The 70,909-nt window shown below is 45.1% G+C and overlaps 4 protein-coding genes and 1 long non-coding RNA gene across 5 annotated transcripts in view; 1 reads left to right on the top strand and 4 right to left on the bottom strand.

Moving 5' to 3' along the window:
* The first annotated feature begins 10,449 nt into the window (after positions 1-10,449).
* spry4 (sprouty homolog 4 (Drosophila)) lies at positions 10,450-17,035 on the top strand. Its single transcript, XM_076022038.1, has 2 exons — positions 10,450-10,779; positions 13,356-17,035. Exon 2 carries the CDS (start codon positions 13,406-13,408, stop codon positions 14,612-14,614), a length of 1,209 nt encoding a protein of 402 aa, XP_075878153.1. The 5' UTR covers positions 10,450-10,779; positions 13,356-13,405; the 3' UTR covers positions 14,615-17,035.
* Positions 17,036-39,687: 22,652 nt separating this feature from the next.
* On the bottom strand, positions 39,688-42,415 carry LOC142884244 (uncharacterized). The gene is made up of 2 exons (XR_012926150.1): positions 42,305-42,415; positions 39,688-39,978 (listed from the first exon to the last, which is right to left on the bottom strand). It is a non-coding gene; the product is annotated as an uncharacterized LOC142884244 (long non-coding RNA).
* Positions 42,416-44,474: 2,059 nt separating this feature from the next.
* Positions 44,475-48,335, bottom strand: LOC142885510 (NEDD4 family-interacting protein 1-like). Its single transcript, XM_076022037.1, has 7 exons — positions 48,123-48,335; positions 47,223-47,316; positions 46,789-46,919; positions 45,954-46,038; positions 45,726-45,850; positions 45,534-45,600; positions 44,475-45,321 (listed from the first exon to the last, which is right to left on the bottom strand). Exons 1-7 carry the CDS (start codon positions 48,153-48,155, stop codon positions 45,218-45,220), a joined length of 639 nt encoding a protein of 212 aa, XP_075878152.1. The 5' UTR covers positions 48,156-48,335; the 3' UTR covers positions 44,475-45,217.
* Positions 48,336-50,885: 2,550 nt separating this feature from the next.
* Positions 50,886-56,162, bottom strand: endou2 (endonuclease, polyU-specific 2). Its single transcript, XM_076022036.1, has 6 exons — positions 55,903-56,162; positions 55,309-55,420; positions 53,804-53,925; positions 53,599-53,711; positions 51,840-51,993; positions 50,886-51,267 (listed from the first exon to the last, which is right to left on the bottom strand). The coding sequence occupies exons 1-6, from the start codon at positions 56,002-56,004 to the stop codon at positions 51,013-51,015; spliced, it is 858 nt and encodes a 285-aa protein (XP_075878151.1). The 5' UTR covers positions 56,005-56,162; the 3' UTR covers positions 50,886-51,012.
* A 4,457-nt stretch (positions 56,163-60,619) lies between these two features.
* Positions 60,620-70,909, bottom strand: part of hspa4a (heat shock protein 4a) — a 16,668-nt gene continuing 6,378 nt past the window's right edge. The window contains exons 9-19 of the mRNA XM_076019641.1: positions 70,471-70,622; positions 70,263-70,369; positions 69,525-69,658; positions 68,225-68,406; positions 66,248-66,331; positions 65,981-66,133; positions 65,696-65,821; positions 63,869-63,976; positions 63,308-63,427; positions 63,066-63,227; positions 60,620-61,793 (exon numbers count right to left, since the gene is read on the bottom strand). Coding sequence (XP_075875756.1) covers positions 61,584-61,793; positions 63,066-63,227; positions 63,308-63,427; positions 63,869-63,976; positions 65,696-65,821; positions 65,981-66,133; positions 66,248-66,331; positions 68,225-68,406; positions 69,525-69,658; positions 70,263-70,369; positions 70,471-70,622 — 1,538 coding nt within the window. The 3' untranslated portion in view covers positions 60,620-61,583. The remainder of the gene's footprint in view (positions 61,794-63,065; positions 63,228-63,307; positions 63,428-63,868; positions 63,977-65,695; positions 65,822-65,980; positions 66,134-66,247; positions 66,332-68,224; positions 68,407-69,524; positions 69,659-70,262; positions 70,370-70,470; positions 70,623-70,909) is intronic.

Below are 70,909 nucleotides of genomic sequence, written 5' to 3'. Positions count from 1 at the left end.
GTCAGTGTGTGAGGGGCAGAACTGTCACAACTTCCTACCAGTACCGAGCGATGATGGAGATTGGGGGGTTCTTAGTCTCCGACCACTCTGAGCTCACCATCGGTGGTTACCCAAACAGGGGCCTTGGGACCTGGCCTGTATAATATAAACAGGACCACGCATTATATATCACTTGCTAGATTAAATTAAGTGAATTGAACTCAAGGTATTATTAAGTTACTTTTAAATTATTCAAAATCATGAGTACACAAATAACGTCATCGTTCTCCTTCCATCCCATTTGTAACAGAACAGGTCAAATAAAATCACAGAAATACAATGCAGAGGGTTTGGAGGAAACATAGCGTTAGCATTTAATGCTAATGCTAAGCTAGTTAGCATAACCAAACAGACAATTCAGACAAACAGACTCACCATTACCTTGACAAAACTTGAAAACACCGCGACCATCCGCCTATCTCCAGCAGTAGAGGATGGCTAAAAGAGTGCAACCATCAGGTAAGCATTTCATTCAGTAAAAAGGGTCATTTTGGGTGAAAATGAGCAGTACTAACCTGTGGCAGCAATCCAATGTGTTTCCCCAGCACACACTGAATGGGGAGACAGCGCTGGAGAGCTCGTACCCAGCTGTACACACTCACTGCTCGACGAGCGACCTGATTGGTTGACCCAGAGCATGTGACAGGAAGTACTATTTTGAGCTGCGTTACCAGTTTTTGGTCAATGTTTAAAAATAAATACATTGACATGTCATTTTGTTGTTCTGTTTTGTATGTGTGTTTTTGCCGGTGGCTTTGAGATATTCTGTCTGTTTTTGATAAGAATTTGATCATATTTTAAAAAAGAAAATATTGTACTGTCACTTTCAGAGTAGAATGAAAGTTTGTTTCATAAATTTTCTACAACAAAGGTTTATCATAGCATCAAATTGTATGTATCGAATCGATTCGTATCAAATCATTTTGTATTGAATGGTTTTGTATCGAATCGGTCTCTAATAAAAGGTTATCATTTTAGAATCAAATCGTAACCTTTTTACCTAGATACAAATCTAATCGTTTACCACAGAGAGATGTGCAACCCTACTAAATGAGGTTCTTTGTGAAAAGACCGACCAGAGCAACAGCTGTTTGTTATGGGTCGATTATCCAGAATGACTGCTGAGTTTATTTGGCTAAAGTGGCCTAAAACTTCAGAGTGATAAGAAACAGAGATATTATGAGACTTCCTGCTAAAGATTCCATTTCCTGTTTACGCCCCCCCACAACCCCACACCCAACATCCCGTCCCAACTAGACTGCTGTCCATCTGTGCACAGAAACTACCAGAACCAAAATGTATCTCAGTTAGGTTTTTTTTTTTTGTTGTTGTTGTTTTTGTTTTGTTTTTTAAATTCCATAATTTTATTGATACCTGAAGGTAAATTCCTGCAGCGCCCGCCTGCCTGTGCAGCGACAACAAGGTCAGAGGTCAGGGTGTGTGACGGAGCAGTGACCCTCTCCGGGAGCCGACGCGGACTCCGCGTCGACCAGTCTACCAGTGAAGTTCTTGTCGGCCTGGAGAGCTCGAGGCCAGGGGTCACTGAGGCGTGACCCCTCCAGGGCGAGAGGTGGGAATTCAGCCGCCTAACGCTCCCGGTGGGATTTTTAAAGAATCTTTTGCTCCTGTTTACAGCTCAAGAAAGAAGGAAAGTAAAACGGAGCAGCATCAGTCGACATCTTCTCCGCATGTCCAAAGAGCAGTAGCAGCAGTTAGCCCTCTGTTTACGACCTCTTTGCTAAAACCGATACTGTCTGCGACCTCAAGATGAATCTTCTTTCTGGTTTCTTTCATTCTCGATATTGGGAATGTTGCATTTTCCAATTAAATGTGTTGTTCAGAGGGGACAGGGGTTGGGGGCAGCACCAGTGTGCAAAATACCGTGGGTCCGTGCCCAGCCCCTCCCACCCTCCTTGAACCATGGCTTCCTTTCGGGGCCCCTTGTTAACCAATGGTGTCATTCACACCAGACTCCAAGCGGTGCACACCTCTGCAGCCGGCTCGTGCCGCGCAGCGATCGTTTCGGTGTCTGATCGTCGATTTTTCATGTTTGTGTCTTGTCTGTTTGAGCAACTGGTTCAACGCACAATAACTATATCTTGATCTTTATTTTATATTGATTTTTGCACTGAGCCAGTTGCTCAGTGTTTTCTACATATCATGGGGTATGTAGAAAACATGCTTTAATGTCAATTGAAAATAAACATAAGCAAAGTTATAACAACATTTGTGTCTTTGAAGCCCCACGGTATTTAGCTCTTAATTGAAATGACTCTTAAAACGCTGAATGAAGCCTCTGTTCCACTGAAATTAGCGGGACGACACCGTGTTTTTGGACACGGGGCGTCGCGGAAGCGATCGGCATAGAGTTCCGTGTCCACGCACCACACCCCCGCCGGCAAGCTGCACCCCCTCCGCTTTCGCCGCTGCGTGTCTGCTGACGTCATCGCGCTGACATCGCATGATGAAGTGCTACAGAATTCAAGAGTCCCGCGGTGGCCAGTGTTCGTAGTTGTTGGGTCACTTTTGGCTGTAGTGGAACCATGACGTCGTTGCCGCCAGACTCGCGCACGTTACGCTCAACGTCACCCCGCCACCAAATGCCGATTATTTGCAAAAAAACAAAAACAAAAACAAAAACACGTTTTTTGGGCAGTGGAATTGGGGCTTAAGTTGATGAAATACAGTTATTTTATGACTTACTGACTATTAAGTCATTCTTCAAATTCGGTGGATCGAATTAAAAAGTACAATGGGCCGCATATGGCTGTATCATTAGCCCATGTCTGGTCTAAACACAGATTTTGTTTTATTTTTTAAAACTGTTCAGGAAATGGTCCTTTAAAAAAAAAAAAAAAAAAAAAAAAACATCTTTGAGTTTTTTACCCCATCAGTAGATTACTAATTATCAATCTTCTGTAAAGCAGTGAGACCTGTGGATGGTGTTGATGGTTCTCCAACGGCTGTGGACGAATTACTGCTTGAGAAGGAGGAGAGGAAGAGTCATCAGACCTTTTATTACTGTGATGGATGTGAACACACACACACATACACTCACACATACTGTACAAGCCCATCTCGCCTGCTTCCTACCTCGGCCGCTGCACACCTCTTTTCACTCCAAAGCACACAAACACACCTCCTGAGTGGAGGGGGAGGAGGTGGGGAAGGTGGGTGGAGGCAGGCGGGCAGGAAGGAAGTCAATATTTGAAGAGTTATCTGGCCCCACGGCCGCCAACCCTGCCTTGTACTGTGGCCTGCAGGCGACCTGCGGATCTCTCTCTCTCTCTCTCTCTCTCTCTCTCTCTCTCTCTCTCTCTCTCACACACACACACACACACACATACACATACACACTCAGTGTGAGTGAGACTCAGGGGCCGTTTCACTGAAACCGCACAAATATTGATGCGGTTCAGCTCTGCATTTACACGAAGCCGGCGTTTTCACTGAAACGGCACAGGCCAAAACCGTAAATCTGTAAACCGTAAAACCGTAACTCGAAAACGCTCCTCACGGTGGATTTCTTTGAAAACTCCACCTGCCCAGATTCGTGTAAATGCCGGAACTAATCTTTTTTAGAAACGCAGATGCCACAGCTGTAAACCCCTCCCCCGCCTTGCAACCTGAGCGGCCGTGAGGTGCAGACGACCACTCACAACAACAACAACCAAATCGGGCAGCGGACTTACTGCTACTACTTATCTACTACTACTTATTACTAGTCTTCAGTCTTCCCATTTATCTCTACTACAAACCACAAGCAATAGTGAACAATAACACACGGTGCTCGTGGATCGATCGTGGATTATGTGCTAAGTAAAAAAAAAAAAAAAAAACATAAGCGATTTGCAAACCTCCTGCTTTTGTTTTTATTGATTTTCTTTTGGGTCGGCGGACTGGGATATTATAGGTCAGTAACCTAAATGACAAAAGTGTTTGCGAACTTTTACGGGCACGACTCCCAGTCAATCTTAACATGTACCTTTTAGGATTTGTGTTCGAAAGTAACCCGTAGCAAAAGTTCACCTATGTCGTTTTTCCACACCATCTTTTCACGAGCGATCTTTCTTTCTATTCTCTGTAGCGTGATGTTGTTAGCAAGCTTCTGCATCTTTAAACACGGCGTGCTCCAGGTGTTCTTCTTCCTCCACCTTCAGGGATTAAACTTGCGGCGCCACACCAGGCCGGACATAGGTACTACAACGTTTTCAGTTGTTTCCAGCGTATTCATGTAAACTGGGTTTTTTTCAAGTGCGGTTTCAAAAAAATCCGTATTGGTGTACAAGTCCCTCACTGCTGCAGTGTTCCAGCACACCGCTACCTTTAAAAAAAAAAAAAAATTATCTGAAAGCAACATATTGTGCAGTTTGAACCGCTCAAACTATGTACCAACCCTAACCCTCCAGAAATGTTCACTGGTGTTTTGATGGAACTTGATGGAAAAAGTTCTGCAGTGTTTGTGCCGGGCTAGTATGTAAGGTGACCCACCCCCTGTCCACTCCCCATACAGTAGCAGAGAAAAGTCTGTACCCTGCATTTGAACTTTACTTGTACGTGTAAAACAACTGACATTTGTCAAAATAACAAAACTCTCCTTCAGCCTCACTGTGTACAGTGTGAACAGACCTAGACGTTGAGTGCAGAAAAATAGATTTGGAACGGCACTGGGGCACATTCACATTCACATTACCCCCCTCTCCTCCAACCCCTCACCGACCACTGACACATAACATCATCTCCACAAATCACTACAACACATGAATATTATCATTATTATTATTATTATTATTATTATTATTATTATTATTATTATTATTGTTGTTGTTGTTATAAACTTTATTTGTATAGCACCTTTCATGCATACAGCAGCTGAAAGGGCCTAACGAATAAAATACATCAGATACAATGTAAAAGGAAGACTGAAGCTAAGAACTAAAAATCATCCATATCAATAAAAAAGCATGGGTTACAAATAAGATTAAAGTTAAGATCAATTAAAAAGTAACTATTTTGATGCATGGAAATTAAAATTAATTGCAATAAGGAAGAGTAAAAAAGTGGGTCTTGAGCTGTGTTTTAAAACTGCTAATACTGGTGGCCTGTCTAATGTGTAGTGGGAGCTCGTTCCATAGCATTGGACCACAATAACAGAAAGATGCCTCCCCATGCCTTTTATACATCATTGGAGGGTTCACAAGGAGGTCAACATTTTATGAAGGGGACGGTTGGGAATGTATTTGGACAGGCACTCAGTAAGATAAGAAGGCGCTAAACCATTAAGTGTCTTAAAAACAATTAAAAGAACTTTAAAATCAATTCAGAAAGAAATTGGGAGCCAGTGCAACGCTAAAATTGGAGTGATATTAAACACAACCTCATTTCCAGAGGGTGCAGCTGCAGAAACGTGTTGCTGCACTTCATGTAAATAATCAGTAATTGGTGCTTTGAAGGTAAAAAAAAAAAAAAAAAAAAAATGTTTCATTCAACTTGAATAGAATAGAATGTCTTTATTTATCCCACATTAGGACATTTCCATAATTGCAAAAAAAAAAGAGAAAAATCAATTAAACAATAAATAAAAAATAAGACACACATTATGTATTATAATATATATTATATCATAACTTCTCTCCGGTTTTATGTAAGTAAAACTGTTTGTCACATCACAATCGCAGCCTCACAGCAGTCACATTGAATTAAATTTGGATGTGTATTGTTAATTTGTTAAGGGAAGGGAAGCTGTGTGTGTGTGTGTGTGTGTGTGTGTGTGTGTGTGTGTGTGTGTGTGTGTGTGTGTGTGTGTGTGTGTTTGTGTGGTGGGTGTTAAGTAGCCGCTAACGGTGGCTCTTCTGCAGCAGGCAGCTTTGCAATCTGGGAAGATTCACCTCCCCCTGACCGACCAATACACACCCAGAACACGCATGAACTCCGCTGACCTTCCGGCCAATAGAGCCAAAACCCTATACACACAGACACACACGGACACATATGTGTTTTGGGAGGACGGAGCTTCTTCGTGTCTTCAACTTTTTTTAAATTGTTTTTTACATCGCGAAAGCTCTGCACTAGGCAGTGGGCAAGATAGATAGATAGATAGATAGATAGATAGATAGATAGATAGATAGATAGATAGATAGACTCTAAAAAGAATTACACTGGCTCAACTTAAAAAATCTTTTTAGGTAATTCCAAAAGCCATTATTCAGTATTTCCAATGAGAATTTTATAGCTGGACTAACTCACTGAGTTTAGTATAACCAACATGGTTTGTTTTGTCCTCGACAAGCTTGATTAATTATGTTGAACCAACTCAATTTTTATATCAAAGTTTTAGTGTTAATAAGTGGTCAAATTATTTTATTTCAGTTGCTGTAACTTCTTTATTTTAATTTCCTTCCACTCAGAAAAGTCCATGCAAAATGTTACCTCAGCATTAGTAACTTATTTCACTTCAATCTGAATAACTTTGACATGGCAATTCCAGTTTCACTGTCGAAGTGTATTAAACTTCAATTCAATTGAATTCAATTCAATAACCATTTTTATTGAACACAGAACATTTAAAAAAAAAAAAAAAAAAAAACACAATATAAACATGAATGCAACATTTCCTGCTCAATAATTGTACTGCAGTTCACTTTTCAGCGACATTACCTTCGGACTTGCTTTCAGAGCATCCAGCTCAAGGAACACCTTTTGAAACACTTCAAAAGTGTCGGGTAGCTGAGATTGAGTGAGTAGATGAGCCCCATTGGCAAGGCACGGGCTCTGGGTATGTCTACGTCTTCCAGGACTTCTGACCCCTTAATCACAATGGTTGCGCTGGCTTGATCAGATGTGGCATCTCTGGTTACAATGATCTTCAGCACTTCATTAAAGTATAGTTTTTCTGTCAGATTTACCTACCAACTGTTCTTTGAAGAGATTCTCCTTCTTGAACCGATGTACACCGCCAATCCACGGTTCGCAGCCTCTCTCCTCATTTCCACAGAATCATCCTGTGAATAAGATGACAAAAAAATGTTAAACTACTCCTCGTGGAGTAGGTTTCTAATCGGGGTTCACACACATTTTTAACAATGAATTCTCAAAACTCTACCATGGTCTTACCATACTTCATCGGATTTCCATGACTGCATTTTCGTAGTTTAAATAAGAGGCAATAATGAGGTTCTTGCTCTGGGAGGAGAGGACGAGGAGGAGAAAATCGGGGGAGAAGAGGAGCAGGGCTACAAAGAAGAGATTGTACTTGATTGTACTCCATATTTGTTCTATTGTACTCGATATTTGTTCTATTGTAGTCGATATTTGCAAACGACATGCCTCACGTTTTTAAAAAAAAATGCTCACACTGCAATATACACAGATGACACAACAATGTATGCATCCGCAAAGTATGACAAGGACCTGAGTATCATTTTGCAGAGTGAGTTAATGTAGATCGCTAATTGGGTAACTGAGAATATGATGAAATTGAATATATCCAAAACCAAATGTCTTGTCATTTGCTCAAAACATGCTCAAAGAAGGAAACACAGATTATGTGTTTCTTTGAACGGAGCTGATATTGAGCAAGTTAAAGAGGCTAGATTAATTGGTGTCACAGTTGATGAAACACTGTCTTGGGCTACTCACATAAATAACATTGTAGCAAAAATGAGTATTTTTTTTAACGGGCGCAATAATTAAAGAAGTTCCAACAATCTCTTGTTTTATCACATATTGACTACTGGCCAGTAATCTGGTCAAGCGCCTCCAAACAAGATATGAATAACATCCCGTTCTCCCAAAATAGAGCTGCGAAACTCGCCCTGCATTGCACTTACAGATGTGGTGTCGAAAACACGCATAATGGGCTATCATGGACGAAAGTTAACGAGAAACTAGCATGAAGTCTGATCCTGTTTTTAAATAACATCTACACATTGCATATACCAAACTATCTCCTTCCTCAGCTGCTTCTTGTGAGTGACAGCCACAATCATCATACGAGACGAGCTACGACGGGTTATTTCGCCCTGCCCAAACTGAAAACTGATGCTTTAAAAAGAACAGTAATGTATAGGGCAATTACACATTGAGACAGGCTTCCACAGCATCACATTTTTAGTAGTGGCAGAATCGGCTTCAAGAAGAGACAGAGAAAGGAAGTTCAGATGAAGCAGAATGTTTTAAATAGAATTTAATTTTATCAGTTTATACATTTCAACGGTGTTATATTTGTTAGATTTTTCTTCTTGTTGTTTAAGTTCTATTTTGTGTGATTATTATTATTATTGGATGATGAGGACGACAATGATTATCATTATTATTGTCATTGTTGTTGTTGTTGATGATTTGATTGCTTTGCCTAAGTTATGCTCTTAGATACATTTGGCTTTAGTTGGATTTATTTGGTTATTTGTTGTTGTTCTTTTCACTTGGGATAATTGATTTTTGTTTCTGTCTGTTTGCTTTTAGTTTTATTTAGATTTTTGTATCAACATTATGGATTTGTGAATATAAATGTGATATTGTTGGACCCCAGGAAGAATAGTTGCTGCTCAGGCAGTGACTAATGGGGATCTCAAATAAAGAATAAGAGGGAAGAGAGGATGATGTGAGGAGGGGGCCAGGAGTGGACAAGGAGACACAACGTATTCCTCACCATTGCAATCTAATGTCTGCAAACACGAGAGCTGCAGTAAAGATTCATGCCCACAGCGGTTCTGGGACCGCAAGCTTAGGCAACTTCTAGCTGACTCCAATGCACGTCTAACGTTAAAAGTTAAGTTATTCTGAAGACATTAGCTAGCTAGCTAGCTAGCTAAAAGCTGAGGACAAAGCACGTTGAGGACATTTCAATTTTAGTATTATGTAACTGAACTGAGCGCTGATAGTCACTTGCTACTGCACATAAAATTAAGAAAAGGAAAAGAAAATTACTCACCGAGTGAAGTTAAGCCAACCCTGACTTTCCACTCCTTGTCGTCTCCTCCTCGCTGTTGCTGGAGCAGTCTGGCAGCGTGAAATGGCCACAAGGTCACTTTCTCTGCTTCATGCACACGCGGTTGGAAGTTGCACTAACTTAATACTGTAATACAATATTAATATTTCACTAACTTAATATTTCTCCTTGTTACGTGAAGGCAGAAGTGTTTACCCGAAATCATTGTATTTTTTGAGTTAAGACGTCTTTCTTTCTATTTAATTTTCATTAACTTATACTAGGTAACTAGATAACTAATAGGTTATCGACTTAATAACACAATGTACGTGTAACAAAGCTCACGTTTTTAAGTCATGCTAACTAACCTCCCGAATCATTTTTAGGGTATAGATAGACTAATAGTACAGCCTGCGTGTGCACATGACACATTCAGCGTCTTCTTCCTCTTTTATTTAAAGTTTTCCATTATCAGTGCTAAAAAAAAAAAAAAAAAAAAAGTGTGTGTGTGTGTGTGTGTGTGTGTGTGTGTGTGTGTGTGTTGGTTTAGAACCGATAATAGGGAAACTGTTGTTAACCTTTGACTGGCTAAAAGCCCTCAGCAAAGGGAAGGGAGGAGGGGGAGGGTCGCGCGCGCGCACACACACACGCACACACACACACACACACACACACACACACACACACACTGGGATGTCGGGGTGAAAGGAAACTCACACTCATTTCCTCCGTGTGGTTTCGGTACAAATCAACAACATCCTGTCCTTTTGTGAATCCTGCCTGCCCTCATGCTGGGTCGCGTTTCAAAGTGGGCGTGAACATCTCCACAGCCCCCCAAGCCCCTACACACACACACACACACACACACACAACGCAGCGTCATGTATTGCATGTCGCAGTGACATGTTCTTTTTCTCTCTCTTTTCTGGAGATTGTGAAAGCCGCATTTAAAAAAAAAATAATAATAATAAATAAATAAAAATCTCTTTGCGCACTGTCTCCACCTCGCACCAGGACGAACCCGCGACCCACGCACATCTTATCTCTTACGCAACGTGGCCACGAGCACGTATGGAAGGGGGCAAGAAAGAAAGAAAGAAAGAAAGAAAGAAAGAAAGAAAGAAAATAAGAAAATAACGATGGGTTGCACGAGGGGAGGACTAAAAACACGGAGAGTCGCAGGATAAAAGCTGAATCTTTATGTAAATCAGTCCCGACATCGCCCCCCCCCCCCCCAACACACACACACACACACACACACACACACACACACACACACACACACACACTTCATTCGCCATTTCGTCTCATTCATAAAAATGTCGCGCCTGCGCACTGCTGCCAGGAGTCCTCCCCATTCATAAAAACGTAACCTCCGCTTTTCAGCCGCCCCTCCCCGAGTGGCCGAGCCCTCCCATTCAAAAAAAAAAAAAAGGAGGAGGGGAAGCGAGAGAGAGAGGGAGACGGATTCGACGCGCCTGCGCAATGGCCCTCCCCCTCTCTCCACCCTCCCATTCATAAAAACTCTGCGCCCTCCCCCTCGGTGGTTGCAACATCACAACCGAAGCTCTGCGTCCAGAACCGCATTCGCCCTTTTTACACAGCAGCAGCAGCAGCAGCAGCAGCGGAGGTGGATCGGGCTTCTGCTCCCGTCTCCTCCTCAGCCCCAGGAAGGACCGCGGCACTCGGACTAAAACTTCCCTCGACAGCCGCGGAGCTGCTGCTCGCAGCCTGGACCGGAATATATCCTGCGCGCACACCAGCTCGTGCCCGATGAGGAGATGAGATTTTTTTTTCTCCCTGAGACTGCGGTGAGTGTCCGCAAACGGCGCTTCCACTTCTATTACACAGTCGCTATGATAATTATTCAGAGCATTAGTATTAGTATTGTTGTTGTTGTTATTCGCTCTCTCCAGATCCAGCAAGCAGCGGTGAAAAAGGTGTGTGTGTGTGTGTGTGTGTGTGTGTGTGTGTGTGTGTGCGCGTGTGTGTGTGCGTGCGCGCGCGTGTGTGTGTGTGTGCTTTGAGTCAATATTTAACTAGCGATTTCGCAGCGCCGTGAGGGCGAATAGGCTTCTTCCGCCTCCTCGTCGAGAGGAGAGATACAAAATATCATCATCATCATCATCATCATCATCATCATCATCATCATCATCATCATCATCATCATGGGGGGGGGGGGGGGGAGCGCAACTCGTTGTAGGGGACGTCCACTTCCTTTCTTCCGGGGTTGAGTTCCGTGGCTGGAAGCTGGGCTCGGTTCGGCTCGCCTCGGTTCGGTTCGGTTCGATCCCGTTCCAGTGCCTCTCCCTCGGGCTGCGTGTCTCTCCCGGGTTCCGCGGGTCGGGAGGTGTCAGGTGTTTGGCCACGAGCTCCCAGAATATCAACCAACTTCCGCCAGCGAGTCCACAGAAATAAAATATATAGAACATTATCCATGCTCCGTCTACGGGGGTCTTTACCGGCAGCCATGAGCTCAGTCCCCCCGGTACCGAGCAGCTGTGACTCAGTCCGCGGGAGGAGGGGGGCGGGGGTGGTGCTGGTGCTGGGGGGGCGGGGCGGGGGGGGTTTGAGCGAGCACGCACGCACGCACGCACGCACGACGCACTTAAACACACACAACTCACGCCGCTTCTTTCTGCGGAGCCTCGCTGTCGAGCGAGATCCAGTGACTGCCGGCGATGTCGCAACAGGTTGGTGGTGGAGCGTCAGAAAAACACCAGCCGAATAAAATAAAAAAGCGCAACGTAAAATAAATGAAAATAAAAAAAAAATACTACAGCACCGACAGACAGCACCGACAGTAACACAACGCCGATCAGAGGAGAATCGAACACCAAGCAGGCTCCCTGGGACTAAGACAGGTGGTCAGTCTTAAAGGGTCGGTGCCGGCTCGGACGGGTCTTCATTCACCTTCTAGTTTCCAGGAGAGCAGAAAAAGAAAAAGCCGCCGCCGCCGCCGCCGCTCATTCACGACAACTCGTCCCATTCTGGCTCTTGATGACTGGACTGCTATGATTCATTCCTGCGGCGCCTGCGCAGCAGCAGCCAGAGTGCAGAGTCCCGTTCACAAAAATCTGCAGTTCCCGTTATTAACAACAATAATAATAATAATAATAATAATAATAATAATAATAATAATAATAATAATAATAATCTGAAACCAACTGGGATTTATTCAGTGTTCAGGTTCAATGTTTGCAGTCGACTCGCAAGCACTGTCAGTCTTCTGCCACAAGGAGGTAATATTTCTGTTGCTTGTCGTCTCCATCGTCATTTTTTTTTCTTCTTCCTTTGTTCTCTTTCTAGCGACCCTCTGTTCTCTTCTCTTCTCTTCCCTTCGCTGCCTGTATTCAGCCTGGTCTTTTGCATGCACGCCCTGCTCTCTCCTGCTCTCTGCTCTCAGCACAGAGACCCGTCCGGCTTTGTCCCATCGTCACAGTTAGAAAGGAGGGGGTAGGGGAAAGTTGAGGAGGAGGAGGAGGAGGAGGATGAGGAGGAGGTTGTGAAAAGGGCCCAGTTAGTTTTCAGTCCAAAGATCAAGATGGTTTTGAAAAATGTCTAAATTCAGCACTGCGGAGGGAATTTGGCCGAGAGACGACGGATGCAGCATGTTTAAGTGGAATAATAATAATGATAATAATAATGATGATCATTCTGTTTGTCTTGGGGCAAAATTGTAGAATTCTGTCTTTTTATGCGTTGATTTTTTTTTCTTTCTTTCTTTCTTTCTTTCTTTTTAATCCGGTGGCGTTGGACGTTCTGCCAGAAATTCAGACGTGAGGAAAATAAAAAGGGAAATAGTGCGACTGACATCAGGTTCCCCTGGATTTCACTTTTGTAACTGGGACAGTTCACCCTCTGACACGAATGCACGTTGTGTTTGTCGAGGCTTAGGGTGGCTTTTTGTTTTTGTTGTTGTTGTTGTTGTTGTTGTTGTTGTTGTTGTTGTTTTTTGTGTATGTGCGTGAGTGCGGCCTGTTTTGATCTGATTGTACCGTCAGGCTCTGCCCACCCCAGACTGTCACATGTCCCATAATGACATGTAATTAGGTCCAGAAAATGAATAGAAGCGATAGGACAAGAGAAGCTTCATTTCTGCTTATTTCTTTCACCCCAAGCCGGTCGCAGCAGCAGCAGCAGCAGCAGCAGCAGCAGCAGCAGAGACCTTCAGAGGAGGGGGGGGCGAGCCTGCTGCTGCTGTGGAGGATCAACCGCTTTTTCCTTTCTTTGATGGTGCAATGAATTTCAAGACGCCTGTGATTTGGCGCTTTGCAGATCAAAGATGATGGATTGATGGATTGATGGATTGATGGACGGATTGATTGATTGATTGATTGATGGATTGATTGGCTGCCTTTAACCCTTCCTGCCTGTGTCTTCGCAGCACCGCTAGATGCTGCTGAAGTGACGCCGTGCAGGGCAGCAGCCGCCACCATGGAGTCCAGGGTGGCCCACCACATCCCCGGGGGGGCCTCCTCCATCCTGACCCAGCCCCTGCTGGAGGGCCGGGGGCCCTATGGCCGCCTGCAGCTGCCGCAGCAGCAGCAGCCGCAGCAACCGCTCACCATCTACCCCATCGACCAGATCAGGTTGTCCCACTTGGAGAACGACTACATCGACAGCCCCTCCGTGGTGTCCCAGCAGCCCCCCAGCCACAAGGGGGCCAGCCGGAGAAGCAACTGGCTGGGCCATAGCCAGGAGGCCTTCTCTGGGGGGGGCAACCACAACCACCAGCAGCAGCAGCAGCAGGCCAGGTGCGAGGGCACCCCCTTCTCCCACCAGGATGCCACCACCCATCCCTGGATCTCCTTCAGCGGCCGTCCCAGCTCCGTCAGCAGCAGCAGCAGCACCTCCTCCGACCAGCGGCTGCTGGACCACGCTGCGCCCCATCCCACTGTGGACCAGCAGCCAGGCTGCTTCATGTCCTCCACCTCAACCTCCAAAGTCCTCACCTCCTCCACCCCCTGCTCCACCTCCAGCTCCACCTCCTCGAAAGCCAAAGTCCTCACCTCCTCCACCTGCTCCTCCTCCTCCTCCTCCTCCTCCTCCACTTCTTCCTCCACCAAGGACTCCAACAAGACTGCAAAGGTGGCCTCCAGCCATCAGAGGGTGCCGCTCCCACTGCCTCTTCTGCCGTCGTCGCCAGCCGAGAAGAAGCACCTGCTGCTGTGCGAGCACTGTGGCAGGTGTCGCTGCAGCGAGTGCACGCTGCCGCGCCCGCTGCCTTCCTGCTGGGTGTGCAACCAGGAGTGGCTGTGCTCGGCGCAGAGCCTGGTGGACAGCGCCACCTGCATGTGCCTGGTGCGCGGCGTCTTCTACCACTGCGCCGCCGACGACCAGGACGACCACGAGGGCGACGAGGGCTCCTGCGCCGAGCGGCCCTGCTCCTGCTCCGGGGCCCACTGCTGCGCCCGCTGGTCCTTCATGGCCACGTTGTCGCTGCTGCTGCCCTGCCTGCTGTGCTACCTCCCAGCAGCCGGCGCCACCCTGCTGGGCCAGAGGTGCTACGACGGGCTGAGCAGGCCTGGCTGCCGCTGCAAGAGTTCCTCGCAGGGGGGAAGCGGCGGGGGGTTCCTCCTGCTGCGGGGGGGGACCAAGGGAGGTGCACTGGAGAAGCAGCAGCAGCAGAGGGAGGGGGCGTGATACAGGACTTGAGTGTCTGGAGCAGCAGCAGGAGACTGAAGGACCTTCATACCTTTAGACCTTCAGACCATCAGAGCTTTAGGCTAGACCATCATCTCCACTGACTGGTGGTCAAAACTAGAGGTACTTTAGTGAGTTCTGGACCTGTGATTGGTTCTGGAGGAGAGACATTGGGCCGCATGGCAAAAGTGTGTTTGGGTTTTTTGTTTGTTTGTTTGTTTGTTTTTGTGTGTGTGTGTGTGTGTGTGTGTGAGTCTAAAAAGACTGCGAGGTGCCACATTATCTCTGCTGCTCAGAGATATAAAAAAAGCTAAACAAAATCATCACAACAACAATGACACAATCACAATTTTAACATGTGTTTAACCCCCCCAACCAAAAAAAAAAGCACAGCTCCCTCCTACAGTAGAACTAACAGGACGTCCCTTCAACGACAACAAACAACAAACAACAACAAGAACAACAAGAACAACAGCCCCTTGCCAAACCCCCACAAGCCCTCTCACCCCCGACCTTCTCAGGGACTGTTGAGAATTCCTCACTCTACTTCCTCTTTGCACAAGAAGGTGAAGAAACATTTTGAGGTTAAAACAAACAAACAAACAAAAACATCTGGTGAGGTCGGTGATTTTGGAAACTTCTGGAAACAATAAATGTGAGCGGCCAGACAGGATTGTCATTGTTGTGGCTCTTGTTGTTGTTGTTGTTGTTGTTGTTGTTGTTGTTGTTGTTGTTGTTGTTGTCCCAACCTCACCTGCCACTTGCACAACCTTTGTTCTTTTTTTAAATAATAATTTAAATTAAAAAAATCAGTTCAATAAGATCCTGTTCGAATGACGCAGGCCAGATAAGCACAGCGTTAGCCACCTGCGCTAGCTCGCGTTAGCCCCGCCCCTCTTCCACTCCCTCAACCCCCAGCCTGTGTGAGCTACTCTCTCTCCCACTCAGCCAAGAGGAAGCTAGTGCCCTCTGCTCCTCGCCACCCCCTAGTGGTCGCCCTCACTTTTCTCTTTTTCTTTATTTATCACGCTCGCCACTTTTTTACACTTAAAGATGCGTCGCTTCGTAAAAAACTGACGTCACAAAACCTCAACCACCACATGCCCTCAGTCTGGCCCCGCCCATCCCTGGGTGTGTGTGTGTGTGTGTGTGTGTGTATGTGTGTGTGTGTGTGTGTGTGAGAGAGAGAGAGAGAGAGAGAGAGAGAGTGTGTGTGTGTGTGTGTGTTACACAAAGTCGATGTACGTGTTGAGACACAAAACAAAGAGGAGAACAAAAACCATCCCTTCGCCTTCAATTGAACAAAGACAATTTTTGCAAACCCGAGCAGGAGAAGCTGAAGATTGGCTGGGCAGGCTGGGAAGGATCATAGAGCTATGCAGGTGACAATGTTGAAATTTACTGTAAATAGTTTGACAACATTTGTGTTCTTTGGAAGAAGAGACGTGAAAAAGTGAAAAATGGAGACAAGTGCATGGTACAATGTAACAACTACAGTTCAGTACAAAGAGTATCTATATACTGTATATAGAAAGAGAGAATATATTAGATATATGTGAGAATTTGAGGGTGAGATTTTTTTCTCCAGAGGTTACGAGCAGAAGTAAGAGGAAAAGAAAGACTTTGTTTTTGGAGAAAAGAAAGATGAGAGCAACTCGGGGTGTTTTTACTTTTTTTTTCCCCTGCCGCTCTCAGCGGCAGCGAGCAGCTCAGCTGGTTCAGACCGGTTCCTCTGGTTCCTCAGCCGAGTACTAGAGACCGTGAGGATGGCAGGGAGCTCAACACCATCCAGGATGGAGCCACTTCCTGCTGTTGCTGCTTTGTGCCTCAGCTGCTCCTCCTCCTCCTCCACCTCTTCCTCCTCCTCCTGCTGCTCCTCCAGCTCCTCCTCCTTCTCCTCCTCCTCTAATGTCCAATCAGCAGCCCAGGGGCCTTGATTGACAAACACAGCTGCTGCCGTGCAGAAAACTTGTCCCACTACAGAGAGACAGACGCTCCTCTTCCTCTCCCCTTCTTATTTTAACCTCTTTCTGTCCTCCTTTTTTGTTCTTTGTTGTTTCACAGGAGACGTCTTCTTCTTCTTCACCTCCTCCTCCACCTCCTTCACCTGGCTGCTGAGTGACGTTCGCCTCAATTTAGCTTTAGACTTTCACACATGCTGCCCAACTAGTGGCTGTAAACGTCCTCACCCCCCCCCCCCACTCAGTGTTGCCCCCTCGTGGCCGGTCATGGTTCCTCTTGGCTTTTTCCTCTCTCACGGGTCTATTGAAGCAGATGGAAATGGTCCCATGACTCCATTCTTCTTCCTTTATGCCTTTCTGCAACGTGGGCGGGTGGAGAAGGAGGTCTACGCTTTTTGTTTTGTTTGGTTTGTTTTCATGTTTTGTTTTTTGTTTAGATATACCGGGGAAAAAAAGAAAAGAATCTCTCATATAAAAGGTTCCCTTTATAGATATATTTATTTTGAAGTTCTATTTTATATAGTATTTATTTAGATGCCAACTTTTTCTTTTTGTGAAGAAAGCTTACGCTGAAAAATGGAATGTACATTGACAACGGAAATATATATTGTTAAGTATATCTGTGTGCCGTGTGGTTACTCTCTCTGTCTCTCTCACACACACACACACACACACACACACACTAACACACACACACACAATGACAATGCTCGAAATATTATGAGACGCACATGTCAAACGTTGTTGCTGGTCTAAGGATGTTTTTTTTTTTTTGATAAACAGTTTTTACGCAATCAAACTTCTAAAAACAAGCCAGAAAAAACAACAACAACAATAACACAGGCCAAGAATTCTTGGACCCAGTCTTGAGAGAGAACTTTTTTCAGGTTCTGGTTGCTTTACATTAACACTCCCTGAGACTTCCAGAGCTCCTCCCTTCCTGCGTCTGAGCAGTCGGCCCCTCCATAAAAACACTGGAGGGCTAAATGAAGCAGCGTGACTCGGGGAGGCTGAGAGGAAAACATGAAATACAGCAGGAAATAATTCAGTAGCCTTCAGCTTCCTCCGGACGTCAGGACAGCCGGCGCGATCTACTCAGATAGTGCCCTATCATCAGATCAGTGTGTGTGTGTGTGTGTGTGTGTGTGCAAGTGTGTGTGTGTGCTAACTCGCACGTTGAACGGACTTCCGTCTAGTTTATAGGGGTGGTCTGTTATAATCTGAATGTGCAACATTCCTTTATCTTCCACACACACACACACACACACACACACACAGCCCACCTGTACTGCTGTTACCCCGAGGCGCCGCCCACCTCTCCCTCCCCCCTCACACGCACACACACACACACACACACACACACACACACACACACACACACACACACATACTCCCATCCCCCACTCCTCCCTACACGCCCCCTTCCTGGGTGTGAACCCTCGTGCAGCTGGAGGAGGGAAGATGTGCAAGCATAGCCGAACAGAGCCGAGCCAGGTCGAGACGAACCAAACCGAACCAAACCGGGCATCGCGTTGCATAACACAAAGAAAAAAAATAGTTTAATTTTTTAATTTGTTTTGTTTTTTTCGCGGCAAACTTCCTGCAGGCGCTGCAGGCAAGAACAGACAGAGCTTCCTGTTTACCCACAAATCTGTCGGCACCCACCTAACACCACACACACACACACACACACCCCACACACACACACACACACACACCTGCATTTGACTTCTTCTGCGGCTACGTTGTTGCCTCCACACGTACCATCAGCGCAGGAAGGTGAAGGCGCTGATTAGCTGGAGGAAGTCGCTGTTCAGCGCGCAAACCCAACACACAATCAGCCGATGACGTAGCACAATACAGATTTTTTCCCACCAACAGCATCAGCAACTCGTCGGAAAAATGAGCTGCAACGCAGCACTGATTCTTTGAACAAAAAAACAAAAAACAATTTAAATACCTTTGTGACATGTCTCCACTGTCATCCTGCAGTTTTCCTCACATACGTCATGTGGCACATGTAACGCCTCATTTGAAAAGGTGTCCTTCCTGTGGCCATGCCTGGCCTAACGGCTCTGGAGCAGAGCTAATCATCACAGGGCGAAGACCCAATTATATTTACAATGTTTATTTTTCTTTTTTTTTCTTAGAATAGTTGTGCCACCGTTTTCCGGCCAAATTTGACCCCCTGAAAATGCGCGAAAAGTCACCAAATTTAGCATGCAGTGCATGTCAGAACTCCCATACAATTTAACCTACCAAAGAAACTGTACAAACCTGCTCAATAGCGCCCCCTACATAGACCAAAACACAAAAATGGCCATAGCGCCCTCTAGCCAGGTCGTAGACACATGGGAGAAAGACGCACGTGTTGCTTCAATCCATACCTAATTTTCGTATGGTTGATCTTTTACCCCAAATAAACCGGAAGTGAGATATTTTCACTTGTAAAAATATCTTGTTCTTAAAAAAATCTCAAAACACAAGACTCAGAAACCGTTAGTGCTTTCAGCTTGAAATCGGAGTGTGACATACTGTGGACTGTAGACCTTCATGATTGAATATTCTATTTTGAACTTTCCAGATCCCAACCGTTTTAATTTTACGGCCCTGTAAAGTCTCAGTCAGACCTGCCAACAAATTTAATCTATTTAAAAAACTGTACATATCTGCTATGTAGCACCCTGTAGACATCTTGAATTGAGTTTGCGCCGTCTATGAAGGTACTGTAAGTGGGAGCATGGCATTGCTCCAACATCCCAATGGTCTGACGGACTAATGGGACGTCGGACTAATGGGATGTTCTCATTAGTTTGAACTGGACGAGTTAGCATTAGTCCAACTTTCCAGTCCTACCATTCACCATACACAAATTCTGCCAATACACCTGTAATATAAACAGTTTAAAATAATTTAGAATAACAAAATTAATTTGTTCCCCCGCCCGGAGGATCCCCTTGCTGGACCTCCCCGGCCAGGCGCATTTCCTCCGCAGCAGTGCGTCACAATCGGCTCCGGGTCGGATTGGAAGAGCTCGGGGATGAAGATGGCTCGAGACCCCGTAGCCGCTCACTTGAGCCATACATCTCTATTATTATTTATATGTTCCTGAATAGAGATACTTATCATCAGATCTCAGCCAAGTTGAGAGAAATGAGCGCTTGTCAGAAAGTAGCGATGACAGTTGATGGGACGTCCCATTAGTCCAACATCCCATTGGTCCGACTTGTGGCCGATTTTGTTGGACGAATACAGTGTTTCTCAAAGTGGTTGGGGCGCAGAGTCACAACTGGGGGGGAGCGAAACACCGGGCGGGAGGGAGACGGGGTGCCAGAGGGAACTAATGTTTTCACGTCTGAACTTTTTCCACGGCGGAACAATTAACAAAAATGTTCCGTAGGTTGTAGCTAAGAAAAACGCTGCCCAGCCCACAGAGCTGAACATGCTGTGTGGCTCAGTGTTCAGGATGGAGTTTCTCCACTTTTGTCTCACTAGTATGTAGTTCAACTGACGTAGAATACCTGGGGCTCGGTCTTGGAAGGTCCACCTCTTACCAGTTCTTTTACAGATCATAGTGATCACTGCCAGCTCCATGTTCCATGAGAAGGGCATTGAGGTAAGCGCCAATCCTTGCATTGAAGTCACCCAGGATAGCGAAGAAGTTGTGCGCTGGGACATTTGGGACCGCTGTTTGTGTCCACTTCTTCAGATGGTGAAACGCTGGTGGGTGAGTACACTGTTATGACTATCATTACTGGGTTGCCTGAAAACTCTGCAACAAGGATCCTATCGGTGTGATGGTGAACCCGATGGAGAGCCTTATGTGCCAGAGAACCCAGCATTAACCCTATGCCCAGATGCCCCATGATCTGATGATCTGAAGAACTGAAGTTTGTTTTGGTTCCCGGAATGTAAACGAGTGACTCAAGAGGCCACACACACTTCCACCTCCTTCCTGTTAACACACGTGTGTCGAGTCAACATTGCTACGAACCACAAAAATCACCACCACGACCTGCTTAAAGCTGCCTCTTACAGCGACTACAGGAAACAGGTCTGCCTTCTGTTTTCTTACATACATTACAGGCCGTTGTGTATCCCTGTGTGTGTGTGTTGGCTGACCTTGGCTGACCTTCACTCCCTCCTGTTATGTTTCTCCTTCTGGTCACAGTTGCTGAAGTCACGTGATGTTTGTCAGATTCACTCAAAGCCCCTCCCACCTGTATGCTGCCTCAGCCAATCAAATCCCTCCACCAAAACATCTGTTGGTTGACGAATCAACACCCAGCTTGTCCGGGATCTTCCGCCCTTTAGTACATGCATGGAAACCCACAGGGTCTTGGGGCCCTGGGTTCCTGGGGCCCTGAGCTGAGTATCAGCCATCCTGAATTAGAACTCTGGACTACAACTTCTGAAGTCGACCACAATCGCACCAACCACCTTGTTGTGATGTTTTTCTCACTGAAGCAGGAGAGAATCCGTAGTGCTCGTAAAGCCAAGGACACACTGACAAAACCACAGTGTTAGCCGGCTAGTGGCTAACCATTAGCCACTAGTTGCTAGCTGCTAGCACTTGTAGTTTGGACCTGGATTCAGAACAAACCTGAAAGTTCTGGTAAGAGAGGCAAACACATACAGAAGGCAGGTAAGGAAAGAGTGAAAATCTCAGCAGAAACTCCTCGACTCTTGATACTTGTGTGAGGGTGTGTGTGTGTGTGTGTGTGTGTGTGTGAGGGAGAGAGCGAGAAAAGGGGGCGTCATTCAACAGTCCCTCCAGGAGCGTCAGATATTGGATTAGTGAACTAATCTGCCTAATCTGTGTGCGTGTGTGTGTGTGTGTGTGTGTGTGTGTGTGTGTGTGTGTGTGTGTGTTCAGACTGTCCTCTCTCCTTTGGCCGTCGCAAACAAGAGGCCGAACACTACTTTTACGTCACAACTGAATTGTAATTACCTCTTTTGTCTGACTCAGCTGATCTCATTCATCTATAGCTCGATTGTATTCATTTTGTCTTTGTTACTCATAACTTCGGTTGTTCTTTTCTAAAGACAAGGGGGTAGACCCTACAAAAGAAGGGCGCGCAGCGGTAAAATTGCGGCACGTTTTGCGGCGAGATTGCAGATGCGGGGATCCACAAAGGTTTTCGCGCTAATGACATGCAGGCGCAAACACTCCCACAAGTGCGGATGTTGCGGTCTGGCAACCTGAGAGCAGTTTGCGCCAAAGGTTGTTCATGAGTGCATGTGTTTGGTTTGTGTTCATGGGTGCACAGGAAAAGAAAACAAAAATGTTCAGATCGTGGGCTGGCTGCCCTCGCTGCTGATGCAATGAGACATGCAACAAAATTAAAGCGAAACATTCTTTATCTCTTTAAAATTTCCCGTTCTCGGAGGTCAAACAGCGAAACTCTGCTACGACAAACGCGCTCCTGCGCGCGCCTGGCATTACGATGCCTCCTCTGTCTAACCAGACTGCTGCCGCAAGACGCGTTAGTCATTTGATAGGACTTTATATTATTTTATATATATTATTTTTTATAGTTTTTATAGAGTAAGGAAACTGGCCTCCATTCAGGTATTCAGGTCCTGGAGGCCTCCCTTCTGGACACGAGCGCAAACTCTTTCTGGATCTGCCGCTGTTTGAATGAGCAATCACTTTGTGGATCTGGCCCCAAGTCTGCTAAAAGTGCTGCATTAAAATGCAAGTAGACACTAGAGGTTTTTTCATTCTGAATAAAAAGAGCACAGTGAACCAAGGAGTGATTAGAGACACCTACTGGGACAATGCAACAACTTTTAAAAACACTAAAATGATGTTCAAAGCAATAAAAAAATGATCCAGTCTGGCCAGAGACATGGTGTTATCCCTACAGTGACACCAGGTGGACTGCCTGGTCTTGCCGTTGGAACCCCTCTACACGTCTTTTAAATCATGAGTCGCGATGAGAAGCTTCAGCCAAGCAGACGAAGCAGGATGAGGCTTCAGATGATTCTTGTCTATTGCTGCTTCAGCAGTGTAATTAAACATCACCCCCCAGAAATGAAATGAGAAATCATCAGCAACCCCACCAATGACATCACATAAAACATAAAAAAAAAAAAAAAAAGCATTCTGTTGACGGCCGAGACGGGGGCATAAACACACAGGGAAACCAGTTTTTGTGCTTCAAACAACGCCTTGAGACCATGATGGCGTGTCCGGCCATGATGTCATGTAGCTCCACAGACTGAGGACTGAAAGGCTCTGAAAAAGAGGATCTCCACACCACACAGACAACTTGTGGCTGAGGAAGAGCTGCCCCGGCCACTCCTTCCCCCAGTCCACATCATTGTTACTGCCACTGTGATTCTCCTAGAGGAAAATCACGTCCAGCTGTTTCAGTTCAAACGTTCCTAAAATATAAAAGAGAGAGGCTCTCTTTGCTGCAGTCCATGCTCCATTAACAATAATGGTCACCATTTTTTCAGACTGTAGATCTCCTGATCACTAAAAACGCCATCTCCTCTACGGGCGTGTTTCCATTGGCTCTGTGACCACGAGACCGTTGGCGGAGTCGACGCGGTGAAGCGGCACAACGTTTTCGTCAGCGTCATTTCTCTGCATTGTTCTGGCGTCCGTGTGAGCCAATCGGTGCCCTGCTCGTCGCTATGTCACCACTAAACTTGCTTCGTCTCGCTTGGCCCCTCAACAGCACCCCGGCGAGGCAATGAAAACACGCCCTAAGTCAGTTTACCGATCTTATAAAACCACTGAGATCAGTGAAGAACAGCTCAGGTTTAATTGCCTTCTGACCTTTAGTTTACACTAAGAACCTCCTAATCTTCTCAAGTGAGTAGGACAGAGGTGTGCAAATCAGTCGGTCGCGATTTACCGATCGATCGCTCGAAAAAGGCGTTTCCAAGCGGTTTCCGCACCGCAGCAATCCCTAACCTACGTGCTGAAAAAGACAAAAAGATACTGCACAACATCTTAACGTAAACACGCTTTTACTGACCAAATCAAACACAGGCAGTTATAACCTTAACACTTTTAAACCATATGTTTGCTGTGGAATGAGCAGACACGTTAACCAATTTAATCCTATTCATTTTTTGATTTGGCCACTGGCTGGCTACTGGCGGAGCCAACTCCACCCCCGAACCGTCACAGAGTCACCAGCTCTGTCCCAAACCGCCATGGCGTCACAGGCGGAGCCAACTCCGTCCCCAAGACAGAGAGAGAAAGAGAGAGAGAGAGAGAGAGAGAGAGAGAGAGAGAGAGAGAGAGAGAGAGAGAGGGAGAGAGAGGGAGAGAGAGAGAGAGAGAGAGAGGGAGAGGGAGAAGACAGCAGCAGCACCTGTTCTGCCGCCATACAAAGGCCCCTCTGTCCTCATCCCGCCAGCACAATGGCGTCCGGGAAGCTGACTTCCTGTCTGCTGGGACGAACAAATGGCACAGTGAGAGAGTGACTGTCAGAGCCTGATCCAGTTCAGGCAGCTGGGTACGCACACACGCACACAATTACATACACACACAGCAGGGCAGAACTCTGTGGTGGGACAGGAAGTGGAGGAGGGCGAGGAGCAGAAGGAGGAAGAGGTAGGGGAGCAGGAGGTGGAGGTGGAGGAGAAAAGGAGGAGCAGCAGGTAGAAGCGCACAAACAGGTCAAGACTAAAAAATATAATTTGGTGCTGAGGTGCTTCAGAAATTAGACTGAACCCAGTCAGTGTTTAGTCAGGACCCGCCTGTACTCTGAAACAATGAGTTTATCAAAGTACAAATACTTTGTTGCTGTACTTCAGGAGATTTCTCCAGTGTCTGTACTTCACCTGCAGTATTTCTCTTCCTGATGACTTTTCACTTTGAATGCCTGCATTTGTTTACACGCTAAGGAAACTCTGCTGTTTCTGACCTCAACCAACTCATTTATGCTTCTCTGAATAGTTCACCAACTGGAGATGTTTTTGTTTTTGGGATTTTTCTGTCTTTCTTTTCTCCAAAGCTTATTTATTTATTTATTTATTCTTGCTGCACCGGACAATAAATTCACTTTGACTTATTCCGTGGAGTGAGCCAGCTTCAGACCAGGCTAAATTTCAGGATCTATTTAATCTCACCCCTCATCTCAGTAAACAGTCACCACCAACTGAAACCAATAGTTATTCCACTGAACACTACACATTGTTATCACATTCAACTAGACCCATTATTATAATGACCCATGTTGTCATTATTTCAACATATGGAATCACTTCATTTCATTATTATAGATAAATTAGTTAAGAAAATGTTGCAATTATTTCATAATTATAACATAACATATTTTCCCATGCATCAGATATAAAAATACACATCCCATATAAACATGAATACACATCAAAGAGTAACATGAGGTTCTTTTATTGATTTTTTTTTATTTAGAACCTCACGCCTCACAAGCTGCAAAATGGTTTTTATCATTGTGGCAGCCTTTTTTTTTAATTCAATGTCTTTGTGACTACCTAAAAGAATAAATAATTCAATTGTTCCCTCGACTCACTTTTTATTATCATAAAGTGTTTCAATATTTCTGAGAAATTGCATTTCAGGGTACATTAAGTGCCTTTCTTCTAACCTTATGAATCATGCCAGTGTTTCAACTTTCAACCAATCATAGCACTGAGATAGAATTACAGATAGAACATTTTCACAATTTGAGTGCCTAGTGTCATCTCTTTGTTGGCCGTAAAGTGCATCCATGAAAGAGACACTATCTTAATTCAATTAACCTTTTTTTTTTTTTTTTTCAGATATGTCATGTTCTCGTAGCTGGAAGTGGAAAGCAGAATAATAATTATTACTTTTGTTACAGTCAGCATGCAGTGTGTATTGAAAGCATGACTCATGACTCAAGGATGAGTTTTCTTATTGTTTTCCTTATTATTCCAGACTCTTATTAAAGGTCTTCAATCTTTCTCTTCTTGTGTTGTATACCCAAATCGGCCAGTTGTATTTGCCACTGTAGATGCTGGGCATACAACTGTCTGATAACTTGAGAGTTCTGTCAACCCATGACAATTAGCACAGTGGAAATTTTGCATAATGGGAATGTCATTCCATTAATTCACACTATGTTGCCAGGGTGGCTCTCTCCATACACAGCATCTGGGTCCTGTTACATAAATAAAATTTTGTGCGGGCACCAAATGATGACTCCTCACTATTATAGACTTTAAAAAACTTCAACAAGCTTGACATGATACCGCATTCCTTCTGGAGCTCAGGGAGAAGATCTCGTCATCATCAAAAGTCTGCGGCTGCGACTGCTGCTGTGGTGGCGGCGGCGGCGGCGGCGGCGGCTGCACTGGTGCCTTCACCCTATCACATTAAATAAGATCAATACTGAAGCTAGTGGACTAGACTTGACAGGCAACTCACTGACCGGCATCAGCCGGTGTTGGTGATGCTGGTGCTGATGGCTCCAACAGTGTGACAGTGCTGCCGGAGCCTGCGAGGCAAACCAGAGTTATATAGTCTGAATGCATTTCATGTGAATGTGTCCCATGTAGAGATAGCAGAACATACCTTGTATGAAGCAGGTGGCATCTTGGGAAGGACATACATTTGTTGTCTGTCCCCCCAGGGATCCCCTCCAACACAGGCTTGCCTTTACAAAAATTTACATTTAATTAAGAAATAAGATGAAGAAATAACATGGTCTTAACTTTACTTAACTTAACTTAACTTAACGTTACTTAACTTTTTCTCTCTGTTTTATAACTGTGGCGTTGCCTTTCTTCTTTATTTCTTCTTTTACCTTCTCATTAGCCTCCATGAGGATTTCCGCCTCGGACAGAGAAAAGTACGCCCCTATCGTTGTCATGGTGAATCCCTGAATCTGCGCTCGATAATGGGGGTCTATTTAAGGAAGCAGTGTGCGCGCACTTATCCAGGATAGGTTTCACCTGGCTTGATGAATCCGTGTCCGCTCATCCTGGGTGGGTTTTTGTGCAACCAAATAAGCCTCGACACGCGTGTTTGAAGGAGGTTTACTTACTGATTTTGGATTACGGAATCCTACTTTCGGGCCCCAGGACACGCTCCTACTTACACAGGAACAAAGAAACAATATTTCTGCAGCTGCAGTGAAAATGCAACTTGTGTGTTTCCATCCAAGCTGCAGCCACGGACGTATTATAAGAACTGGCGAACGGACTGGCAATATGCTTCTTATATTTTCCCAGTGGCCAACTCGAAGTACTGCAGCCAAAACAGTCGATCGGGGCCCAAAAAGCGTTGTACCCCATTAAACCACAATACAAAAATAATCACCAGCAGTACAGCTGACAGGACACCCTTTGACCTGAAATACAGTTTTAGAGCACATTTTTTTGTTGTTTTATTTTGTTTTTAAATCCTGGACTTGTAGCCTTTCTCTCTCTCTCTCTCTCTCTCTCTCTCTCTCTCTCTCTCTCTCTCTCAATACATATATATATATATATATATATATATATATATATATATATATATATACATATGTACATATAAACCATCAAAAATTTGTGCGTTGTGTCTCGGCTCCTTCTGATTGGCCGATGTGTCCTGATGCATCATGTGACTTACAGCAGCATGATGGGAAGTGACACTACTGCCCTATGGGAACTGTATAATGAGGAAGCAACCTGGAAGCCATTTCAAAATGGTGGACTTTTTGGGCGTATGCTCTAGCTAGCTAGCAACTTCAATTGAAACGAATGGGTCGCCCTATTGGACGCTAAGTGGTTGCAGCTCAAATAAAACTTTTTCAACGTTCAAATCTGCAGTGCTGCTGGACTATGTTTCGAACTTCCTGGACTTCAGCTCCAACCTGCGCAGGGAGGAAATGGAGGAATGATTTTGCAGAAAAGGGTTGCAGGAGGAAGAGCGGAATTCTGGGAGTGTTTGCTCATAATATAATATATATAATAATATAATATATCATTGCATAATAAGGGAAGAAATAGCAGCACTGTGTGTGTGTGTGTGTGTGTGTGTGTGTGTGTGTGTGTGTGTGTGTGTGTGCATGCCTTAATGCCTTTTTGTGTGTATGTGTCTGTGTCTGTGTCTGTCTGTCTGTGTGTGTGTGTGTGTCAGTGTTTGGAGCAGTCTGTGTGTGTCGGGCTAAATGAACGTGATTGTATTTATTTGCTGGCTGTGTTTGGAATACTAGAAGCCTTAGGGGCCTTCACGGACGTGTGTGTGTGTGTGTGTGTGTGTGTGTGTGTGTGTGTGTGTGTGTGTGTGTGTGTGTGTGTGTGTGTGTGAACGCTTCAGAGAGTGGAAAAGAGACAGTTGGAAGTTCTCTCTGCCATCCCCATGGTGCCGAGGCGTAGAACACACACATACACACACACATGCACACACACACACACACACACACACACTGGGTCACTGACTCCCCAGTTGAAATGCACTGTTTTTTGGAGGCCCAACCATCCTGATGTTCTTCTCTTAAGAAGTCTGTTAAAATTTAGTTGTGCAACAACAAATAAATTAAGTGGAAAAGCAAAAAACAAAATTCCTCAGTGTGTATTTTCAGAACAAGTCGACCAAGAATCATTTCCCACTTGGCCACTGCTGCATCTCACAAAAGAGTCACTGCATGGACATCACAGCTATTTTTTCATAAGTTGAATAAATATTGGTCATCTCATTGGCTGCCGAACATGAAATTATTTTAGTCATGTAAAATCAAAAATTGAAAATATTCGGCTGACAAGAAGAAAAAATGAGGTCAAACCCGTAAGGAGTTGATTGACTGGAAAACCGTCCATGTAGTTTCAACTCTTTTTTTTGTTTGTTTTTTCGTTGTTTTGTTTGTTACTTCCTTAAATACAGTTTTTGTTGCTGCTCCACCTTCCTCTGTTTTGTTCCCTCTGAGGTTTTTTTTTTTTTTCCTCTCGGCTGCAGTTTGTCCTAGTCCTCTGACACTTTGACCACATGCAGTCTGGCTTGTCCACAAGCTTTTTCTGGAATCTTCCTACTCCTCCTCCTCCTGCTCTCCACACTCCCCCCTTCCTCCTCGTCTTCCTCGCTGTCCACCTCCACCTCCTCCCGCTCCTCCTCCAGTGGAGAACCAGAGCAAGTCAACCAACTTGGCAAAAAACAAAAAGAGATCTGAGGCCCTGTTTGCACTTGGCCACTTGTAACTGTTTTGGGGGATCGTATCACGAGTACGCATCTTGAAGCATCTCTTCGCACTTTGCATTTTTAACCACTACTTGCGGACTATATCAAGTCACTCGTTTTAATTCTACTGCAGCTCGTATGGATCCGAACGAGGAGTAACGACTGGTGGGACAGAGAATCCGGGAAAGGCAACGTTTAAAAAAAAAAAAAAAAAAAACATTTTCAGGAGCATTTCAGTGAAAACCCCGGCTTCATGTAAACACAAGGCCAAACTGCATAAATATTTGTGCGTTTTCAGAGAAACGCAAATTCGTGTAAACTGCCCCTTAGAGACCTACAGATTCAAAGACTCAGGGGTAGATCCACAAAGCGGTTGCCCGGCTTTTGCGCCTGAAAATCCGTCTAGATATCGCTGATGATTCCGATCCACAGAGGGGACGCTGACGTGAAAATCGGCGCACAATGCGCCGAGGCGCAGGTAGCGGCAGGGCTGCTCCAGACTCATTTGAATGTATTTAAATGAGTCATTACGCGCAAAAGGACACACCCCCTTCTACGCAAATATGCCTCATTCAAACAGCGGCAGATCCAGGAAGACTTTGCGCTCGTGTCCGCACGCAGTTTGACAGACGCAAACACCGCCAGCCAAAACCAGGCGCAGCTTCTGTCTGTCCAAGTGTTTCTGGCTTCTGAGTGAAACTGTCCTCTCTGAAAAGCCTGAGATATATATATGGCTCCCCAAATCTTATATATAGATAGGCATAGACCACAGTATATATGCCAATATTTTAGATAGGCTATGAAAAATACAAATGCTACTCAGGTGTTGGTGACTGACGCGTCTTGCGTCTTGACTTTCTTTCCATGATGGCAGCAGTCTTGGTAGACGGAGGAGGCATCGTAATGCCAGGAGCACACAGGAGCGCCTTTATCCTAGCAGAGTTTCACTGTCACTCACCAACAACCTTTGGCGCAAACTGCTCTCAGGTTGCCAGACCGCAACATTCGCACCTGTTTCAGGTGCCGCATTTGCGGGCGTGTTTGCGCCTGCATGTCATCAGCGCAAAAAACCTTTGTGGATACCCGCAAACGCGCCGCATTTTACCACTGCGCGCCCTTCTTTGAGGATCTGCCCCTCAGAGACTTGGAGACTTGGACTTAGCGTGTTCAGAGAGCAGCAGCTGGTTTTCAACCATCGCAGAGACAAGATCCTTAATGACACGTTGGTCCACATCCTCACATCCTTCCTGTAGGGTAAGTATAAGCCCTGTGTGTGTGTGTGTGTGTGTGTGTGTGTGTGTGTGTGTGATCAAGATGAGATATATGATCCTCGGTTGATGTGTCCAATGTCTTGTGTTTAAAAAAAAAAAAGAAATCCACATGCAAAAATACAATTATGAAGGAGGGAGTCACGACGTTTACATGACACTCGAGAAAACCAAATTATTGCCTTGGTCCAATTATGATCAGACAACTGAAGGGCATGCAAACGTTTTAGTCCGATTGAGACACCCAGACAAAGCGATTGGAATTAAAATTTCTCCCTCATGTATACGCCTGAGTCGGAGTATAACTGGACAATGCGTGTCCGCATGCACCACACCCCCGCACTGGCGTCTGCCCCCAGAACAATAACATTAACAACACGAGCTCCATCAACGCGTGTGTCAACGAGTTTGTGTACAACTGAGGACACAAGCAAGAACCTTTTTCTGTAATCTGTAAAAAAAAAAAAAAAAAAGAGTTTGCAACGACACAGTGCTCTGTAAAACTCGCCAGTTCATACAGAACAATGGCGCTTCTCATCTGCAATGGAATTGGGGCTCGTAGTTTCGTCCTGGAGGCTCATAACATCTTCACAAGTCCACAAAGTTCTCACAAAGTAACTCACATGATCGGCGCGCTATTTGTAAATGTCTTCAAAACTCTTTCATTACCGTGTGTTGTGTTTTCTGCTTCATTTCTCAACACAATGAAAGGAGTTGGTAGATACGTTTAATTGCCTTTACTGAAGCTCCATACAGTACAATACAATTACAAACCCTCTCCCACCAGTCTGTTTTCCAAACCTGTATGCACCAAGAACGAAGGGTCCGGATCACTCGCCACGGTGACAAGACACGATTTTGTTGTCGCACTCCAACAGCACACGACGTTGTAGTCTGCCTCTCCAAATCACCATCAGGTTTCTTTACCGAACAGCCGCTGTGCCGCCATCAGCGGATTGGAAAAAAAATATTACCTGGATGCTGACTTCATAATTTTCCTAATTTCCTCATTTTGATTTACTAATACCAAAAAGAAAGCTGTGCTAGCTGTGAGTCTCGATAGCTCACAGAGGAAGACAGCTGACAGATTATTATATATATATAAATATACATATATATATATATATATATGTGTATAAATATATATATAGTGTTTATTTGGGTGAAATGAAGTCCAGCTCGATGCAAATTTCCATATAATATATTTCCTCTTATTTAAATTGTCATTAGTGCGCAGCGCTCACTTACAAGAGTATATTCACTGTGGTAGATGTGGGCTTCTACAGTAAAATGTTGTGTACGTTTGTGAATTTCTGACCAATCCGCTGACGGTGGCGCAGCACATCTGTAGCTGTTCGCTGAGGAAACTTGTTAAATTGAAGACCAGTACGGACGTCACACCGGTGTTGTATCGTGCTCCTGTTGTTTTGTTACTGTACGCCGAAAGAGGTTAAACGGAAGTTAAAACCCTGAAAAGACTCATATCGCCCCCTGGTGTGGTGGAGGTGGACGCATTCCCGTCAATAATTCTCAGATTTTCTCAGCTGCATGTAAACTGGGACAAGGAGAGAAGTCCGATTGGACGAGAAAACCGAATCGCAAGCTTAGTCCGATTAAGCTCCGCGTGTAAACGTAGTCATTGATTGTGAATCTGAGAGTGTGTGTGCGTGTGTGGGTGTGTTTGTGTGCGTGTCTGTGTCTGTGTGTGTCTGTGTGTGCAGCAGATAGCTCCTGTGTTTATTCAGTTGGACAGCAGGAAGGAAGGAAGGCAGGTTAACGAGCTGCCGACTGCAGGCACATGGCGGGTCCAGCCTACGCACACACACACACACACACACACACACACACACACACACTCACGCACACACACACACATGCACACACCGCTGCGGGTGTAAGGAAACCTCAGTGCTTACGAGCTGATTCAGGAACTCTGACAGCTGCTGAGCGCAGTTTTGCTATCCTGCTCGAGGACCAGCCGAAAGCCACCTTGAAGATGTGCACAATCAATCCTACATCCCTCAAAGCTGCCGCCGCAGATCGCTCCTCTTGGCTTGGACTCTGCCAACAGGGAGTGCAACTGGCAGAAGAGGAGATAATGAGAAAGCGCCTGGCAAAAAAAAGTAAGAGGAGAATGGCCAAGACTCCCCTTGTCTCAGCGGGTCAGATTTACACCTGCCCTGTCTGTGGCAGACAGTGTGCATCTCGCATTGGACTATATAGTCATCAAAGGACCCACAAAAAGTAGCGGAAGTCATCATCGGTCACGATGGACTACCTTAAGCAAGTAAGTGTTTGTGTGTGTGTGTGTGTGTGTGTGTGTGAAAAGGAGAGTGTTGCATGTACCATGAACACTCTCTCACCTTTGACCCTGCCTCCTCACCCCTCTCACCTCCTCCTCCACACACACCTTGTCTAATGGAGGCCAGACTTTGAGAAATTCCAATGTGGCCCTTGTTATTGTTGTTGTGTTGCTGTTGTTGTCACACACACACACACACACGACAGGGAGAAGACACAGCGTGTGTTCGGATGGGAGGGCTCTGTTTAGCAGGAATACCAACACACACACACACATATATGTCTTGCCTGGAGAATTAATATATCATGGGGGGGGTGTGAATGTAGCCAATCAAGAAGGGAGCTAATCAGGAAGAAGGAGGCAGGTGTGAATAAAGGGTTAGAGTTAGAGTTAACCACTAACCCAGATTTATTTAGCTAAGCTACACGGGGGCTTCAGTGCTGTATTGGAAATATCACAATACGCCACACGTATAGTAGCATCTAAACTTTAGGATGCCTGATTTTTTTAATCTTCAAGTGTGGCTCTCTAGCGAATAAAGAAAAATCTCTGAAGATTTTTGAAAACCCTCCACAAAGGGAGCCGTAGGGATCTAGTGCAATGTTGCACTGGCAGTCGAGGTCGAGGGGGCATTGCATTACCGGCAGTAAGTCAAACTTGTTCCCAGTGCATGTTGGACTCTGGAAGGGCTGCCCTCTGTCACCTGTTCTGGTCATTATTTTCATGGACAGAATTTAAAGTTAAGTTCCAGTGATTGTCACATCCCGAAGGATGCATTATTTGTCCTCCGCATTTGACCCGTCCCCTGAGGGAGCAGTGGGCAGCAGCGGTGCCACGCCCACAAATCACATTGGGTGATCTAACCCCCCAATACTGAGTGCCAAGCAAGGGGGCAATGGGTACGATTTTTACCGCTTTTCGTATGACCCTGCCAGGGATTGAACCAGGAACCTACCATTCTCAAGGCAGACACTCTACCACTAGACCACTGAGCTGGACGAATTTCTAAGTGCAGCCAGGGGCCGGAGGGTTTCAACTTCAGAACCACATGATTGTGTCTCTGCTTCTTGCAGACGATGTCGTCATGTTGGCTTCATCGAGCCAGGACCTCCGATGTGCGCTGGGGCAGTTTGCAGCCAAGTCTGAAGTGGTTTGTCCTCTCTAAGTCAGTGGAGAATCCCTGCCTCAAGTGGAGGAAAGATGGAGCGTGACATTGACAGGCACATCGGTGCGGCGTCTGCAGTAATGCAGTCGTATCAATCTGTTGTGGTGAAGAAAGAGCTGAGCCGAAAGGCAAAGCTCTGGATTTACCAGTCGATCCACACTCCTACCCTTACCTATGTTCATGAGCTTTGGGCAATGACCAAAAGAACAAGATCGCAGATGCGAGCCGCCAAAATGATTTCCCTCCATTTGGTGAGTGGGCGCACCCTTAGGTACAGGGTGAGCAGCTCAGTCACCCTTAAGGGCAGGGTGAGGAGCTCAGTCACCCGGGAAGAGCTTGGAGTAGAGTCGCTGCTCATCCACATCCAGAGGAGCCAGCTGAGGTGGCTCTGGCATCTGGTCAAAACGCCTCCTGGAGGCCTCCCTTGGGAGGTGTTCTGGGCCTGCCCCACCAGAAAGAGGCCGCCGGAAGGACCAAGAACACTCTCGAGGGACTACGTCTCTCTGCTGGCCAGGGAACACCTCGTGATGTCTGGTTGTCTCTGCTGAGACTGTTGCCCCCCGCGACCCGACTCTGGATAAGCTTCAGAAAATGGAGAGATGGATTTTAAAAATCCTGGTGTGTGTTATCCCACTTTAGAGTCCAAACAATCGCAACGCGCTCACACATACGCGTCCTGCTGCACGTAGCCACCGTGTTGGAGTAGCTACCGTTAAGTTAAATCAGCTGAAGGTCTCCGAAATACACACACACACATGCAAACACATACACACACACAGTCACAACAACCAAAAAGCCCACAACTATCAAAACCTGTTACTTATGACAGGCTTAACAACAGCTCTTCAGCACATGCCAATGCGCTAGCGTTGCCTGTAAACACTGTGATCATGCTAACACTTGCATCCTAATGATAGATCAAGTGGTGACTTTCTGCCCACTTCTTGGGCTACATGCACAAAGTGTTCCTTCCCACAGGAAAGATAAATAAATGAACACTTCCCGCATTTTGGATGTTTTGCAACGTGGCGCTTTTGCGGCAGAAAATGTCTGTGTTACTATTGGTCAGTTCCTCAGAGGTCTTGATGAGCATCTGGATCATTTTGAACAGCTTTGCTACTCTCAAATGCAGCTCAACCAAACTGTAATCAGTAATAGTTCTGACCAGTGATACATTATGGGATGTTGACACTGTTAATAACAAAAAACAATGTTATTTTCCGCATGTTTATTTTTCTCCAGACTGAAAACGTACTGAACAGTGACCCCAAGTTGAGGTCCTCTGAAATATTCAGTTGTCTCTAATATATCATCCACTGTTTTATTCAGATACACAACAGTAGAGTTAAATAGCTCCACTTCAAGCAATAACAATTAGAATCAATAATCAGTCAAGGACTTTGAACACAATTTGCATATTTTAAATACTTTGAAATACAGAAGTAACCAGCATGTTTGCTTCCAATGAAAGGAGTAGAAAGTACATATATTTGAGTACAAATGTATTGAGTCAAAGAACAAAGTCGTCAGAAAAAGAAAAACTCAAATAAGATACAGATAGCTGAAAAATCTACTGTACGGTACGGTAACAAAGTATTTGTACTTCGTTACTTCCCACCTCTGGTACTAACCAAGCACTAAACTCTAAACAGTAGTGATGGTCACACTGTGGCCACGCCCATTCAACCCCCACCCACGTGGGAACTCCCTGTTTAGCCATCCCATAATTAGGCTCATTAAGTCAAGGATTGGGTTAGGTCAGCGCAACATCTGGTTCTCGTTTGACCACGGAGGACGGGAAGTTGGGGGAGAGGAAGAGAAGAAGAAAAGAATACAAGAGATGAGAAGATCAATGGGAAGTAGATAAAATTGTCAGTTGGTAAAAATTTGTACTTTGCAGTAAAGCGTCATTTGATTGAGGAGTGACTCTGGGTGAACAACGGGTCTGAGAGGTTGCAGTGTGAGTGTGGAGAGTTCTGAGCGAGTTCTGAGCGATTAACTCCCTGACAGGAGTGCGATTAATCGCGATTAAAAAAAATTAATCGATGCCCAGCATTAATTGGAATGAATTGGAAACAGCAGTCTGTCCTCTCTGGAGCGCCACAACCTTCTGCAAAGGTCAAACAAGGTCAGAAAGAGCTGGAATTCCAGGGAGGCTTTGGTCGGTCCAAGACCAACCAACTAACCAACTGACTAACCAACCAACCAATCAACCAACCAACCAACCAACAAATCAATTAACCATCCAACCAACCAACTTGCTAAACAACTGACAAACCAGCCAACCAACTTGCTAACCAACTAACTAGCAAATCAAGTCACCAACGAACTAGCTAACAAGCTAAAAACCAACTAACTACCTAACCGGCAAACCAACTAACTAACTAACCAATCAAACAACCAGCCAAACTAGCAAACCACACCAGTACATGTGCTAACCCACATGACTTTGTGCAACTGTGTGGTTCACTGTTGCATCAGGAAACACAGGTATCCATTTCACAGGCACACACACACAAACACACACACACACACACACACAAACACACAAACACACACACACACACACACACACAACCACACAGCATGTTTGTGTGTCAGTGTAAAGTTCATGCAGCTGATAAGGAACAGTTGAGTCAACAGAGAGCCTGCTGATATAGCTCCTCCGCTTCCGCTGCCCTGTTTACCTCATGATGGAGTCAACCGTGTGTGTGTGTGTGTGTGTGTGTGTGTGTGTGTGTGTGTGTGTCTTCTCCACCCAGTAAAAAGGCATTGGATCAGATCCACAATGAATGGAGCGCAGCCGTAAATTGCAGTGCGTTTTGTGGCGACTATGCAGCTATAATCTCCGCCACTTTTTATGTCGTATCCAGCAAGGATTTTTGCGCTAATGATAAGCAGCCGCAAAAACGCCCAGAAATAAGGCACCTGAGGAGTCAGAAGCGCAAATTGCACTCCAGTGACCTGACAGTGCGAGAGATCGTCAGACCAGAAGTTGAATTTTTGACGGAGTACTTTATTTCTGTTGTTGTCAAATCACATGCACATTGGCTTTCTCCTGAACTCACACCAAGAATGAGACAGTCGCACACGTCTCTCCAAACATCCCCAAAGCCCTGTGCAGAGTGCACAGTACACACACCGGTCTCTAGGCCTGCGCATCTTTCAATATCCATTCCTCAGATTACGATTTCATTAAAAAAAATAATAATAATAATAATCTTTAATTCAACTTGATTCTCGATTCAAAATAGATTTTTTTTTAAAATTCAAAAACATTTTTTTCCCGATTCATAATTATTTTCTATTCATTCAACACACAGGATTTCAGCATGTTGAATCATGTGGTTTGTGCCAACTGGACTTGTAGAGACATTTCAGCAGGCCTTTAATATATGCAGCCTCTCTAACACCAATGTTAGGTCAGGTTGACCAAAACAGATTGGCGAAGGCGTCAAGTAGCTCAGGTAGGGGTTTGTATCTTTGTCCTGCGATACTGTGGAGCGAATCCAGATATTGTTGGGGGAGGTGTTCAGCAAGGCGACACGGTGTCGCAGTGGTCAGCGCTGCCGCCTCACAGCAAGAAGGTCGTGGGTTCGATTCCGGACCTGGGACCTTTCTGTGTAGAGTTTGCATGTTCTCCCTGTGTCTGCGTGGGTTCTCTCCGGGTTCTCTGGCTTCCTCCCGCACTCCAAAAACATGCATGTGAGGTCAATTGAACATTCTAAATTGTCTGTAGGTGTGCATGTGAGTGTGAATGGTTGTTTGTCTGTGGTTTTGCGATGAACTGGCAACTTGTCCAGGGTGTCACCCTGCCTTCGCCCTAAGACAGCTGGGATAGGCTCCAGCAGACTCCCGTGACCCTGAATAAGCGGGTAGAGAAGATGGATGAATGAATGAAGGTGTTCAGCAAATTACATATGTATCTGCTCATTGTTTATTCATCTCATGCTCATGTTTATTCCGTGGTACAAAAGACTCGTACTCATGATGTTCGGTGAACAACTGCGTCGGCAACCCACTTGTCTCGGATACCCTCGTTCCTCTCGAGAGATTAAACACTTGCTTTTTCATCAGCCAGAGTTCAGAGCCATCCCTTCACTCACACCGCAGAGGCGCATAACGCTCCACGACAAAGTGAGCACGGGAATTTGAAGAATTCCCCCCCAAAAATTCACTTTAGCGTTGCAAAGTCTGCAAATTGCAAGAGTGACGTCAACTTCAAGCCCTTTTCTGCCCGAGCCCGGTTGACGGTAAAATCCGAAGTGTCTCAAAACGTTTCTTTTCAAAGTCTGCGGAGGGGGTTGTATTTCTTTAGGCCGCTGTTCTGTTGGCGACTCGGTTTCTTTTTCTTGAAGCTGTGACCGCCTGTGACTACTTTGGGGCAGGGAGGGGCTCGCGGCAGCACCTGTCGCTTGCCAAAAACGGGAACTGCTGAGGAACGATACATGCTTTCGTGACAGTCTCCAAAATATCAGAAGTCTCAAATCAAACCAGGAAAAGACGCTACATTTGTCGCTAGTCGCTTTTGACTAAAAAAAAGTTGCTAAGTTAATTGCAAGAACAAACCCAAACCTTCAAATCATTTTAGTTCGTCTGATTTCACAAAGAGAAACTCTGGCGCTCCTGTGCGCTCCAGGAATTAGGACTGTGGTGGTGATCGGAAGGCAGTCAAGGCGCGTCACTACATTTATGTATATTTCACTCATTCTTCAGATGAGGGATAAAACAGATTTTGAAAATCATTTTTAAAAAGTTTTGATAATATATTTGTAGAGAACAGTCCTGATTATCTAACCATGTGAAGGAACATGTTCTAAATAAAATCAGTTTTTATAAAAATGAGTCATGTTTCACTTTGGAACTTGATCTTTGTCAACTCCATCAGACCTACAAAAAGTGTCATTTCAACTCCTCCCTCCAAGAGGAAACCAAAGTCGTGAAAAACATTGGAATGCTATTTAGTTGCCATAAAATATAATGTATCAACTTGTATTGTGATTTCACACTATTCTAAAAGCCACAATTTAGAAATATCTGTTTCTAAAATATTTGCTTTTAATTTTAGTGTGATTAAAAAAACAATTTTCTTAAATAAATTAGACATAAGAGGATGCGTAACAGAATGTCCTTTACTACCTAAACTACAATAGATGAATTTAACAAGGAATAAACCGTTTTTTTTCCAAAATCAACAAAAAACATACATGTGACATAGTTGACTATGAACTGACGGTATTGAAAAAAAAAGCACAACATTAGCATTACTGACTTAAAAAAAAATAAAAAAAATCCAAAGATGTGGGAGACAATAGATGAACTACTCTTTTTCTTATATGCAACACACTGCAAATTTCACCATTTTCAACTGCTGTGTTTAAAAACAATGGACCCTTCTACTGTCCTTGCCCTATAACTCAAGCCTTCTTGTTCCTCTACAGTACATCTTATTATCTCCTCCCTCATTCCCTCTCTCTTGATACTCTTCTTTTCCCGTTGCCTTCCTCAATATGCGTTGCACTGTATGTGCTCACTGGATTGGACCGGTGTTGCATTTCCCATTTGTTTCACAATTATGTCTTCAACTGAGCAGAAACAGACGTCACTCCTTCCAAACTTTGCTTTAACCTTTTAATGTTGGACCATGGAGATGTAGAAGTAAAGTAAGTAAAGTAGTGAGTAGTGAGAAGTGATTTAAAAAAGTAAGCTTATTTGCACGACAATATATATATATATACATATACACACACACACACTTGATTTCCTACTATTTTTTCCTCTGCCTCCACCTTGAATGAGTCAGAGCAGCTGCAGTACAGTGTGGGAGGGGCTGAGACCCAATATCCTGCTGGTGGCCAGTCCACACACACACACACTCTCACACTTTATGAACACAAAAATCTCTATTTTGATGTGAAGCTGCTGCTGCTGCTGCTGCTGCTGCTTTTGCAGTTGCTACTGTTGCTGCTGTTGCTCTTATGTTATTGCATGTGCACACACACGCTGAGAGACAACAAACAGCAGGTCTGCTCATTGGATGATCGTCCATGGCAGCAGTGGAGGGAGGAGATGCCGCACCTGCAGCAGCAACAGTAACAGCAGTAACAGCAGCAGGACAAGCGAATGCATGTAAGGATTGTCTGTGTGTGTGTGTGTGTGTGTGTGTGTGTGTGTGTGTGTGTGTTACATGCACTAGTGCAGACAGTGTTTTTTGAATTGGGTGCCACAGCCTCTGAAGCTGCGGGACTCCATCTGTGTGTGTGTGTGTGTGTGTGTGCGTGTGCGTGTGTGTGTGTGTGTGTGTGTGTGTGTGTGTGTGTGTGAGAGAGAGAGAGAGAGAGAGAGAGGTGAGTCGAAGACTGTGTGAATGAGTCACAGTTGACGTAACGAGGCTACATCAGCACTGTGGAGGGAAGGGTGGGGAGAGGAGGTGGAGGAGGGGGTGGGGCTTGTGTATGACTCACACTGACACTGTGGTTGTCACTGCAGCAGCAGCAGGAGCTCCAGCCTCCTGTGGACTCTTCATCTCCAACTCCACCCCCACCTGACTGAATGAATGGATAAATAAATGAATGAATGCTTTTTTAAAATGTCATACATGGAAGTGATTCAAGAAAGAAAACTGAAAATGAAACCAACAGCAAACCCAATGATAAAACTTATCCAGACCTCCTCCCTCTTCTCCAACTCTTTATCCTCCCCCGCCTTCTGTTCCTCTTCCTCCTCCCTCCTCGACCTGCTCCTTCTCCTTCTCCTTCTCCTCATCCCCCTCCTCCTCCTCTTCTTTCTCTTCCTCCTCCTCACCCTTCTTATCCTCCTCCTCTTAGTGAACATCATTCTCCCCAAACACTCCTGTTCAAAGTGTATTGATTTACAATAAATAGCAGAAATAAACCAAATAATTATAACACCCAATTGCTAAGACCTGAAACACCTTGACTAACTGACTGGTTGACTGTCAGAACCACGGGGCTGATGAAGTTTTTTGGTGATGATGTCGTCCTCAATCAGCACTTTGGATGTTGTTTTTTTACGCACAATGTGAGCGTCGCCATAGCTAGTTAGCTGGTTAGCTGATTAGCTAGCTTGCTGTTAGCCTGGCGAGCTACACACGCCATGGTTCTGGCGGAGATACTGGGAGAGAGTTCACACACTCACACACACTCACACACACACACAGTGTGCCATGGAAACCCTCTCGTCCTTTCACTGCATCTTCTTCTTCTTCTTCTTCTTCTTCCTCTTCTTCTTCTTCTTCACTGCTCCCCCTCCCTCCCCCCCTGCATCTCCCCTCAGTCCATGTGTGTCAGCCCTCCTCCCCCCTCCCACTCCTCCTTGGAAGGCCTGTCCATTCATGCTTTTGACGAGTCAACTGATGGGACGGAGGAAGGAGAGAGAGAGAGAGAGAGCGAGAGAGAGAACTGCTAGAGGGAGGAGCAGGGCGGGAGTCTCCTGGGTCACCTGTATTATATCACTGATGGAGGGAGGGGGGAAGAAGGAGGGGGAGGATGGAGGTGAGACACAAAAAAAGAAAAGAAAAACAAGCTCCTCGCTCCTCCCTCACCCTGCTCCCTCTCCCCCTCCTGACAGGATGACTCACAGACGAGCTGCTTCCCTTGATGCACTGCGGAGACGTCATGTGACATACAGCCTCCATCACACCGGCCCCCCACCACCACCCCTCCCTCCCTGCTCCTCCCCCTGCTGCTGCCCATTCATGGAGCCTCCATTCACAAAAAGAAGCAGGAGGGGAGGTGGAGAGGGTGGGGGGAAGGGAGAAGGATGGGGGAAGAGGTGGAGGAGAGGGAGGAGGAGGAGGAGGAGGAGGCAGGCGGATTCAGAACAGTTCAAATTACTGCAGCAACCAATCCTCTCGACTCAGACACAGAAATATTATGTCAGCGAGGTTTTCAGCACAGAAACACAGGAGATGTACTTTAGGTGTATATATATAATTAGTTAAATGCAATCCATAAGGTGTTTTTGACATAAGGCCGGGTTCATACCCGAAGCGCAGGCGCCGCGAAGCACCGTGAAAACTGAGCCCGCTCCATTACGGCAACGGTGTCGGTCAGACCAGGCACGAAGCGGCGGGCACCTTCGCTGTCAAGCTGCACAGGAAGTCACTGAAAGGATCACATTTGTCTACGTCATATTTGTCAGTATCGAAACACAGCGCGAGAGAGATGAAAACAAACAAGCGAACAGGGGAAAAAGAGCAGGGCAAAGGAGAGGTTGGGGTCCAGTGCCTCGCCCAAGGACACTTCGGGCATGCGGACAGTTGGAGCTGGGATTTGAACCGCCAACCTTTTGATCATCAACTCACAGCCTGCTCTACCGACTGAGTTTCACCAGGCTTGATGTGAAATAGCAGTTTACAAATAAAAGGTGGTGGATGGGTGGATGGGTGGGTGAGTGGATGGATGGATGGATGGATTGATTGATTTGCGGTTGTGATGAAACAGCCCACACACAGCAGGTGGAGTGTGAGGCTGTGCAAGTGTGATTCGTTGCGTCACTAAAAGCCGCTGCCTCCGTTTCGTCTCTTACGTTTTCGAGTCTGCAAAAGAAAGTTTTGAGGCGCAGCTTTTTGAGCCGTCTGGAGACAGACTGGAGACACGAGAGATCTCAGCGTACAGTGTGATTCACTTCAACAGAGTGCCGGGGCAGGGGGGGGGCGCTGGTGATGTCATCGGCGGTGGGGTCGTAGTCATGTGTGAGTCAGAGAGGAGAAGAAAAGGAGGAGGAGGCGGAGCTTTGAATAAGATCTACCTGGGGTTCCTGCTGAGGGTGACCTATGGAAACAGCCTGGCCTGAGGATGAGTCACCACACACACACACACACACACACACACACACACACACAGTACCTGGATAACGCTCTGGCCACGAAACACACACACAACCTTGCAAAAGAAAAAAGAAAAAAGAAAATCATCAGTGATCATTGCTAATTGGTCAAATGGCGTTGGAAGCTTCAACACAACCAAGTCAGCACATACAGACACACACACACACACACACGGCTCTTGATGAAAGGGGAGGGAGGGTGAGGATGATTCACACATCAATAACACTCCCCCACCCCACACACCCGCGTCCCAGTCGCACTGCACACACACGCACAGAGGACGTATCATCTGGATGCTACCCACATCCTTTTCCACTTCCTGTGGAAACTCCCATCAGACAGTCAGCAGGAAGGACTGACTGGTTGACTGGTTGACTGACTGACTGACTGACTGGCTGGCTGGCTACCTGACTGACTGACTGACTGACTGGCTCACTGACTGACTGACTGATTGAGTGACTGACTGGCTAACTGACTGACTGACTGACTGACTGGCTAACTGAATGAATGACTGACTGACTGACTGACTGATTGAGTGACTGACTGGCTAACTGACTGACTGACTGGTTAACTGAATGACTGATTGACTGATTGACTGATTGAGTGACTGACTGGCTACCTGACTAACTGACTGACTGGCTAACTGACTGCCAGCCCCTCCCGTCTCTCAACCTCAAAGCTCCTCCTCTGGCTGACGTTCAGTATCTTTATTTCTGACTTGATGATTGGCTGGGTTTTTTTCTCAGTGGAAACAAAACAGTCAAAGACAGAAAAGTAACGTCACCTTGACCTTTGACCCCAGCACAATAGGAACCAGCTGATATAGTAGGTTTATTATCTATATTTGATAACATTGGTGAAGGTATTACTGTTGCCGACTGCAAACATTGATCAATGTAAACAACTACAGTAACAATCAGAGGAATGATAAATTGTCTATTCAGGTCTCTACTTATTGGCCACGCCTTCCGTGTGAGTCATGATATCTCCCTGGACTTCTGGCTCTGCCCACTGCACGCAGACAACTTCTGCACTTGGGTGCCCCCGCTGGACGGAGGGAGCATCGGAAGCTGGGAGCAAACTCAGTTTTGTACTGGAATGTCAGCAGTGAGGAATTTAGCGGCCGAGCCAGAAAGTCACAGTCGACCGCTGGATGGAGGCACCTGGGAGCGTCAAGGGTGGCCGCTTGACCTTTGACCTCCCCCCCCCCCTTCCCCACTTCCACCCACCCCAACCCTTCTTTAAACGTTGCTGTTTTTACAACCCTAATAAAAATGATTCCTCTTTTAAAGTTTTAAAGTGGACTTTTCAGGCTCGGAGATGCTGAACATCTGTCACCGCTGAACTGCAGCTGTTCCTGTTTCTCCACAGCAACCCGCACACACACAAGAAAAGAGAGAGTAATGGAGAATTTGGAAGATTTTTGTTCAAATGACAAAGAAATAAAAAAAAAAAAACACAAAAAAAACTCCAATGAAAAGTGTTGATAGAGTCCCCGATCTTTGTCTGGTTCAGAGAGAGAAAATCTTTTTTTCTTTCTTTTTACTTTTTTGTATTATGTATTTTCAGTCTTATTTGTACATGAATATCTAAAAAAAAAAAAAAAAAGTGCTTCTCAACTGGTGGACCCACATTTCCTTATGATGCCACCCAGACACCTGACACCACGAGGGGACGAACGATTGTTTAGAAACACTTGTAGAGGCACATTTAGATCACGTGGGAGCTCAGAGAGCTAAACAACAAAAATAAATTTAAAAAATTGAACACTGGAAAAAAAACGGACAGAAATTTTGATTCTTCTTGAAAACATTTATTTCCCCTTTGAGGGATTTTTTCCTGTAGCCACAAGTGTTTGGGTTTTTTTTTTTCCCCTCCTCTGCGCTGCAGGCGGAAAGGGAGACATGTGGGTTGAAATGTTAGTATGTAAATGAGGACGGTTAATAAGACGCAGCAGCAGCAGCAGTGACAGGAATAACTTCCCTGCGGACTTCACTCAGTCTGAATGGCGGCGGCAGCAGTAACAGCAACAGCAACAAAAGCAGTCATTTTGGAGCCGTTGTGGTGAAGCAGCTGACAGGAGTGGTGGCCTCCTGCAACCACACACACACACACACACACACACACACACACACACACACACACACACACACACACACACACAGAGAGAGAGGGGGCTACACAACAACTCGGCTTTCATCCACTTTAATTCCAAACATTTCTCTCATACAGCATCGTAAAATTGTTGCAATACAGGAAATAATAACCATTACCAAGGTCAAAAGAAAAAGAAGAAAGACAGTCGGTCCATATAAAGATCAAGGTCAGACCAAAAACGCCATATTTTCCAAGATTTTCTTTTTTTCCCTTTGAGTCAAACTGTTGATGTGAAGCTTTGTGGAGGAATTCTGGGATATTTCCCCCCCCCAAAAAAAATGAGAAAAATCTGCAGCTCTCGGGGAAATTGGGCTTGTGCTCTTTCAAACTCGTGGTCCCACAAAGTGAAAATATCACCATTATTTTCTGTTTCACTTGAAACCAACCCATCAACCACATGTACGTCAGGGCTTTTATACAACAAAGAGTGAAAAAGACAATAAATTATCCCCTGAATATAGAAGATGACGTCAGCATAACACCACCAAGCAACTGTGAGCCAGAACCACCGCTGGACAAATGATTACACGGACTCGACTGCCTCCCGGTGGCCGAATGGGAGAACAGCGCATGTCAGCACTGAAGGGGGAACAACCTGTAAATAAGGCATCCATCTCCACATCCCACACACACTTTGTTCATTTGCAAAAAATGACAAAAATCTTTTTGAAACACATTTCTGACCATCGTAGACAGGAAGTGGAGATGCGATGGTTCTCCTGGCGGTTCTTGTCTTTATTTCCCTCGTGTTCGGCCAGCGGCTTTGAAGGGGGGCTCAGTAGATGAAGAGGACTCGGGTTCGAGGAAGAGTGGACAGGGTGTCGGCCATCCTGCGGATCCGGGCGTAGTTGATGAATCCCCGGAGGAAGAGCAGGAAGCCTGGAGGGAGGGAGAGGGAGGGGAAAGGCGGGGCTGAGTCCAGTGGATCAGGAGGAGGGGGGTCTGTCTGCCCATCATCCTTTGCACTCAGAACGGTAAGCCAAGATTTCCAGTTGCTTTTTATTATAATGGGCAGATTTATTCGCAGTGAATAACGTTGAGACATCAATTGACCTTCACAGTGTTGATCTGGAGGGGAGCCGGCCACTCACCTAACAGCAGGAAGACCCACCACAGCCAGAACTGTCCGTCAAAGTATCCAGGGAAGTAGGTGGAGAACTGGGCAAAAAAATCAGGAGAACCGAGAGTCAAAACCAAACCTGGTCCGCAGCCATTGCTCTACAGACATCTGAGAGGAGGGATGGCTGCGCTTTGTTCAGCAGCAGCAGCCATGGCAGACGCACCCGCACAATGAGGATCCACTTGATGAGCGAGAGGCCGAAGCCTGAGATGGCTCCGTAGCGGCCGGCCGCCGAGGTGGTGAGACAGAAGGAGAGGAAGAACCCGATCCAGTTGAAGAGGAAAGCCACTGCTCAGAGGAGAAGAGGAGGAGGGGGAGGTGGAGATGGTGAGGCTGAACAACAACAGCAGCAGCAGCAGCAGCAGCAGCAGCAGGACAAACAGAGACTGACTGAAGAAGGTGAGCATGAAGACGCCGTCATTGCCGATCCTCAGCTGGTCCACGTCCTCAAAGTCGTCTCTGGCCAGCTCGTCCTCCTGCATGGGGAGACAGAGGGAAGGTCAGACAGAGGTCAACGCTCCGACACAGACACTTTGACCATGGCACAGCAGCAGCAGCAGCAGCAGCAGCAGCACCACGTCTGACCTCTTTTACTCATTGAACTCATGAAAGTCAACTGAAATACCTGACCAACAACCCAAAAAGGGAATGCACTAATCTGATTCACAGAGTGAACTGGGAGTCTGTAGTGGAGCTGAGCAGACACAATAACAAGCAGTCAGTCAGTCAGTCAGTCAGTCAGTCAGTCAGTGGGCAGCATGCCAGCCTTTTGAGAGCTGCCTTTTACAGACAGGAAGTGAGTAAACTGAACATGGAGCATTTGACTTGTTATTATGGAGAAGCACCACTGCCTGGTTTCTCAACCTGCCAATGGCACGGCGCCACCACATGGCCAAATAAAGGACTACAGATCTGGGCTTTCATCAATTTAAATATATAATCATAATATCTAATAATCACATTTATATTTCATTATTAAAATCTGCTAATTTCATCCACAGCAAAGTGGATATCTTATCACACTGCAGCTTCAGTTCGAACAGAGAGAAGATCAACTACTTCTGAGAGAAAAAGTGAAACATTTCCAGAACTGCTGTGAACTTCCTGCCACGCACAGCGCGTCTCAGTGCAGTCGATGCTAGGCTGCGTGTGTGTGTGTGTGTGTGTGTGTGTGTATGTGTGTGTGTGTGTGTGTGGGTGTATGCAGGAACAAGTAACACACTCACTCTTCCTGCCACCAGAGGCAGCGAGGCCTCTGCCTTGCTTCTCTGGGCCTCGTCGTAGGAGGGCAGAGTGGTGGCCACGCTGTAGGACGGCGGTGTGGGGAGAACAACGTCCAGCTTGTCCTCGCAGTAGGCTGAGGACAAGACATGAAGATGTCAGACAAACAGCCACTAGTTTGTTTTACACCTCACAACCCAGCCGGCATTATGCAGACATGGACAAGACAAGTCTTTTGGCCACATTAACAGTTTTGGCCACGTCACAGCAGCACAGGAAACTGGTTAGCAGGTAAAAAAACAAACAAACAAAAAAAAACAACAACTTTGAGTTGCAGTTCAAATCTATATTGTGGGTGGACACAAGTATCCGGACAGGTGCGGCCCACTGCTGCTGTGGACGCTGGGACCACAGCAGTATGGACGTGCCTCGGACTTACCAGCACCGTCCAGCAGTATGCTGCTGTAAGGGGGCGGAGCCTCAGCAGCCGCTGCAACCTGTAGGGTCCCCTCTGGCTCCTCCTCATTGGCTAGCTGTGGATAGAGGATTAATTTAAAAAAAATAATAATAACAACAAAAAAAAACTGTTTCAGCACAGAAATTATAACACTGGTGGAAATGCCAGTTTTTCTTCACTAAAAATGTATGCATGAAAATGTCTATGATGCATGATTATTATGATGGATCCAATCAGACCGACTGTAAACCGTCTGAAATGAATGAGCTGGGGAAAAGCGAAGTATTAGGTATGCACAAATGTGTTTGCGGAGTTTAATATTTCATCTCGCTTGGATTATTATTATTATTATTATTATTATTATTATTATTATTATTATTATTATTATTATTAGTCTTAAGTGACAGCCAGTGACATCAACAATAACCAGCGAACACACCCACTGGTGCTAGCCAAACGGTGAGCTAACAGTCGTTAGCTCCGTGTTTGAAGGGTACACGGAGAAGGCTAAGAGAGCGACATCTCCACGAGTTGAAGCTGGCACGACAATTAAAATGTCTGTTTATAGACCCAGTCGTTTAACTCACACACAGCCCGATTAAAACATTCATATTTGAACGTCAATCTACGAGGAAGTGGTGTAGCGTCAACGTTAGCTAGCCAGCGGAGCGAAAGGTTAGTTTAAAAAAAAAAAAAGACGGAAATAACGACGACAGCGACAGCAACAAGACCGCGTTAACTGCTGGCACTAGGTTGAAGAAAGGGAAGGAAATAAAAAATAATAATGATAGTAATCGTGTTCCGGAAGAATTGTCTCGAGGACAACACGAGCGTCATCATAATAAATCTGACGTATTCAGATCCTCAGTGTTTCCACCTCACCTGCTGATATCGCGCACTCGCCGCGTCGGCCATCCCGGTACCAGGTGGCAGTTGCTCGATCGAGGGAAGGGGGGGAACACCGCGTGCCGAACCGACAAACTTGGATTTATTGAAAGGTCCGAACCGCGAACTCGACCGTCGCCACAATGAGAAGAAGGAGCCGCCGCCGCCGCCGCTGATGCTGCTCCACCACCTGGCTGCTGCTACGGCTCGCACGGCCGTCGAGCTGCTGTTCAGGCAGTGCACAAGACAAACTGCTTCCTGTTGATGATTTCAAAAGAAAGTTAGAGTCACACCGACAACATGCGTCGTCGACCGTCACGGTGCACAAGTGAGTCAGATTTTATTATGTGTTTCAACGCCGGTGTCAGGTGTGTTCACGGGGGCAAAATAAGAAAACGTTCTGAAATACAGAACCGGCGCTTTTATTTTCTTTTGAAAAATGTGCATGCAATCTGCTAATCTTCTCTTTTATACATGCTAACTTCACTAACTTTTTCCGCTCGATGTAATTGACGTCATTTACCACAACAAACCCTCTAGCGTCCCCACTTGACACATATTGAGCCATGCAAAAAGAGAGCAGGGCCTTTAAACGTGGAAAATACGAGTGACGCCCGGTTCACACTGGACGCGGAAGCGTCGCGAAGTGGAGACGCCTTCCATTCGGCGTCACAAACAAACAGGGAAAGAGCGACAGAGAAGGGGCAGAGGATTTGTTGTGAAGTCAAGATAGGCAATGTAAAATTGATCTTGGAAGTAGAGGGAATTGTCTGCATGGAAGTAAACAGCAGCTGAGCAGAAGCGCCTGTCGACCGTCGCGGAGCTGTGCGTGTCTGGTGTGAACCAGAGGGCTGCGGGATGCACGGGTCATGGCTAGATGGTATCAAAGGTTCGTAAGGAAGTGACGTAGATTCTAAGAAATTCTCGAAAAAATCCCATTGAAGACGAAGCTAATGTCAAAGAGGGATAGAGATAGGCAATGATTTGTGTAACATCCTTGGCCTCCAAAACTGTATTCTTGACCGGTACCGTAACTTGAATTCTGATCCTAACCGTGACTCGAACCCCAATCCGAAACCTAACCCTAACCCTTTAGAATCTACGTCACTTCCTTACGAATCTTTGATACCGTCTAGCCATTACCGCTCATGCGCGATTTTCGTAGGCACAACGCTTTGCCACGGTGCTTCCGCGTCCAGTCTGAACCCGGCCTTAGGGTTTTCTTTTCATGTGTGAATATAACACAATTATAATAACCCTAATATAATCCAAATCAAATCAAATCTATGTTCAGAAAAAATAAAAAACACTTCTGATCATGTGCCTTTGTCTCTATTTGTAAATTTGGGTAATTTACCTACTTTTTCATTCATGAGCAATGACATGCGTGCAGGTACAATAGATTGGTGCAACTTGACAGTTGATCTCAAAAATATACTATGTTCACTCTGACACTTTGCTGAGTAATATTAAGTTACCTAAAGATGCAGCTGTATGCTGTGATATTAATTGTAAAAACCTGCAACATGGTATTGAGTTGTGCTCTTTGTATGATAATATTGTAGAGTCCCAACTTGCTTCAAGTAGGCTTCTGCATAAGACCAATATGTGCAAAGCCGAGCCTGGCCTTAAATGAAAATGTTGAAGAGGCCCATGCTAAAGCTAGAAGGGACTGCTAAGCCTGGGTAGAGTCAGGTAGATGTGAACATGCTCCCTTATTTGAAAATACAAGAAATGGGCAAATTTTAGATATGCGTTACATTTCATTAAAAAGGAATAAGAATGCACTTAAGTCAGACTTACTTGCAAAGAAAATGCAAAACAATAACTTGCATGATTTCTGGAAAGAAATAAAAAGAATGAACAATTGTAAAACTTCATCATCATCAACCACTTAATGTATGCAGATGATTTAGTTATCTTTGCTCCATGTAGTGCTGGTCTTCAACAGTTACTGGGGGTCTGCTTGCAATATGGCTCAGACTTTGATATTAATTACAATGCAAGAAAGAGTTACATAATGATTGTCCGGAGTAAAGAGGATAGCAAACTGTAATTTCCTGACTTCTGTCTCTCTGGCACTGTCCTCAAAGCATGCGATGGGGCTAAATATTTAGAACACTATATTACCGATGACCTGTCCAATGATAGGGACATTTACAGACAGTGTTGTGCTATGTATGCACAAGCAAATACACTAATTTGAAAGTTTGGTTTGTGCTCTGTACAAGTAAAGACTACACTTTTTAAAGCTTAATGTATCCCCATGTATACTGCCCACTTGTGGCATCACTGTAGAAGAAGCAGTCCGCAGAAACTTACTGTTGCATATAATGATGGGATGAGGCTGCTTCTCAAGGTGCCACGATGTGGCAGTGCAAGCCAGTTGTTTGTCAGTGTTGGCGTGCCCACCTGCTCTGCTGTACTGCGTAATCTGATGTACAGATGTATGTGCAGGTTGTCAGACTCTGTGAACAGTATTATCTCCATACTGACCAACCCTGCTCAGAGCTCAGTCAGGTTCTTTTCAAAGACGTGGAATCATTGGCGTCTCAGCTTTTATGTAATTATGTGATATATTTTTTTGTTTTTGTTTCTGTTTTGTTTTGTTTTGTTTCTGTTTTTTTGTTTTTTTTTGTTGTTGTTTTTTTTTTGTTTTGTATCTGGTTGTCTTTTAATGCTTGTCCTTTGTCCTATGGACCATTGTGTCCTTAATAAAGATTAATGAAATAAAAAAAAAAAAGGTGAAACAAAGGTGGTTCTGGTAAGGTTTTATTGTATCTTTATGTTAAAATAAAAAGACAACAACACTACCTGCAACAATATTCTCTGCACGCTTCGAGGAACCAGGGGAGCCTCGAGGTCTTGGAGCCAAGCTAACGACCTGTTACTCGCGGTTCTGATACTTGAGCAGCACCGGGTACGTGGTGCCGATGTGCTTCTGGTTGTAGTGGTGACAGACAATCTCCACGTGGTAGAAACTGAACTGGACTCTGACGCGCTCATTGGGCGACGACAGGAAACACAGCGTGTAGAGGGCGAACTCGAACTCGGGGCTGACGCCGATGAAGATGCTGCCCTTGGGCTTGGTGCCGTTCTTCCAGCTGAACTGCAGCGCCAGGATGTGCTTGTTCTCGTCCGGCTGCAGACGGACAGACAGAAACAGAAAGTGAGACGCTGACGTCCTCAACAGGTGGGACACAAGAGAGAAGGACAGAACAACAGGAACACTATGGAAATTCACCTGATCGGTACCTCATACAGAACCCTAATACACGAGGGATTCATCCATGAGAACCCCTGAAAACCTCAAAGAAAAATTTTAAGGGGGTCTCATTTTTTTCAAAAAGGTTATATCTACATGCCAAGCGAAGGCAACCCAGAGGGACTGTTTTGGGGTTTTTAACCTTTCTGACTATATGTTCCACTAGGAGGCGACAAACACAACTAGAGAGCAGTCAAAGTAGCACATGAGAGAGGGGGTGAGTGCAATTCAGTCGATATGTTTTTTTTCTTTTAATCACTGTTTATCTTTTCTTACCTACAACATTGTGTACTGTAACGCTTCAATAGCATAAAGAATGTGAATTCTGATTGCATTCTATTTTTCTGTGTCCACCAACACCCATTGGAATCCTCTGTGGATGTGTGTGTGTGTGTGTGTGTGTGAGGAGCTTGGTGAGAGCGCCACCTGCTGGCCGCCCACTGTCGTACCTGTGGAGAGTTGGCATTAACGCTGTAGCCCTTGTAGTCAATGTGGCCCAGCTTTTCCTGCAGGTACAGCTGGATCCAGTTGTGGAAGCCGATGACGGTGCGACCGCCTCGTGTCTCGCCCACAAACACGTGCTCGAATCCTGAGGAGTCCGGCCTGGAGAGCCGGGGGGACACGAAGGACATGTCAGACTCCGAGAGGACGGAACACTCACACACACAGCATCCTGTGTCTAAGCTGTACAGTGTGGTACGGCAGCTGCACCGCACAGCACGGGAAGGACTCGGCCTGGGTAGTGAGAACAGCTCAGGGAATTGTAGGAGGTCGACCACCAGATCTGGACTCAGTATACACCGGTCGGGTCCCGAGGAAGGCTAGGAGCATCGCAACAGACCCCTCCCACCCGAGCAACAGACTGTTTGTACCACTTCGCTCGGGCAGACGGGACAGAACCATTAAAGCTACCACCACCAGACTCAGTTTTTCATTTTTTTCCCCCAGAGCTGTCAAAGCCAACTCACCACCCACGACCACATGCACACAATGACCCCCCCCCCCCCCACACACACACACACACACACACACCTCCCCCGCCCCAACACTCCCCTCCCCTGAACGCATTCTTCATCTCCTCTGGGCCTGTGTTTTATTTGCACGTTTCTTGTCGTTGCCCACACACTCTGTGGTGTGTGTTCTTTTTCACTGTGTGTTTTTTTTATCGTCCTGAATCTCTTATTCTTAGCATTTTTATTATGAGTGTTTATGTTCTGTGTGTGTTTAGCCAAGAATAACCTCAAACGTACATTCCGTTATGTACTCATAATGGCTGCAAACTTGAATCTTGATGCAAACTTCTTTACAAAGGCCTTTAAATAGACCCTTTCCAGTCATGTCAATCAATCAATCCATCATAGATCATTATGAATTATACCTTAATTTATAAAAACCACTAAATCACATCCAAAATCAGCTGGTGGCTCCAGAGCAGCAAGGAGCCACAGCCATCAGGGACAAACTCCCTCAATAGGAAGCAACCTGGAGCAGACCCCGTCTCTGAGGGCACGGAGCCATCTACTGCCACCAGGCCAGAGTGAGCTGCAGTGATAACATCCAAATACTGACAAAACTCTAGTTAGATAGATACAGATAGAAAAATATGGATAAAAATAATCAATTAAAATCTAGACACTCACATGCAGGACACACATAGATAGATAGATAGATAGATAGATAGATATGTACTGGATGTAAACAGTAGTTTACATCCGTAATCAGAAGTCTGATCAAATGACTATAACACTATGTGCTGTTGTACCATGTTTTCCTATGGCAGGACCCTCGTGAATGTCGCATCAAGAGTTGAGGTAACAAACAATACACCAGCAGTAGTTGGCTGTACACGTCAATTTATAGAAGCCAATGGCCAGCACCACTTTTAACACTTCTTGTCATTGTAGAGGTCAAATCTCACTTATATTAATGTCCTGATGTTTCAATACATTTGGTATTGAAATATTTATGCAGGTTTTGTCTTTTCCTGATGTGTGTATGCATTATTTTGGCAGACACTGCATATATACAGTGTATATATATACATATACCAATATACACACACATACATACGTACATACATGTATATACATCATCATCATATCCTATTGTTGAGTCACAGTTGTCATGTTGCTTTGGCTAAGAGCTCCATTGCTAATGTGCTGCTGGGCTCCAAAGCAGCTCAGTTAGCCGGGCCCAGACTTCACCCACCTGCTGGAACCTCTCCGGGCGTAGAGCTCAAACCAGATCCTGTATAGCTGCTCCTTGAACTGGGTCTCGTCGGCCGGTGACAGGTTCTTCTCCACCAGGTACCTGTGAGCTATCTGCAGAGGGATGGAGGGAGACAAGCGTGTTTGTTTGTCAAAGGTGGTCCACCGTGGTGAAGATACAACCAGCGGGGGAATGGGGAGCGCACCTTCATGGTGGGGGTGTTGACGATGGAGTCGAGGAACTTGTGGTTCTCTGCCACCTCCTCAGGAGTGACGATCTCGGGCTCGCCGGTGTCGCTCTCATAGTTGTCTAGCAGGGAGATGAAGGCTGCAGACACGCGACATGAACTTCTGTTTTTTACTTGATTTTTACTCTGAACTTACTCGGTACTTTATCTTTGAAAGGCTAATGTGCAATGTTTGGAGATTTTTAAGAAGAAACAGCAACATCAAGTGGTTACATTTTAGATTGTAGCGCTCTTTCACTAACCCTCCCTCTCCTGAGCTTGCCAGTGAACTATGGTGGTCTGCGCACCCAAACCTGGATACCTCATCCACCTTCTTCTTCTTGGTTGGTTTATTTGCCTGCATTCACCCTATATAACAATTGCGCTGTCAGGCAGCTGGATTGTCCACACCAGGCTTCTTTAAAAATATGGCGGTGCAAGGTGGTTGAGCAAGCAGGGATTGTGTGGCCTGTTGTGTAGGGCCTCCCACATCGGGAGTGAATTTGTAAGGTAAATTTTTAGATTTTTTTTAAAAACCTTTTGAAGTAAAAGCTTTAAAAAATCATGTCTTTTGTCTTTTCCGAAAAGCTTTCTAAATTGTAAGAAAAAATCTTAAATAACGTGGTCAAAAACTTGTTTGTAACCTCCGCTTCTTAACCAAACATTTAGTATATTCCACCAGCACCGCCACGTAATCACCTGACCTATATACAGTATCCACCTCACTCACCCACTCTCAAGACAGGAAAAACAAAGTCATAATAATAATCATAATAATAATATATAATATATAATAATAAACATTTTTAGTAGTACAATAAGCAGAATACACATGTCCACTATAAACTAAGGTACTAGGCATAAGAAAGTCACTTTTTTTTTTTTTTACTTTAACGGCTGCAACGGCTCTCACAAGACTTCTATTCTTTTTCTTTTTCTTTTTTAATTCAACCATTACCAGGACATCATCACTTGAGGATGTAGTCAACTCCACTGTTTCTCCTTCGGCATGAAAGAAGGAGCCCCAAACTTAATTCGCTTAGAGAGATTATATAAGCAAATTCGCCTCGCGCTCGGTGTGTACAGGAAAAATTCACTAGCAAAAAATTCGCATTTTCGTGTCACTTATTCGCGTTGCTTTGCCTACTGCCCGGTGTGTAAGGATCTTAAGGTGTGTAAGAGTTCTGTATCCTTCATGGAAGAGTAGGAGCCGTCTGGCTTTGTATTGTCACACCAGGCAGGGAGCGAAGCTACAGGACTAAGCTATGAGCTCAGAAACCACTCAGACAAGAGGTAATAAAAAAAGAAGTAAAAAAAAAAAAGATCAGATAGGTCAAAAGGTCAAATGATCTACATTGTCATACTATTGGTCCTGGTGTCTGTGTGAGCTAGCATTAGTAAAATAAAGAGCATGAGGCTGGGAGTAGTGTGTGTGTGTGTGTGTGAGAGAGTGAGAGAGAGAGAGGGAGAGAGACGACACTCACCCAGGAATGTCTCCTTCTTGAAGATGTTCTCGTCGACGAAGGTGAAGAGAGGAGAACCCGCCCCGTCATTGTTGTCGTCGTTGTTGGCGAGCAAGCTGTCTCCGGCTTTGCCCTGCAGCGGAAACACAACACAACACAACACAATATATACAACACAATACAATATAACACAACACAACATAATACAACACAACACAACACAATACAACACAATTTAATGCAGCTCATTAATCTATGTATTGGAGCACTGTGTTTTAATGACATTTTTCTCCACAGGGACATTGAAGGATAGTTTATCATCATCATCATCATCATCATCACCACCGTCATCATCATCATCATCATCATCACCACCGTCATCATCATCATCATCATCATCATCACCACCGTCATCATCATCAGCATCATCATCATCACCACCATTGTCATCATCATCATCATCATCATCATCACCACCGTCATCATCATCATCATCACCACCGTCATCATCATCTTCATCATCATCACCGTCATCATCATCATCTTCATCATCATCATCATCATCATCATCATCATCATCATCACTCCCTCTGCTGGCCAGTGAGTGTAGTGCACCTGCAGTGAGATCTGGTAGTCTCTTCCTGGCCGCAGCCTGTTGACGTCGTTGTCCCACAGCTCCTGCACCATCGCCGACAACTCTCTGTCGCTCTCAATCATCCTGACTGTCCTCGGCTCTCCTGACGTCGTCACGCTGGGAAAACTCTGGGATGCTTTGGCCTCCAAATGTTTGTGGCGTCCCTGCCGGCGGGGAAGAATAGTTCTGACCAGTGATACATTATGGGATGTTGACACTGTTAATAACAATAACCAATGTTATTTTCAAAGTCGAGGTCCACTAAAATAATCTGCTGTCTCTAAAATATCACACACTGTTATATTCAACTACACAACAGCAGACTTCAAGCAACAATAACTAGAATCACTAATCAGTCAATGACTTTGAACACAATTTGGATATTTTAAAGTCTTTTAAATAAAAAAAAATAAAAAATAAAAAAAAGTAGCCAGCATGTTTTTCCAATGTTAGGAGTAGTCAAAGAAAAATCGTGAGAAAAAGAAATGCCTGAAAAATCCACGTAGGTACAGTCAGTACTTGTACTTCTCATGTCATTCCATTGCCTTGATGGAGTTTGCTTAATGGGTTCAGTTCTGCTGCTGCACCGAATGACTGACTGACTGACTGAAGGAGCCCGTTTTCAGGGATCTGGCGCCATCTAACGGTCAGAACGCATACTACAAATAATCTGAACGACAACCACTTTTCCAACCGGCGGTCCAGCCGGTCTCCCCCGTCCACCATCATATGTCGAGCCTGCTGAGTCTTTAAACAACAAAAGAACGGCATCACTTGGCCACTTGTAACTGTTTTGGGGGATCGTATCACGAGTACGCATCTTGAAGCATCTGTTCGCACATGGCATTAACATGCGTCTCGGGCGTGCCACTTGTGATCGCATTAGTGCATTTTTGACCACTAGGGGCAGTAAAGCGCATACTACGGCTAGTTTCACCTGAAAACGAATAAGAATCAACTTCCTGTTTGCGGACTATATCAAGTCACTCGTTTTAATTCTACTGCAGCTCGTATGGATCTGAACGAGGAGTAACGACTGGTGGGACAGAGTGGTGACGACTTTATTTTCGGATCAACAGTGGCTGGCAAATTTTCGGATGCAACGTGGCACATTTAATCTCATATGTGGGAAACTGCGACCGCTGCTCCACTGACAAAATACGCTAATGCGGAATGAAATTTATTAGCATCCTAATTAAAAGAGTCTAACACAAATGATTTGTTTTCGCTTCTTGTTTTTAACTTTATAATGATGACGCCGGGAGGTGGGGCGCCGACCAAGTACGTACACAGGAGAGGTGAGTGGAGTAGGCGGTCGTTAATGTGGACTGAGATCGCATTCTGTTCACACGTCCGTGAGGAATGCGATGCGAAGCGTCGAAACCACCTCCCTGAGGTGATTTGAGTGATCGGATGAAAATACGGATTTGGACTGTTTCCACTTGGTTACTTCGTGTGATTTTTGCCAATCGGAATACGAAAAACGCTTGAAATGACCAAGTGCAAACAGAGACGCGGCACAGTTTTGAAACACAACTAAAGATGAGATACTTGATACAATGTTTCGAGAAGAGCAGGGAACTGACTCTTGAACCCACTGGAGAAGGCCTCCTTCCATCTTCACTATAAATTCTCTTGCCGTGTTAATTATTATTGATACTCTACACAACATCAGCCACTATCTGTCACATGACACCTCCAGGACTCGAAGGTTTTGGATATTTAAATAAACATATGTAAGCAAATAAATACCTACGTTATTTTTTTTCTGGTCACCCTGGTCTGGTTTTCCAACACCACTCATGTTGCTGGTGATGATCCCATCCTTGTGGAGGAGGTTCGAACACCTTCAACTCCATCATCCGTCTGGTCGTAAAAACCAAGCGATAAAACCCACCGTAGCGCCTCCATCCAGGTGGCAGCGCCGTAACTGTCACTTGTTGTGAGCCTGTTTTTCTTCTTGTTGTGTGTTTATGTAACTTGAATTTAAATGTATTTGGAATTCAAGTTGGAAGTTAAATTCAAGTTAAATTTGCGCATCAATGTATAGCAGTTTTTTTTTTTAACTCCTGTATAAATAAAGTTGTTTGATTGAAGTCTGAGCACAGCAAGATGATGGATTTCATCATTTTCATCACCCTAAAAACCCTTTAAAAAAAATAAATAAATATAATGATTATAATAATAAAAACACTGACCTTTTGTCCCTGCTGGGGAGGTATCAGATAGTCGAGTGGTGCCGCTGGTCTCCTCCTCTGGGAGCAGGTGCAGGAAGGTTGAGAGGGCCGCTGGGCCGGTAGGTGTCCAGGGGCTGCTGTTTCTGCTGCTGCTACTGGGTCGGAGGGCTGCTAGCTGCTGCTGCTGCTGCTGGGTCGGGGGGCTGCTGTTGGGGCTGCTGAACAGAGGCCGCACGGCAGAGGGGGGCCGTTTTAAAGGGTTTCTCCCCCGTCAGCAACTCTAGCCAAAGGGATGACACCATGTTGTCGTCTCTTTTCAATCTGAGGGCTCTTTTGTGCCTTTAGTGGCTCATTGTTGCTCCCCCTCTGTCACAGCATCACCTCTGGATTACAGGGTCAGCGCAGCCCGTGACCACAGGTGGCAGGAGGAGTGGGCCGAGGGCTAGACTCGGGCTGCAGGGCCTCGGCGGAGCCGTCGAGCTTCTGCTGCTGCTCATCACTCACAAATACTCACAACTTTAATTTGGTAGTTGAGGGGGTAAGGACTGAGAGGTCAACCGGAACCTGAAGCTAAGGCTAAGCGAGCATCTCTGTCGACAGGAAGTGGAATCAGAGAGGGAAAAAAAAAATTAGACTCTGAAGAACAAACTTAACTTGGCAGAATAGCAATGAGAAGCGTTTACTGAAGATTTGGCCCCCCTCCCCCCACCATCGTAAGAAGATAGGAAATAGAATTTTTTTTTTTTAAACAAAGGAAAAACTTGAATGCAATAAACTAAATGATAAATTTAAAAAATCCATATATAATAATGAATACATAAATAAAATATATTCTAAATAGATTTAACAAATACAATAAACTAAAAAGAATCCAATAGAGAATGCAGGTGTCTGATGTGAAGCAACTAAACACTGAATGCACACACACACACAGGTGACCCACTGGTTGTAACGGGTGAGTGGGGGTTGTTAAGCCAACACCTCCAGCAGCATTTTGTAACAGCCGTCCAGTCAGGGGGATCAATAACATCTGAGTGACCAAACATCCCGTTTAGACATCCTATAGATTTTTAATAGAAAGTAATGAAAATGTTTTTCATTGGGCCATTAAATCCACTTTCACTCTGCACCTGCATGCGCTCTGTGTGTAACGTCATCCCAACAATTTTTGTTGTTGTTCAACATGGCTTCAGTAATATAGCACAGGCATTATTTAGATCAGGGGTGGGAAAGCTTTTGGCTTGGTGGAGCCACAACGGGTTCTTAAATTTGACAAAAGGGCCGAAGCAGGAGCAGATGGATGAAGTGTTTTGGTGTCCCATCTCATTGGTTATGTAGAAAACGTGCAATTGTGCCAATTGAAAATCAACCAAAGCAAAGTTACAACACAAACTGTGTCTTTCAAGCCCCGTGGTATTTAGCTCTTTATTGAAATGACTCTCAAAACACTGAAACAATGAATGAAATACAGTTATTTTATGACTTATCATTAATATTATTTCTTCAAGTTCAGCGGGCCGGATTAAAAAGCCTAAAGGCTTAAAGGCCTGAATCGGGCGCAGAGCGCACCGTGGCGGCAGGCCACCCTTGCTCCGCTCAGCTCGGTGCGCGTACACAATGAATGGGTGCGATGTCGCCACACTGCGCTTGACGCGTTCGGGCGCAGCACGCTGTGACGACATCTTAGCGCGTCCAATAGGACAGCAGGCGGTTCTGAAAAAAAAAAAAAAAAAAAAAATCAACAGTCCGGATGTAGAGCAAAAGTCCGAAAAGGGAGGAAAAACTTGTCAATTGTGTTTCGCAAGTGTGGCTAAGCTTTCGGTTCGGGACCAACTCTAGACAATAGGCGGTCAAACTGCTCCTTGCTCAGCCTGAAGTAGAGCTCGAAGCGGTCCGTGTGGAAGTTTAGCTCCCGGACGAGCCTGTACTCCCCCAAATCCTGCCTTGCCATCAAATTGGGTGGACCCACACCTTCCGCCACCGTACTAGCATTAAAACCAGTGTTTTTTGCCGCGCCGACGACAAGTACATGCTTTTTCACACACGAACTCGGAACAAAAAAGACGCGCCGTGGCGTAAAGACTCTTGCTCTGTCGCTTAGCAAATGGCGCCCTGCTCTGTATCTGGGTTCTTTTGGCTTTTTCAGAACCGGCTTCTCTCCTATTGGACGCGCCAAGATAACGTCACAGCGCTCTGCGCCTAGCGGCAGACCGCGGCAAAGAGAGAGAGAAGGTTCATGACTGAAGGGAAAGCGGTGGTAACAGCACCTCCTGGCTACCTTTTGGTGCATTGCACTACCTAGATCAAACTTGTCGACGACGTAACAAACAGGAATTCAGTACAAAAATGTTGAACATAACATATGGGAGATTGTGTACACTACTGAACAAAGAATAGACAAAAACACATACACTTGATTTAAAGAGCTAAAAAAAAAATTCTCAAACAGAAATCAGTCTGAAATCTATGAATGAAAAATGATAGACAATCTAAAACAAATGAATAATTTCACACAGCCACGTTGTTTGCGTTTCCTTTTGTCAACATTTTATTTTTGCTTTTTTTCCTCTTCCGTTTATGTGGTGTCAACAACAGCTACACACCCCAAAAAATTTGGGAGGATTCGTTGTAGAACCATCAATCACAATTTTTTTTAAAGTAGAAAAAAATAATACAGACTACGAGAGAACAGCCAACGGACCATCGCTTCTGAATGTGGAAAAGCCAAAACAATGAAATCCCGCACGGTGGTGGTGGTGGTAGTAGTAGTAGTAGTCGTAACTTGTATCTAGGTTAAACATACAGTACAAGTAAAGGTAATAAAAACACCTTCAGCACTAACTGAAAACAAGCGGATGCTCGAAGCCTCATACTGCATTAGATCACACACACCCAGAGTTGGGTTGCTATTTTTCTTATTATCATTATTATTTTTCTTCTTCTTCTTCTTCTTCTTCTTCTTCTTCTGCGGAGCAGCTTTGATTACAATTCCTTTTGATTATTATTCATTTTGACATTCTTAGCGCAAAATTTGTTTGGAAGATGCTGACGACAACCAAAAAAAATAAAAATTAAGAAAAAATAAAAATCGTGAACATAATCGTCAAAGCGACAGGAGAGCAGTTTCATCCCACAATCACAACTTTTTATTTGATTTTATTAAGTAGTCCATCCAATGATGAGGAGGAGAATAATAATAACAATAATAATAATAATAATAATAATAATAATAATGATAATAAGCAATACCTTTCAACTCTGAGAAAATGAGAAGGCGGACTGAACAGTACAGACAGGTGGCGCTGCTGGCGGCGTCTTCCAGAGAGAGTGGCGATTGTCCCGGAGGGGTGGTGTGGAGAGGGAGGGGGGAGAGGGGGCATTGAGGAGGGAGGAAGGGAGGGTCCGAGGAGTGAGCGGAGGTGAAAGGTGTTTTATTTTTTTCTCTTTCTTAGTTTTCTTTTCCTATTTTCCAGCCTGCAGCAGTGTTAGTCAATGTCCATCTCTGGCAGTTTGCGCTCCGCCTCCTGCTGCGGCCCGCTGGACGGAGCCTTGTCCTGGTTGGCCGCCGCCGGCTGCTGCTGGCTCTCCGGTGCCTCCTGGCCGTTGACGGGCCCATTCTCCGTCTTCTCGTCCTTGGGAAGTTCCACCTTGGGCTTGGGCTTGGACACCACGGGGTTGCAGGCTAAGTACAGTTCCTAAGCGAAGAGGAGGAGAGCGAGACCAACAGGTTACAGAGTCTGAGGTGAACATGAAGTCAACTGAACTGTAAAAGTTCAGTGAGTTAACATGCATATATATATATATATATATATACACACACATACACATACGTACATACACACTAGGGCTAAATATATCCAAGTCGTAATCAAAAAAATTCCCGTTTACACGGAGACGCTGGAGACGACTGAGTAAGATGCAGTACCTATGCCCAGACTGGTGTGGCACCGCAAGTTTACTCCCGAAAGGCGGAGGAAGAAGAACACCTGAGGCACGCCTTGTTTAAAGCAGCAGTAGCTCGCAAACAACATGAGCACCACTGAGAACAGGAAGAAAGGTTGCTTGTTTGCAGTTTGTGGTAATGGAGGTTTAATGGGAGACTGCAGGCTGATCAGTAGCAGCAGTAGCAGCAGCAGTAGCAGCAGCAGTAGCAGCAGCAGTAGCAGCAGCAGCTCTGTTGCCCGACACTGTTGTTGTGAGTGGTGAGTGGACCTCACGGCCACTAAAGCCCTTTCCCACTAAAATGAGGGGGTTGACACTGTGTTTTTTGAATGCGGGACGACTCTCAGTCGATCGGCATTTAGTCCGTTCTCCACAGACCTAAACCCAGCGGGGTCTCACCCCCGCCGGCAAGCTGCACCCCCTCTGCTTTCACCGCTGTGTGTCTGCTGACGTCATCACGCTGAGATCGCGTGGATGAAGTGCCACAGAATTCAGGGAAGTAAACAATGGAGAGCAACATGGAAGCGACTCTGGCGGCGGCCAGTGTTCTTTGTTGTTTTCGACACTTTTGACTGCACAATCGTTCCGCAATGGTGTCATTCACGGCAGACTTTAAGCGACGCGCACCTCCGCAGCCGGCTCGCGAAAGGACAATGATCAACTTTGGAGCGCTGATGGAACGCTATCGAACACCTTTGGGAAACTACCTTCACCATCGACCGGCATATTGCATAATTTACGCCTGGCCTCACGCGGGTTGGACAGGAACACACGATGGGCCAGATGTGGCCCGCGGGCCGTACTTTGCCCACGTCTGGTTTACTTGCTCAGGAAAGGTTGGCTGCAAAAATGAATTTCCCTCTGGGGCTAATTAAGTATTCTGAATCTAAATCACACCACACCACACCAAAAAGGAAAATTTAGCTCGGTTTGCAGCCTGTTCCCGTAAAGCTCTGTTGGAAAGCCTCTGTGTGCAATAGGTGATTTTTTTTTTTCTTCCAATCTCTCTCTCCTTCTCTCTTTACCTTTGTCTTGGCCTGGATCTCAGCCACTCTAACCACAGGTTCCAGGGTGAGGTCCTGGCCGTTCTGCTGGTTCATCTTGCCATTCATCCACACCATGGCGTCGTTGAGCTGCTTGTCCACCCTGGTCACCTCCACCTCGTCCAGGTGGTTGTACTGCTCCTCCTGTTGGGACAACAACGTTCACAGGTCGGGTGATCCGGGGCAGGTGAAGGCCGACTGCGTTGGGACGGTCTGAAGGTCACCTTGGCCTTGAACGCCTCCACCACCTTCATGAAAAGCTGGATCTGTCTGCCCAGCTCCTCGAAGGCCTTTGGCCTCTCCACAGACTCGTTGTACCTCTCCACCACCGGCTGGCCGATTTTCTACAGAGCAGGACGACAGCAGGTTTCAGCAGAGGTCAAAGGTCGTGTTGTCAGAGGTCATGTGGTAGGCTGTGTTGGTATGTTGTCAAAGCCTGCTCGGGGAAACTACCAGATAGCAAAATTAAATTGGCTCATCAATTTCCAGAACACAACAAACTTCCTGTTGTAAAATGACTCCTTAAAGATTTGCAGCTGTTCAAAGATGAAGATTATTATTGATTCCAGTTGTTGTTTGAAGTAGAGCTACTTGAACTCTGCTGCTGTGTAGTTGAACATGAAAGTGGGTGATATTTTAGAGACAGGAGATTATTCTAGAGTAGCTTGGTTTTGGAGTCAATGGCAAAAAAAAAAAAATAATATTTTACTTTTTACATTTCATGACCGGTACTTTCCTACTTTTACATGTCTGTACTTGCTTGTGCCACCTGTGCTGGTTGTTACCTTCAGCTCGGCCAGTTTGTCGATGTAAACTTGTTTCTGTTGGTCCTCTCCGTCCTCATACAGCCAGTTCTCCACATCCTCCAGTTTTAACGAGAAGGAGTCACGATCCTGCATCACAATGAGTAGGGGGGAGGTTATACCAAAGTATAGTTAAAATAAAATAAAATAAAATGAAATAAATTAATTCATAATAAATTGGTTAAATTAATTAATATATAATTAATTATATTATTAAAATATAAAATATATTTCATAAATTTATAAAAAAAAGTGCAATAGAGGATTTCATTGATTTTAATCAATCTGGATCTGAATCCATCTCTAAAGAACTACTGTGGGAATCCTTAGAAGCACATTTGCATGGTCAGATCATTTCATTCTCAGCACATAAGAAAATGAAGTATCTCAACTATTCAGAAACTCTCATCCGATTCAGAATCAGGAGATAAACAACTTGCGTCCACCTCCTCTGATGATCTTTAAAAGCATCGTGCGACCCTGCAAACTGAGCTGGATCTCATTTCAACGAATGAGGCGGAGCACCTGCTGCTTCATTCCCGTTCCAGATATTAGCAACATGGCGACAGGTCTGGTGGGTTACTAGCTCAACAGTTTCGGCGTCAAGCAGCTTCGTGTTTAATACCTCGCATTAAGGATGGATCAGCAGCCTTGCAGGAAAACCCCAATGCTGTCAGTTCTGTCTTTTTATGAGTCCCTTCTATAGATCTGAACTCTCATCACTTCCAGCTGATATGCACAGGTTCGACAATCTCCAGTTCCCCTCCATTAACCCAGAACTGGTCAGTCAATTAGACTCCACTCTGACCATTCAAGATATGGTTTCAATTTAGAAAAGAGTTTAAATTTACTGCCCCCACAGCTGTAACACCACTGTTAAAAAAAGAGAAAAACCTTGTGTTTAAACCCACATTTACTGATTCCACTTTGATTCCAGGCAAAGGGACTGAAATCTCTGGAGGAGTTCTAGAAGGAAGGGATCTTCTGTTCCTTCACAGATCTGGTCACTAAATGTAATCTTCCACCTTCTCATCTCTTTAGATATTTCCAGATTAGGAGTTGTGCAAAATCTTTATTCCCCTTCCGGCGAAGCAGCCGTGGGGTGAACTCCTACTATTTAATCGTTCGCAAAGGTCTTTCATTTCAAAGGTTTATACTTCTATCCAGTCATGTGGTGATTATCTAACCATTAACACAAAGGAGATTTGAGAGCGTGAGCTGGGTTTGATTTCTGGCCAGAAAGAATAGACCTTATATTCCACTAAAGAATTAGAAGGAATTGCTTTTACTTCTTTACTGGCGAAGCGCCACATCCTTCTGAATTGGAAATCTCCAACAGCTCCTTCCAGCACACAATGGCTCAAAGAGACTGTCATTTCACAAAATCAGAAACTCAACAAGAGGAAACTTGAGTGAGTTTATAACAAATGGCAACCATTTATGGACTTTTTTTGCCACAATGTAATCCTCACACACACACGCCCACTCTTTTTTATTTTATTTTATTTAAGTATTCTATCTCTTGTGGGGATAATTTAAGTAGTCAATACACATGGACATACATTTATTACTGTATAGTTTATTTGGTTCTATTTCTTTCTTCTTTTTTTTTTTAATTTTATTTTTGCCCGTTTGAAAATATAAAAATACACAAATGCTAGGGTGTATATAAATGACTACACCAATGTATACGGATGTATGTAGATGCCTCTGTTGTTCTTGTATACACATCAGTAAAAATATTAAACAGAAATGAAATAAATAAATGCATTTGGTCACATGGCAGCCCGGCTCTGTCTCTCTACTCACGGCATCGTTGATGAACTTCTCCAGGGCTCCGTGCAGTTTGTCCCTCATGTCGTAGACGTACTCCTCCACGTTGTTCTTTGCATCGTTCCTCTCCTTCTCCAACTTGTCCTGCATGATCATCTTACCCTGGAGAGAAAACAAACAGCAGGAGATGGTGTTGAGTTATTGCTTCAAATTCATAATAATAATAATAATAACAATAACAATAATAATAAAATTCAGGAAACCCATATATTCAGCTTCATTGTCACTTCCATCCATTGCTGCTCCCTCTAGCAGCATTACCTCATTCTCCACAAACATGTTGAGCACGTCGGTGGTCAGCTGCCAGTGCTGCTTGCTCTCCACCGGCAGCTCCACCGTCTTCGTCTTCACCTTGGGCTTCTTGGCCTGCGGCGGCTGCTGCTCATTCTTCTTGTCCTGCTTCTCCTCGGTTGTCTGTGAACAACAGAACCATTGCGGTGGTGGTCAACGCTGGGTTCGGCGGCCGCAGGCAGACCAGATGGGACCTGATATTTGTTTTCAATAAGCGAGCGAAACAGGCAGCGGCACCTCCATCTCCTCCGCCTCTGGTTTCTTCTCCTCTGTGTCTCCGCTCGGGCCCTTCTGATCCTCTTGGTCCACCTGCATCTTGTTCTAGCACACAAAGGGACACAGAGGGACGTAGGACGTCAAGGGGGAACAAAAACCGGTCGTGTCCGGACAGAATTGACTGGCAGTCTGTTCGACGATTGGTGATAATTTCCAGAAGCGGTGGGCGGTGAAATTGTAATACACACAATGTCATCAACACCAGGGCAGCCCTCTGCACCAGTGACCCACAACATGTAATGACACCTGTGCAGTAGCGTCACCTCCCATTATGCCTTTGTCACTCACACGGATGCATCAGTACACGTCGGCCAATCAGAAGGAGCCGAGTCAAAGCGGCACGTATCGCGTATCACCCTGTTGGGAATTTAAAACAATTTTCTGGAGATTTTCTGACCTTTGTATGTTTTTCAGAAAGATGAAGAGTCCATGACTTAAAAATCTATATGATAAAGATTTATTATGAACCATGTGTCAGGTCGAAGGTCATCCCCTCAGCTATTTTACAGGCGTTTCTTTTTTTGTATTGGACTGACATTATGACGGGACGGTGATTTTGTCCAGTGGTCACTCGAGATACTGCAGCCATAGACTGCAACACAATACGCAAAAACAGAAACGCCTGGAAAAGAAACGGCTGACAGGATGACCTTTGACCTGAAACACAGTTCTTCACTAATTTTGCTATTGTGGATTTTTAAGTCCTGGACTTTTAATCTTTCAGAAAATTTTCAGTAGTCCCTCAGGTGCCATATCTGTATTACGGTTAGCAGTTAATCACTTGCCTCAGCACTTTTTTTTAAGTCGCCATTGGCTGTCCTAAAAGTCGCCAAATGATGTCATTGCCTAATTTGCATAACTGGAAGTTTGTACTTGATCGCAATGGATGCTGTGGGAGAGGAATGACGTCGTGGGAGAGACAAAATGAAAAATGAAAAAAAGTCTGTAAATGTTTTAGAACTACACACGACTATTTTTTTTTTATATTTTATGATTGACAGGAATTGTGTCTAAAAAGAGGTTGAGTTGTGTTTCAATGCGCAGTATTGTTGGTTCATTAATTAGTGAAAAGGTTTGGCTTGTCTGAGCCTCACAGCTGCTTTTAAGAGTGTCACATCTTTAGCTTTTAGTTTTAACCTCCTTATTTAAGAGGATTGTTGTTGGACCATAAGTTCCCTTTGGAATTAAGGGCGAGTCAGTGACTGAGGCGGTGTGAGTCAAATGCAGTGAATTAGTTTAGTGTGACAACGAATAAACCTTTACATTTAAGACTATGTAAGGAAGGGCGCGAACGATTCATTAGCTGGACGCTGAGTGCTGAGGCTCTGCAGCTGCCCAACACTGCCGCGCTCATCTATGACTCCTCTGGGGCGGGGAGGGGCTCACGGCAGCGCACACTGCTCACCGAGAACAGAAACTGCGGAGGAACGATACGTGCTTTCATATCAGGCTCCAAAATACCAGAAAAGTCTCCAATAACACCATAAAAAGTCGCTAGATTTGTCACTGGTCACTTTTGACAAAAAGTCGCCACGGCGAGTTGGAAAGTCGCCAGATTTAGAGAGAAAGCCGCCAAAGTTGGCAACACTGCTGGTACCAGAGAGTGGGTGCTGCTGTGACTGTAGGGTTAATAACCAGATAATAAATCTTCCATTGAACCAATAAAAAGGGGGCAGCGTGTCAACAAAGACGAATGAAGATCTCGTTTTAAAAAAAAGTAGTCATTTAAGAAATAAGGGTGGAGTGGAGGGAGGTGGCTGGAGACTTGTTTCAGCAGGACATCGACATTCCACAATAACAATATAACTGACTATGAAAGGTGAGGACAGGGCGCGACCAGAGAACCGGTTTCCTTCACAGCCAGCCAGGACAAGAGGAAAAAAAAAAAAAGAAAGCTGTGTGCTCCGGACACAAACCCTCCAGTACACACACACACACCTCCTCCTCCTTGGCCGTCTGGTCCGTCTCCATTGGCTCCTCCCCCTCGGCAGGTTTCACAATCTCGATGAGGGAGGCGCTGGCCACGCTGAACACGCCATGCACGTTGACCCGGACTTTGACCTTGACCTTGGCACTTTCCCCAGACTCCTGAGGAACCACGTTCTGAACCAGGAAGTTTCCTTCAGAACAGACGGGGGACAGGACAGCGAGTTGCATCAAATCACTCAATCAAACTACAACACATTTTACCGCTTCAACTCATAACAAGTTCAGTGGTGAAAACCGTTACACACGTGAATTATTAACTTAAAATGAGCACAGTCTAAACCAGGGGTGGGCAAACCTTTTGGCTCAGGGGCCACATTGACTTTTAAAAATTGACTGATGGGCCGGGCCAGCACCCAATATGTACATATCGAACATAATTAACATAAATGAACATATTCTTGTTTTTATTTCTGCAAAGATGCGTGCACCGTCTTATTACAGCTCCAGCATTGTTTCACTCAAAAAAAAAATTAATATGTTTAAAAAATTGCAGAAGACTTTGAACAAAAAAAAGAAATTCAAAAGATTCTTTTGTAACATGATTTTTCAAATATTTAAAAAAAACGACAGTGTTAATGCTTATATTCACTTTCAGTGGGAACAGTCGATCAATTGCCTGTTGACCTGGTGTCGCCGCTTATGACGTAACGTTTATTTTAAATTGTGATCGGCTGTATATGACCTGTGTAGTCAGCGTATTTTTGAAAGGGAAAGAAATATACATATTTTATAATATATTATATTGATTTTGTGTCGGATTTCCTGTCTGGTGCAATCTGCTCTGTTGAGCTTGACGGGATTTAGCAATGGCTCCGTCAGAAATAAATCTGCTACGGGTTGACAGCGCTGCGGTGCGGAGAGACGCTGCTGAGACGGGAGAGTGGCAGAGATATCAGTGGCAGCGATATCAGTGGCAGCGATCAGCTCCATGACCGTGGTGCTTGGAAATAAGGCAAATGCACCATCTAGTGGGATGCAAGGCAATACAGGACAAGTTCGAATGGATGCAGTCATAATGATATGATTTGCGCAATTCTGTCAATCTTCAGCGGCCCAGATTGAGAAGACCAACGGGCCGGCTGTGGCCCGTGGGCCGGAGTTTGCCCACATCTGGTCTAAACTCACTCAAATTGCAAATTATGCTGAAAAAAAAGTGACTGAAGAAACGAGGACTCGCCGGCTAAAAGGGCATTTTGATTAAATGTGAGCGTGTGTGTCCCGGATAATGTGCTGGACCAGTCAGCAGTACCTAGAGAGCTGCTGGGGTAGGGCAGCTCCTTGGGGTTGTTGTAGTAGGCCTCCAGGGCAAAGGGCTCTTTTCTGAAGAAGGTCAGAACTTTGGAGAAGGGAGCCGGATGATTCTTTGGGAAAACCTCACAATCGCTGATCAAGGAGGGAGAGAAAGGAAGAGGTCAATAATAATAATAATGATGCATGTCTATAATAACGCATGTCTCTGTTGCTTCCGCCATGACTGCACCCCCTCACTCTCTCCACATGGTTCGCAACCTCAACCAAAACCAGTTAGTTGGAGGCGGGCATCCAACGCAATAATCTGATTGGCCAAATTTCTTTAGCACATGGATGAACTACTATTTATTAATTTATATCGCACATGTTGATATCGTGATAACGATACATTTACAATATATAGTGCATATAACAATGGCAATAGTGCCATAACAATATTATTATTATTATTATTATTATTATTATAATAACAACTTTTGATTTTGGGTGCTTTTTGGAATTTCTCCTGTCGTTTCACCGGTGACTCGCTTGCTTGCTCCTTTTTCCCAGAAACCTTTACTTTCCTCATACTTTACTATCAATGGCTACGTAAATATATTCAAGAACTGCATTTTGATTAATTTGCATATATTTATCATATTTTCTGCATGGCCTCAGGTGACAAACTTTCAGAACCACACTATAGTGGCACGAGGAATCAATTTCCCTTCCCAGAGAGTGGATCCAGGGATCTCACCTCAGTCCGTCCTCTGCAGCAGAGTTCCACTTGAGGGAGACGGAGTAGGGTACCACGTCCGTGATGGAGAACTCTCGGACTTTGAATGCTGGTGATAAGATAGCACACTGGGGACAAAAAGGGAGCATTTGAACAGGGTTCAATCAAACGCAGCAGAGCTAATGGTCCCGAGCGGCGGCTCAAAGAGCGGAGGGTGAGGGTGCTCCACCTGCAGTGCACAGCCTCTGGCCACGGCCTCGTCGGCGTTCAGCGTCGTGCTCAGCTCTTTGCCAAAGAACTTGCTGATTCGCTCCTTGATGGAGGGAATCCTGGAGGCGCCACCAACAATCTCCACTGCATAGATGTCCTCCTTCTTCAGCTCTGGGAGCAAGAGGCAAGATGGCGGATGATGCAGCAATACAGCAAGAATATGAACAATTTCCTCAAAAATACCAAATATTGTTTGTGTGTGTGTGTGTGTATATGTATAGATATACATATTTATACACATATATACAGTATATAGATATTAGGGATGCAACGATAAAACTACTCTGACCAAAAAAAGGCAATATTGCATTGTAAAAATAAATATATATATATATATATATATATATATAATAATAAAGCACAAATATAATCATACCATAAACTTAAAACACACACGC

This window comes from Nelusetta ayraudi, unplaced genomic scaffold (genome assembly GCF_046127955.1).
Source record: "Nelusetta ayraudi isolate G7.1 ecotype Tasmania unplaced genomic scaffold, CSIRO-AGI_Nayr_v1 ptg000011l, whole genome shotgun sequence".
NCBI lineage: Eukaryota > Metazoa > Chordata > Actinopteri > Tetraodontiformes > Monacanthidae > Nelusetta > Nelusetta ayraudi.
This window is presented reverse-complemented; position numbering and strand designations above follow the sequence as displayed.

Bases quoted from the DNA above. Each gene is read 5' to 3' on its own strand.
- endou2 (XM_076022036.1), bottom strand. From the start codon at position 56,004: ATGATTGAGAGCGACAGAGAGTTGTCGGCGATGGTGCAGGAGCTGTGG. The intron at 53,712-53,803 runs GTGCGCTCCCCA...ATCCCTCTGCAG, and splicing joins TCAACACCCCCACCATGAAG to ATAGCTCACAGGTACCTGGT. The intron at 51,994-53,598 runs GTGGGTGAAGTC...CCGGCTCTCCAG, and splicing joins GCCCGGAGAGGTTCCAGCAG to GCCGGACTCCTCAGGATTCG.
- LOC142885510 (XM_076022037.1), bottom strand. From the start codon at position 48,155: ATGGCCGACGCGGCGAGTGCGCGATATCAGCAG. The intron at 46,920-47,222 runs GTAAGTCCGAGG...TCTTGTCCTCAG, and splicing joins CATACTGCTGGACGGTGCTG to CCTACTGCGAGGACAAGCTG. The intron at 45,322-45,533 runs GTGAGTGGCCGG...CCCTCCCTCCAG, and splicing joins GTGGGTCTTCCTGCTGTTAG to GCTTCCTGCTCTTCCTCCGG.
- spry4 (XM_076022038.1), top strand. From the start codon at position 13,406: ATGGAGTCCAGGGTGGCCCACCACATCCCCGGGGGGGCCTCCTCCATC.